The sequence below is a fragment of the Adiantum capillus-veneris genome, chromosome 26 (assembly GCF_014529385.1).
Source record: "Adiantum capillus-veneris isolate H3 chromosome 26, ASM1452938v2, whole genome shotgun sequence".
In the NCBI taxonomy this organism is placed as follows: Eukaryota; Viridiplantae; Streptophyta; class Polypodiopsida; order Polypodiales; family Pteridaceae; genus Adiantum; species Adiantum capillus-veneris.
Window position 1 is genome coordinate 29,533,068 of NC_140956.1, and position 72,089 is coordinate 29,605,156.

At 43.6% G+C, this 72,089-nt stretch overlaps 1 protein-coding gene across 4 annotated transcripts; it reads right to left on the minus strand.

Annotated features, from left to right (window-relative positions):
- Nucleotides 1-10,161: 10,161 nt before the first annotated feature.
- On the minus strand, nucleotides 10,162-49,485 carry LOC147423185 (P-loop containing nucleoside triphosphate hydrolases superfamily protein). 4 transcript variants are annotated; one of them, XM_086501782.1, is made up of 13 exons: nucleotides 49,275-49,484; nucleotides 48,054-48,341; nucleotides 46,900-47,120; nucleotides 46,543-46,749; nucleotides 14,050-14,226; nucleotides 12,501-12,907; nucleotides 12,223-12,403; nucleotides 12,011-12,133; nucleotides 11,833-11,949; nucleotides 11,622-11,729; nucleotides 11,032-11,172; nucleotides 10,888-10,953; nucleotides 10,162-10,782 (listed from the first exon to the last, which is right to left on the minus strand). In XM_086501782.1, the coding sequence occupies exons 1-13, from the start codon at nucleotides 49,420-49,422 to the stop codon at nucleotides 10,591-10,593; spliced, it is 2,376 nt and encodes a 791-aa protein (XP_086357908.1). In that variant the 5' UTR covers nucleotides 49,423-49,484; the 3' UTR covers nucleotides 10,162-10,590. The 4 variants fall into 4 exon arrangements, 2 of the variants coding, with proteins under 2 accessions (XP_086357908.1, XP_086357909.1); XR_015186620.1 differs by lacking the exons at nucleotides 10,162-10,782; nucleotides 10,888-10,953 and adding an exon at nucleotides 11,227-11,351 and having other exon boundaries at nucleotides 11,032-11,143; nucleotides 49,275-49,485; XR_015186621.1 differs by lacking the exons at nucleotides 10,162-10,782; nucleotides 10,888-10,953 and adding an exon at nucleotides 11,227-11,351 and having other exon boundaries at nucleotides 11,128-11,143; nucleotides 11,622-11,725; nucleotides 49,275-49,485.
- Between the last annotated feature and the right edge of the window lie 22,604 nt (nucleotides 49,486-72,089).

The window sequence follows — 72,089 nt, forward strand, 5'->3', positions numbered from 1 at the left end:
AGATACAATCACAAATTGGAGAAGAAGCTTCACTCACCGGAGAAGATTACACAGAAAAACAGCAGAAAAAGAGTGAGGAATTTGGCAAAATGGACAGCGCCATCGCGTCCGGAACGGCCCAAAACCCCAGTCTACAATGTCAAAGTGCTCAAATCCGACATCGGATGAGCAGTTTACGGCCAAAACAGGCTCCAAAAACCCAAAAAACACACCTGCGGCTGTTCCTCCTCTCTTCTCCACGTTTTTTCTGGTCTTCTCTCAGTTTTTTCAGTTCCCACACTTAGCTTTATTACTTGGGCACCCTTGGCCTTTTAGATGACCTCAAACGGACCCCGAACAGGCTAAAAACTGACCTCGCAGTGCATAGTTGTCACCTTTTTGCATCATTCGCACACCTGGCACTCAGCTTTTTTCCAATAATGCACCTCGCCACCACGTGAAGTGGCCCCAAAAAAAGGTCCTCGTGATGACCTTTCTGCATAACTCTCACCAGAAAACACCCATGTTGTGCCCGTACTTCTCCACGTGCAAATATTGACCTCGTTCGCCCTCGTGACGCCACTAGATGCCATCTGACGCACCTGCTGACCTCATGTCGTCGGCCCGCGGATAGCTTCCTCGAGAAGTTTTACACGCTATAAACTCCTCATTATTGTAGAAAAACACAGTGGTACTGGTAATAGTGAAAATCGATGCACTATGTACACCCTGTCCTACCTGTACACATGTGGGCCCCACATAACCACCTGGCTCTGGAAAATGGGCAATACTTTACTTCATGCACCATGCATGGGTATGTACATATGCGCAATCCCTTGCTCCAAAAAACTCCTGAAACCGTTATAAATCAGACCAAACCCTTCAAATCAAAGATTAACTACATTTTTTAGAGCATTTTCTCTTCTCTATGTCATGTGAAAATTCCCCTTAAGTGTTATAGTAAAAATACAGCTTGCTATCCACTGCACAGTAAATAGGAGAAAGTTCTTTTCCACCTACTTATGAAGTTATGGCATATGATTGATCAAAGTGATGGACATGGTTTCATCGTGATTAAGTTTATTTGATTATTTTATACGATTCATGAAACCTCCAAGGATAGATGTAGATGTCTCATGCACATGTGTGTAGTGCTTTCCACTCTTCTAGGTCAAAACTAGCTCTATGTGCAAGGAGAGTGATGCGCGGTTGGGGTACATCACTTGCATATGGTTAAATGATTTTAAATTGGTGATTTGAGGTTATTTTTAGTTGTTTTTTAAACTATTTTGTATGCATAGAAATTCAATCTTTACAGGCCCTGTGTGTTGGCTCAATTGATTACAACAAGTACAATCAAAGCTCTTAAGTGTGAGAGTTGATTTCAATGATGGATATGGTTTATGGACAACGACTGAAGACCCCTTATGGTTCTAGTTATGATTTTTGGTTGTGGTAGTCAATGTGGCTCGTGGATTATTTTGTATAGTTATGGTTGTATTGTCAAAATGCTACCAAAAATTTTGCAGTCATGTTATGTGCTAAAGTGGTTTACAGGATGATTTTGCATCCCCCATAGTAGGGTGAATTACTCACTCACATGATGAGATTTTGGACTATGGTTTTGGGTTGGATTATGAATCTGGCTTTGACGGAGTATGTCAAGCATTTAGGGATAGAAACCTTGTACAATTCTTTGCCTTGGAAAAGATTATTTGTGCATATGTAAGATGCTATGCTGTGGTTGGACTCATGTGCTATGCTTCACATAACAATATCAATACAAGATGAAGCCGCCTACATGGCTTAGCCTTAGACAAAAGGGTCAATGTCATGGGTCTTTGCTGGATTGAGGGTGTGGAGCCTAGATCTTCTTGTTTTTTTTTGTTAGGCTCATCTACGCAGTTAAATTCGTTGAGGGTTGAATGACCTACACGGCTAATGTATCACGGATCTTTCCTTGGCTTGGCCTAAACACCCAAAGAGGCGTGGAATCTAAACTGCATGGTTTGTGTTGATATCCTACCACCTATTGGTATTTGAAATCCTTTCAGAGCTCTAGTTCATGGAGGAAGGCAAAGCGGCTTTGGTTTATATCTAGCTCAGGTAAGTTGGGGGTGTTTTGGCTTACTGCTTGCCAAGTGGAATTCTATTTGTCTTTAGTAGCAAGAGATGTGGATGGGTGGACCGGTTGATCCCACACATGATCCGATGCTTCTACTTAGTCATTTATGGTTTTTATGTTATACTATACCCATTTTTTATAACATAAATTCATGGTTTGACTGTTTCATTAAGGTGGGGCATTGAAAGGTTCTCTTTTGTGATTCTCTTCTCATCTATGCATTTTATTTCACTCCCCACTTTTTCTTTCTCTCTCTATGCGTGCAGATGTGGTGTACACATACATTAACCTTCCACTTGGTCATGTCTTTGAGTAGTCTTTCATTCATACACATTCAAGGGTAACACTAGCCACTATGTATCTCTAGATGGAGTCCTGCTCATGGCTTAAACTCCATGCTAGGTCAGGCTCTCCCCTATGTTATTGCTTTCACACTTTGATGTAAATTGAAAATGTTATATTGATGGAAAAGTATAAGTTTTATAATTCTTGCATAGACTCCTTGGGAGAGGAATCTCTTATCTGGTATCAAAGCCAAAGGTTTATTGGGATGACCTAAACTTGATATTGTTCGGGTTAGTTATGCTTCATGCATGCATTTATGAATGTTGTTTGAATAAGAATATTATACTGATGAAAGTTGGTGATTGGAATTTATTGGTGATGATATTGTTTGAATATGAATAATAATTGAATATACTAATGTATGTAAATTTTGAGTAGAAACGATTGGAGTAACTTTGATTGGGCTATTAGTCAGTGTATTATAGAACTTTGATTGTTTGTTTTGTAGTAGCAATGGCTCCTAAGGTGACTTCTGATTTCTTAGAAAAAGGGTATGAGGTTTTGATGTTAGTATAATAAACTTCTGACATCTCATAACTGAGTGAAGAGTTATTGTCAAAATACATCTTGTTGTCCACTGCACTTGGTCAATATTTTGGACCCCAAGCTTCTTGGAGAGCCACTGTATAGACTTATCAGATAGGCAAACCCACTTAGTCAAATGATTAGAAATCATGATAAATATATTTAGATCACAGTTATGACTTTGTGATTATGAGTTGTTAATCATTTTTTGTAAGGAATTAGCAGTGAGGGGTACCATATAGAGTCATAAATTTGATGTGAGATTCATTTATGTTGTATGGTTTTTTTTTGTGAGTTTATTCCACTTTTTTTATGTCCATAAATTTATGTTTTGATGCATGGTTATCCAAAGCAAATTGTATGGAAAGTTTTGCATAAAATAGCTTTCTTTTTTAATCACAATTGTTAGCATGAGTCTCATATGGGTAAAGTGATGGTCTATGTTATAGGGCTAAGCTTGATGATTGGTATGAGGTTAGACACTCTTCCTTGTATTTTGTGTGCGCATTCATAAATAAATAAAAAGTTGTTTTGCACCTCCATGTAAACTTAAAGCATATATTTAATCAAAATGGTGTGACTATTTTCAATCATGATTAAGGTTATGAGATGATATTATATGATGTATAGATTCTTGAAGGATACATGACGATGTCTCATGTGCATGTGTGAACTATTTTTAATGCTTCTAGGTCAAAACTAGTTCTATGTGCAAAGAGGGTGATGTGTAGTTGGGTTACATCACTTGTGTATGGTTAAATGCTTCTAAACTGGTGATTTGAGAGTATTTTTAGTCAATGGTCAAACTCTTTTGTATACATGGAAATTTGATCTTTAAGAGCCATGTGTGTTGGCTCCATTGATTGCAGTACAATCAAAGCTCCAAGTGTGGGCGTTGGTTTTAGTGATGAATATGGTTTATGGCCAAGTGTAAAAGATCCCTTATGATTTTTGGTTTTTGTGACTCGTTGATTATTTTTTTGGTTCTAGTTATGTTGTCAAAATGCTACCAAAGTTTTTGTTGCCATGTTATGTGCTAAAGTGGTTTGCAAGATGGTTATGCATCACCCAAAGTAGGATGAAGTGCTCACCCATGTGATGAAATTTGAATTATAGTTTATGGTTTTGGATTGGATTATGAAGTTGTTTTGACAGGTTATATCATGCTTGCAAGGATAGAAACATTGTACAGTTGATTGCTTTGGAAAGGATTGTTTGTGTATATGCAAGATGCTATGATATGGTTGGACTCGTGTTGTGACAGCATCGATACACGATTAGGCTGCCCACATCGCTAAGCCTTAGACTAAAGGTTTGATGCCTTGGGGCTTTGTGTCAAAGTCGACGATGTGGAAGCGTAGAGACCAAGGGGAACTTTGACAAATAAGTAAAATAAATACCTAAAAGCCAAACTAGATAATGGGAACGCATTGGGCAGTTCACTTGAGATGCCTAAACTTTAACACCCTCTTTGCAGCTCATAGTGGACATCAATAGTGAGACCAGGTCGATGAAGAAGCTACCATGGACACCCCAGAAAGTGGCCACCAACTGGATACACCTCAGTGTTACTCTCCTCAACTTTGTACCTGAAAGTAATGCCATCTTGAGCATCGGTTTCCTTTGTAGAGACTTTGAACTGTAGACCATACTACATCCAATAATCCCCGTTCGTGAACTGTGAACACATCACGTCCAAAATATAAAACTCCAAGATAATGAATTGTTGGAACACATCATGTCCATAATCTGACCAACAACAATGAATTGGCTAGCCCATCCATAGTGTTTTAGCGATCTGATTGGTTCCCTGCCAAATGCATGTGCATTGAAATCCGACCTACGGGTCCAAACACCAATAACTTGAACTCCAATACAAGGGTCCAAATTAATTATAGGGAGCAGTACTTGCCCCACTCTCTACCACTCACAAGCCTCTCTGTGGCTGAAGCTAGTGGTGACACCTGTCATTTGACTAGAAATTTGACGTTGAGGCCACTGTGGCCACCGCCACGAGTGCCATGTCGATCTCCTCTGTCAAATCTTTATTACCATAATCTATGTCTAGCTTACCTTTATCCTTGTCTTCCTGTGAATTCCTGATTATTCCCTTGGCTTCAAACTCTCGAGCCAAACAAAGCGTCGAACCACAACCATGACTTTGGTCATACCTCTCGAGTACCGAGGCAGCTAACTGAGTATTGGTACTGCTATCCTTGTCCAGCTGACCTTTGCTGTTGTTCTCTAGCAACTCTGCCATTTGCTTTTGACTTCAAAAACTTGAGCCAAACAATTTTCCGGGTTGCTTGAGAACTGTGCCGATGCATAGGCCGCTAAATGGATGGTTGATGATCCGTTATCCATAGCTTTTGGTTGTCTTTGATCGATGTCGTCGGGTCTCGAGCAAGGGGATGCCTTGTTGAAGTTGCGAAATTTGGTATTTCATACCTTCTCGCACTCCAATAGGCCGCAAAAAAATCGCAAGCTGGAAATAACTCCCAAGCCGCATGAACCAAGCTACTCTACTTGTCTGCGACTCCTAAACCAATCTTGTTCTACTCTTCGTCTCCCAAGCCGATGGCTTCGCTCCCTCGCTTCCAAGCCAAACACCAAGAATCTTCTTCAAAAGAATAGCTGCATGATTGGCTCAAAGCCATTCCCTTGAACCAAGATCTCCTTTGTCCTTCTCTTGCCCTACACTGCTTGTGGTTCCCTCTTTCAAGCCACTATTTTTATATTCCAAAAGCCTTTATAGGCTATGGCATTTTAAAAGCACAGCAAGACAAAAGGTTGAAGGGGTTTTCGTCAAATGGTTGCCAAGGGGCAGCGTTTTAAAATGTTGTCGTAGGTGAGACGGGGGAGGGGCGTTGTTGACTTTTGACTAGCAGCGTATCAAAACACTAGGAACGGAGGGGCTTTAGGTGCTTTCGACGGCGGCGTTCCAAAACGCGTGCAGGGGACCTTGCATCGGAAGCGAGTTATGTCACCAAGGGGTTGCCAGGCGCAGTGTCTCAAAATGCTACGGTAGGGAAGGAACTACACCGCCAAGGGACACCCGTTGAGAAGCATCGTTTTATAAAACAGGTAGCAACAAGGGGTCACGGGATTAGTCACTGGCGAGGAGGGGGTTTGAATATTCTTCTCCAAGCTGCTCTTCTTCCACCAAGGCTCTTCAGCAGCGACACAGCACTAATACCATGTCAAAGTCAACGATGCGGAAGCATAGAGACCAAGGGGAGTGAGCACGAGAGAGAGAGAGAGAGAGAGAGAGAGAGAGAGAGAGAGAGAGAGAGTCTCCTAAAGCAATCAACCTTGGCAATGAATAACTTAATGTGTATCCAATGGAGGCAAGGGGTTGCTTATACAGCAAGCCCAATAAATTGCCCTACCCAAGACTTTGACAAATAAGTAAAATAAATACCTAAAAGCAAAACTAGATAATTGGATCACATTGGGAAGTTCACTTGAGATGCCTAAACTTTAACACTTTGTTGGATCGGGGGTGTGGAGCCTAGATCTTCTTTTTTTTATTTGTTAAGACTCATCCACCTGATTAGCGCATCAGGGGTTGAATGACCTACACAACTAATGCATCAAGGATCTTTCCTTGACTTGATCTAAACACTCAGTCTGGCATCAAGGAGACATGGCACTTAAATTAGTATCGTTGGTGTTGATATCCTACCATTTTCTCGTATTTGGATCTCTTCAGAGCTTGGGTTCATGAAGGAAGGCGAAGCAGCCTCGGCTTATGTCTGGCTCAGATAAGTTGAAGGTGTTCTGGCTTGCTCCCCGGCGAAGTGGAATTCTCTCTGTTCATAATAAGAGTGGATGTGGATAGGTGGACCAGTTGATCCCATACAGGGTCTAGTGCTTCTACTTAGTCATTTATGGTTTCTAAGTTATAGTGTTCTCATTTTTTGTAGCATAAATTCATGGTTTGCATGTTTTCATTTAGATGGACATTGAAAGACTCTCTTTTGTGATTTACTTGTGTCATCTATGCAATTTATTTCACCCTCTTTTCTCTCTCTCTCTCTCTCTCTCTCTCTCTCTCTCTCTCTCTCTCTCTCTCTCTCTCTCTCTCTATTCCCGCAAATGTGGTGTGCACATACATTCACCCTCTACTTGGTCATTTCTTTGAGTATGTTTTCATTCATACACATTTAGGGGTAGCACTAGTCTCTATGTATCTCTGGATGTAGTTCATTGGCGCATGGCGTAAACTCCATGCTAGGTCGGCGGACGTTAAGAACTCCTCCCCTATGTTATTGCTATTGCACTCTGATGGAAATGTATAAATTGTTTAATTCTTGCATAGACCCCTAGGGAGGGGATCTCTCAACAGCTATGTAAATATCATCACTAGAATTGTGATTTTTGTTTGTAAGAAAAAAAACACAATACACAGAGAAATATAGATGAAGTTGGTTTTAAATATTTTGCAATCTTCATTAAGCCCTTTGGAAATGGAGGGATTTCTATATCCTATCAAGAGAAGAACTTCTTTCTCCCTCTCCCTCTCTCTTTATGCATTCATAACCATTGTAGGGCTTCTCTTGCACTGCTAGTTTCAATGATAAAAACATGAGCACCATTCTAATAACTTCATTGTCATATGCAGCATGTACTTAATATTTTTTATAGAAGTATAGTAGGGGAGTGTGAATTTTAGAAGAAGCCACTTAATTTCACATCTTGTCTAGTTTTTTTATTGTTCTTCACTTTTCACAAAGTCAACACGTCCAAAAAAACCCTACAAATATCTTGTGAGCTGGCACTACAAGATGGAGTGAAAACAAGATGCCTTCTTAAAAAAACACCCTTTAAGATAGGAAGAGTAATAGGAGGATAGCATGCCAATCCTTCAAAGACACAATCACAAGAAGATTTAGAAATATTCTCATGTAGGAAAAAGGAGTCTTCTTTAGTGTTTCTCATACCATGGATAACATCATGAGCTTCTGCTCGAGAGACACCACATACCTAGCTAGGTACGATTGGGGGCAGGGGGCCGCCGTGGCCGGGCCGGCGGTCCCCTGCCCCCAATCGTACCTAGCTAGGTATGCGGTGCCTCCCTCACAGAAACTCATGATGTTGAGGTAAGTCACAATGTGGGAATTATTGTGAGAATTTGTCTAAAACTTCTTGTGGATGCTTTCTTATAAAACCACCATTGAAAACAGGATTGTATTCCCGCAACAAAAGCTAAGGGAGCAAGGTTGGGAGGATAGTCATGCCAATCCTTCGATTATGAACCAACTAACACACTTCATAAGCCTTTTGAAACGAACGTTAAAATAATTCATTTGACGTGGTGTTGACCAACTTTGAAATCATAGCTGCATAGGAAAGGACAAGGAAGTCACAACACGTTACATGGAAAAAAAAATTGTGAAAATAGCTTTGTTATGCTTCGAGAAAAATGTTCAAATAATGAGGAAGGCAAGTACTACTACGCTATATTTTAGTTCGAGTGCACCCCCAAATCTCGCAGATCTCAGCTTTGTGCAGCAGATCCTCGCCACATGGTCAGATCCACCGAAGTTTGCAGTTTCAGCTCGGAAAACGCAGGTTTCAGCATCTATGTTTTCAACGCATCGTCGTATCGTTGCCATCGACATCGTCACCGACCTAGAGTCAGAATTCAGCAGATAAAGATTTGTAGATTTCAGCCCTTAGCGTTTTCAGATTTCAGCCCGTCTCGTCGCCGTCCTCATCGTCGGCAAGTCTATTGCATTGTAGAGATTTGTGCAATCAGTAGTAGACCTCTCGCCATAGAGAGTGGGGCCTTCGGAGGAGGGTTTGACAACATTCTGGTGTCGCTTTAGGATTAATCTTTGCGCGTGATGGCTGGAAAGGGGTAGGGAATGTTCATTTAATGACCATTCTCCATAATATTGACGACCACATGGCAACCGGCGGAGGTCGGGAGCCATGGTGGGAATCAATATTATGAGAATGGTCATTAAATAATAACCATTCTTGGCCGTCAAGGTCGCTCGGAGGGGGGCCAAGAACACTACAAAGACAGTATAGGCTATAGAGATCGAATACAATACATAGATTGCATTCCATTGATCATTGCTTGAATTCCCACTACTATCACCGATTAAATTCCCAATGCTGACTTGGAATTATGGGTGCTGAAGTGTCAGGCACAAGTGCCATTCCCACTGCTGATTTGGGAGGCAATTACTGGTCTGCATGCATTGACTTTCCCTGTGGTGGCATGTCATCAATACATCAGCTGCAACAACGATTCCACTGAAGAAATGGCAACCGATGAAGAGTCAAGATCCTTTGCCCCCGGACCAAGGACCTTGACGGACGACGAATTGAAAGTCACTCATGGTAAGATATTTTGTATACATGGCTTAGTTTGAAGACCATTAAGGTTATTGCTTTTGATTATATGCATTGTTTGTCAGTGTGCCTATGTTATGCACAAGTAGACTTCCAATGAGCGGTTTGATGCATTTTTCAACCATTCGGCGAAGATGTTTGAGTGGGGTTCATTGAAATAGATAAATAAAGGCACTACTCTTCATTTCACAACAGATCAGACAGATCATACGTCAGCAATTTTCTTGCGACTGTTGTTGCATCAAATATATGAAGTTATAGTGGATTAGTAATTAAGGAGGGTGCCACTATCTTCCCTTTCCCCGTCGTCAAGGTCTTGAGAGTAATTTGATATGCTTCGAATTACATCAGTGGGTTCCAAGGGAGCCAAGGTGCTTCAATTGCGCGTCTCACGTGTAAACTTAATGCTTAGAAAAGGCATCCATTGACTACCTCTACACAGTCCAAAACTACCACGACTAAGACTCATTCATTCTGCATGTCCCTCTCCTTTGCTTCGACCCGTCCCTCGGGAGTATGGGACATAACTTTCTTATTTGCTCATGTCAAGTATCTCAAATTTTTGGAATTAATGCTCATGATAGAGTCTCATTATTTCTCCATTTGTGTTGCAGAAAAAAAGCTTCTTTTACTGCAAGTATCCCAAATAAAGAAATGTCTCTACATTTTACTTTCAAATGTAGTTTTTCAAATAGTATTTCAACATATTATCAAATACTCGCTTCCAAAACTGGAAGCCCGAACTATGCTACTCACATTAGGAGTCCCCCCACACTAACAAAGAGGAGGGTGTGTTTTTCCTTGATTGTTTTAATAGGGGAGAAAAGCAAAATTGTAGTGACATTCAATATTTCAAAGACTCATTAAGTCTCTGGAAGCTTAACAAGCGATCCGGTTGAATCGAGTTTAAGAGAAAACAAGAATCAACATGATAATATCCGTATCTCAATCTCTGGTAGATAAGGAGTGGGATTGCGACTTCATGTAAGGTACAATTGCGAGAAGTAATACACATTCAAAAATGCCTGTATAAGACTGTCATATAGACTAACAAGCACTAGGGACAACAGTAGTAGGCAGGTTTAAGGTCTGGCCACATTTTATACCCCTCGTTAAGAAGACATTCTATGCATATTAGGATACCAAGCATGCTCCAAAGAATCTTTTCAACAGCATAACACCCGATAACAGCACTATCTCAACTGCATCAAAATAGCCACTGGCCTCCACTCTTTGGGTGGCTTACACTGCTATTTCCTCGATATTTGCAAGGCAGTGAGAGGCTCCAACATTTCTTGGCCAATTACCACAAGCCCTTTTCTCTGTTTCTCTGATCCAATCATTGTTTTTATCATTTTCTTAGTCGATCTCCCCTGCTTCTTGATAACTTTTTGCTTGGCATAGTCTTTCAATTGCCCAGCCAGAAGTGGCGACATGCCCGCCTGCCAAAAAAAAAGAGCAATCAATAGCCAGAGCAAGAGAAATCTGGACACCTAGCTATTAAGAGCCAAAAAGAAAGGGCACAATCAAATGGTTGTTGAACTCACCCCTGTAACAAATCGATGAGAAAGTGCCCTTGGCTCTAGTGGCTGTTCCAGCAAGAATTCCAGCTCCTACTAGAACACATGAATTGTCAGAAAAAATCCTCTTTCTTTCTTTCTCCATGATGCACTGGTGCTAGGACTACAGACCTGATGTAGATTCTTGAGCTCGAAGCCTCTCTTCTTCTTTGATGTATTCCCAGTAAGGTCATTATCTTCATCCGAGTCATCTTCTACAGAAACTTCCAACGCCTCTGCATTTCTTTTAAACCAATTTGTCTTTGCCTTCGTCTGTGCAAGCAAAGTAAAATATCAAAGAAAGAGTGAGCTTCATAGCTCACGTACCTTATTAATGCAGACTCTGGTTATTTCCCTAATGTGGAAGACCGTGACAAGCGCATGGAAGGAATGAGCAAGTACTTGATCTCATGAGCTTCTCAGTCTATCTTGCATTAGATCGTGCACAATACCTAAATCAACACACTCCATTGATGTCCATTATCAAAGAAATAGTTAGCTTCGTAGGTTATATCCCTAATCTGGAAGACCATGATAAGCACACATGGACAGGAATAAGAAAGTACTTGATCTCATGAGCTGCTCAGTCTATTTTTAATTAGATCATGCACACAATACCTAAATCAACACACTCCATTTATGTCCGTTATGCCATAAGGGCAGTATGCAATCAAGGGCTTACGAGACACAGGCAGAAAGAGAAAAAAAGAAAAAAAGCACACCTGTGCGTTTTTCTTCAATAAAACATCAATTTTCTGAGCCAGCTGAACCCTCTTAAGAATTGCTGGTAAGTAAGCACTGTTGCAAGGAAAGGACCGGAGTCCATCTTTCTATTCACCCAATAAAACGACTTAGCCATTACAAAACATAATCAACCCCGCCATTCATATGCATCAAAGATATTGACAAAGACTTAGCCATGTGGATACAGACCTTTGAAAGCGCGTGGCATAAAGACCTAAATTTAGTTTGATCACTGGGAGTTAAGAGTAAGATGCTGCAACCATCGTTAGAAGCTCGGGCTGTTCTTCCACATCTATGCACATAAACCTAGAACTTTTTGTTAGCCTTAATGCTATGAAAAAGCATAGACAACAGGTATAAGGCTCACCTCTGCGGAATGGGGAAGCTGGTAATGAATTACAGTCCGGACTCCTGGTATATCCAATCCTCGTGCAGCCACGTCTGTGGAGATGAGGCAGGAGTTCTCTGCACCTTGAAATCGGTCCATTGCCTGGATAAAAGAAGTATTTAAGACACAAACCACCTCTTATTCTCCAAAACTAAGCATGACCCAAGCAAAGATAAATCAGACCTGCCCACCTTCAACCGCTGCCTTTGCTGCATTTGTGCATGCAAAGGGGAAGCCTGAACTTGCAAATGACCCAATATGGCTGCTACATGACGAACGGCCGCAATGGATGTGCAAAAAATTATAGCACGCCCTTGACCGTGCAGCTTCAGCAAGTAGTATAAATATAAGTTTTTCTCCTCTTCTCTGCATCTGCAAAGATAAATCATCTTTCACAAAATAGACCACGCGAGTTTTCTGAACCAACAAGAGCAAGAGTCAACATAAAAGATGAGTAAAGGAATATTACTCAATAACAGATTCTTCTAATTTATCTGCTACGATGTTCTGAGAGGTTAAATCGATAATTGCAGCATTTGGCCTTACACCTGCTCTCTCTGATAGGAGAGCCACAGAATATTCTTCACGTTTTGATTGCTGCTTCGAATACAGATGCCCTTTCTTGAGCTGTTTCCTGAATCCAACTGGTAGAGCCAAAGTTGCCGAAAAGACAAATGTCTGCCTTCGAAGAATACGTATGTTTTCAATGCTAGCTGCACCTATGTTTGAGGAATCACTCTCAGTTTCAGTACCAGCAGTTGCTCTCCTTTTGTCCACAACTGGAAGCAGGCTCATGATTGATTGAAGCTCTTGAAAGTGTCCTTTCTCTACCATGCGGTCAGCTTCATCCAGCACAAAGAAGGACAGGTGATGGAGCTATAGGCATGTAGCAAGCATAGCAATCTTAGCATCACTGTATATTGCCCAAAAATCTAGAAATCAACAAAGAAAAGCTCAAGGCAAAAACAGATAAAGCCTAGTACTATAAATATAACTATACAAACTCACGAACACCAAAATTATTCAACTGATGAAAATCACTGAAGCACAATCAAGCACCTCAAGTTGCAAGGCTATCCTTCCTAGTTCCTTTAATTTATGAAAAATTGAGCCTCAAAGCCTTGAAAAGGCACAAGTCAGTTTGGGAGAAGTGGTTGCTCACCTCACACCCTGAACCCAGCCCCAGCTCATTGTGAGCTCACAAAGGTGCAACTGGACTTCTCCAAAAATGTCTCTACATATGTGAAATCTTCTTCCTCTTTCTTTGTTTAGGAGACATGAAACAATCGTCCTCCTTGACAACAAAGGCCCAACTGAATTTTTCCACAGATGTTTCTACCTGTGTGAAACCCTGTTTTTTCTTCTTTGCAGTTAAAGGACACATGAAACAACCATTCTTGTTTCCTGCACGACAGTTTGAAACTTGCGTGACCAGGTCAACCGTCAGTATGATGACTATGACAACATGCCGCAGCTTTCATCCACATCTGGACAAAAGGCTCCTGCTCACCCAGACTCAGGGTGCCACTATCTGCCCTGTGTGGCTTTTCCTATCCTCCATTGAATAAACTAGGCTCTACCACAGAATGAAAATTGTTGAGTTTATCTCTGTGGCAGTTTCCTTCTGTTGTAATTATACAAATAGCAATGTGTAATTACTAATACCATCTCTTATGAAATAAGAGAAAACTGTCTTCGTCACCTCACTATCTTGTAAGAAGCTTCACACTGTCAGCAATACACTACCCAAAGTTGGGAACAAGGCTTAATTCATGTTGTGCTTGATCATTAGAGTACAGCACGCACCCTACAGAAGATTTAACTGCCAGTGCTGGCATGAAAAATGCTCTTTCTCCTAAGAAGCTTGGGCTAAAACCTTGGCAAACCTTTTCTATTAGGTGACTTGAAGCCACTTGAGCATCTTGACAGTATTAATTTGACATAACAATAAACAACAATAGAATCAAATGTGCCAGCAGGAAGCCATGTAGATGGTAAGTCACCCTTTCAAATGTTACCTCTGTTAAATGCTGATCCCCTGCGCTCATTAACTCCCACAGTCTCCCTGGTGTCCCTACAACGACTTGTGGCCTCTGTTTAAGAAGTCGTTCTTGCTTTTGTATAGACATTCCCCCAACAATTGGTACCACTTTAATTGCAACAAATCTGGCTGCTGCTCTGAAATGATTGCAAACCTGGATCAAAAGTATCAATATAAGTGTAAAAACTGATCATCACAGAAAGAGAATAAAGGAGTAGACATTTGCCATTCAATGATTACCGTTGCAATGGAAAAAAGAAACCTCTAACCACCACGGTTCACTATTGAACAGTCTATAGATACACACCAAATAGTATATCTTATCAGTGCCCAAAAGTGGGTACAAAACTCTCTAGATATCAAAATAAATTGCTCTCGCACACGCACACGAACACGCAGATTTTTATGCTTCACAAAAATGAGGATTGCACCTTCAGAAGGATAGCTCAGAGAGACATGACCTGGCTCACTGCTCACTGCCTCTCCGCATCCCCCTCGCGCATTGCCTCCCCCTGCCCCCCTGACTTTGCGCTGCAAGGCCCCCCCCCCCCCCCCCCCCCCCTTCCCTTCCTCCATGCTTCGCATCATCCCCAACCCGCCGCAGTCTTATCCTCTAGGCCCCATCCCCCTTCGCCCTTGCGAGCAGTCTATGGGCTGTTTTCAGATACTGGTGGCCTACATCGACCCCTTCGTCCTCTTCTTTACAAGAGAGCCTCCGTCGATATCGTGGGCGCCCTCGCGTAGACATGGGCGTATAGCTCTCCCGAGCTCAGTGGCTCCACTAACATATCTCTAGTAGAAGTGGACTCTGAAGTCTGTTGTGAAGCATGCTCATCTGGCTGGTGAGTCCTTGCTCTAAAGAAGTCAGTGATCTCCCTCTGTAAATGTCTCCCATTGCCTGGTCTCCTCAAGAGACTCTCCCTGTGTCTGCGAAGAGCTAGGAAAAACAATCTGAGGCATCCCTGATCCTGATATCTCATGACTCTAGCCAACGGTCCAAAGCCCTCTTGTTAGGTGCAGCAGAATGAATGTTTGCACTTTGCTCAAGATGAGTGCTCCGAACTGTGCTCAAGGTTCCTTTTGTTCTTATGGAAGGTAGAGCCTTCCGTTCTTAATGAGAGAATGCTATGATCACAAATAAAGTGAATGGACACTGTGCGTGCAAGTGTATGAGACTGAGAGATAGAGAGAAGAGAGATACAACACCAGAGACGTTGTAAAACCCTCCTCCGAAGGCCCCACTCTCGTCGGAGAGAGTGGTCTACTTATTGATTGCACAAAGTGGTACAATGACGATGCAATGGACTGATGCAACTTGGGACTATGTCAGTGACGACGACGGGGATGACAACGACCTTCGGGCTGAAATCTGTGGGCTTCTAACTGCTGTCCATAAACACGCTATGGCTGAAAATCTGGGACTGTTTTCGGTGGGCTGAAAATTACTGTTTTGGCTGCGTTTTTAAGGCTGAAAATGATGGATCTCTTGCAATGACTAGGGCTGAATCCGATGTTGTCTTCAAGGCTGAAAACGCTGCTGCAAATTCTCCGCTAAAGGCTGAAAATGGAAAACGTTGGCCTGCTCTTGTAGCGTTAGTAAAAATGCTAGGGATCTGGGTATGCTAGCGATGATCAAGGCTGAAAATGCAAGGGACTGTGGGCGATGGGGGAAAACTGAAAACGCTAGGGCTTGGAGAGGGAAATCGCCAAGGCTTGTGGGTGCTGATGGGATCTTGCTGAGAAGGTGTCTTTTGAGCGCGAAGCTCCTGCTGCCTCTTCTGCCATTTAGTGCTAACTTGGGTTTGCTTATATATAAACTTAGCAAAATTGCCCTACCTACTTTTGTTGGAAAGTCACTTAAAAATAATAAGTGAAAAATGTCAAAAATAGGGGAATAGGATAAAATCACTGGAAAATTCCCCTAACTGATTCTAATGGATTCTAATGGGAAAACTGATGATCATGTTGTGTGCAACCAGAGGATATGCATCTACACAAAGTGACTGGGCATGCACGGTCTACGAATAGACTCACAAAAGTGCCAGATCACTTCTACTCTAGACTGACTGGACTGCTTGTCCACGGACACATAGGGTTGGATGTGTCACGTGACATCCTCTCCTTTTCAAAGTGAGGTACTGGTACCGAACTGTATGGCGTCGAGGGAGATCGCCAATAGCATCCGGAATCCTGGAAGGGACTCTTCGCCGGCCCACTCTGATGTGTGGGTTGTGCGGTACTTGAACTTCATAAAGGTCTGCAATGCTTGCTTCTTTGGGCCGCGCCGAAAGCGACACAAAGTCTTTTGTGGCTCCTTCGATGCTTCAACTTCGTCGAGAGTCATGCTTCCTTCTTCTTCAAGAATCTCCATGGCTGAAAATTCCTGAAACTATTTCCAACACAAAACCATGAACATACCCATTCCATGTAAAGTGAGTGGAAAAAATCTTGTCTTCGCTAAAAGACTGTGTATGCAATGTAGCTGAACGTAGAGACGGAGTGACAACCCGTTCATCAAACACATGCAAATAATGAGATCGAATCTTTCTCTTATGATCTAGAGCAATCAATTGTGGCTAAACACAATGGAAATGCCCACGCTTGGTGCTCATACTTTCATGTGCTCGTTCGGAAACTGTGTCATGCCAAGGAAGAGACATGGAATGTAACTTCCTTACATACATACTTTTCAGCTTTTCATGAAAAATCCGCATACATTCGTGCTCATCCATGAGAGAAACGTGCTCATCATACAATATGTCATGCCTAGAGAAAGGGTCCACATAAAGACGCTGACTAAAATACAGGAAACGATCACGAATGAAACACTCGAACAATGTGTGCGTATCAATCATACGAACACATAATACTTCCTGTGAGGGTTCTTTGCATCTAGGCTCGAGAGCCAAGATCGAGCCTTCGTGATTGATCGAATCTGCAACGAGGTTAGCTTGGCTAGAAAAAGCATCAACTAACACATCATCCTTGTGAACAATCACATCATCTTCATGCAACTCATCATGCTTATGAGAAATCACATCTTGATCGTGCAAAAAATCATGCTTGTCTTTATCATCCAAATCATCATGCTGATCATTGTCAATCAAATCATCATGCTGCTCACAATCATGCAAATCTTGTGTCATGTGTCACCAGCCAGTGGCAATTCCATTTTTGTTTATTTTCTCTTTCTTTGGGGAATTTCGTTTGTTTTACCTTTTGGAAACACCCCTCTGGAAATCTAACTGCCCTGCATTGCATAGCCAGTGTGGAGCTGTTCAGAGAGAGTCCAGGCCTGAGGACTAAAGAGCACTAAGGTTGGACAAGGACTCTGGTTAGCCAAAGTGGGGTCATTGGCCAACCAAAGCGGAATCCTTTGCTACATAGGCTACATTTCAGTTATGGGTGTGGCTGCAGTATACAAAGAGGGTCAGATGACCTAGAAGAATGTAATGGCAAAAACTCCTTAATTTTAGGGACTGCTATTTTTGGACGGCAAAATGTCTTCGCGTCATTACATGCAGTTTGACATGGGGATCATTTTGTTACTCTGTGGCCAAGTCAACAGAGGCTGCACGAGAGATATTTTTAGACCCGAGGGTCTAAAGCGGGAAAATGCACAAATGAGTGACACTCGGCACTCTGAGGCCAGTTTACTACTTAAAGAGAAGGCAAAAACGTGATTTTCAGCTGCTGTCACAGGTGGGAGAGCTTCAATGGAGTACTGGCTTACCCTCTATGTACAGTGAGGTGCAGGATGTCATGACCTGCACACCTCTCACTGCTCTCTCTCCTATTCTTTATGGTTATGCCCCTCTAGTGGGCTTTTCATTTGACCAATGTACAGTTATGTGGATTCATGCGCGATTGCCGAGGCAAGAGCCTCTTGCACAGGTACTGGATTAGCTAGCGGCTAATCCCCCGCAGGTATAGGTGAATTCGGAGAGGTTTCACGTGCGAAATCCCGTCCGATTCAAAGGGCAAGTAGCCCTACAGGTGCGGGAGCTCGAGGACTTGCTACGGATGCGACCAGCACACGAAACGGAGCCCGAAACAGTGAATTACAGCCTGCTGTGTATTTTTGCAGGTTTTAGGTTTTGGCCCTAAACGGACCCTAATACCCCCAGGAGGTTCGGGGACGCAAGGGGACCGTTGTACAAGTGATCTGGCGCATTTTCGGGGCAGAAAACAGAGAATTCAGCGTGCTGCAGATTCTCGCCAGGTTTTGCAGAGTGTCCGTATGCGTTGGGAAAGTCATCCAATGCGTGGGAATACTGACTGTGAAGGGTCCTAGTACAGTTATGCTGCCAAAATCAGGCCAGAACAGTTGAAATTCAGCCAAGATTGTGCGGGGCAGCTTGTAGAGAACCACAGCTTTTATTCCCTCTTTTAAAGAATAAAGAAATACCGAAAGGGGCGCCTATTTAGGGGCCAATCTGGTGTCTGACTCGCATACAGATGCATTCTAGCATCTGTATCCCATTCCCCTCTCTTGTGTCATTATAGCACAGGTAGAATAGACGACTAATAATGGGTGAAAGCTAAATTAAGGTTTGAAGTAAAGTCTACCGCCCTTTTTGAAGTTAACAGGCCGGTTACATCATGCTTTGGAGAGAAAGAGACAGAGTCTCCTTTTCCTGAATCCTTTCAATCTTGTCCTGCATATTAGCAATGAGAGATGGAGAATGAACAATGTCCTCTCCATGAATGACAATGGGAAAATCACTTTGAGAGTGAAAGTGTTAGCCTCAAAATCAATGAGAGGGTTATTATCACGAAACCATCGAATGCCCAAAATCATATCACATCCTGAGAGAGGAGAAACAACAAATCTTCTAGTGAAAGCAGCTTGTTGAATTGCAAACAACACATCCAGGCACTCCTCCGTGATGAGAGCGTCCATACCGGGAAGAAAGCCAGAGACCTCCATAGGAGATCTCGGACTAACTTCGAGGCGGGCTCTCTCAACAAGAGAGGGACTGATCACATTATGCATACTACCTGGGTCAAACAATATGACAAAACGCTGCCCCGACGTACGACCATAACATTTAATGAGAGAATCATCAATGGAAGGGTCATGAGAAACTTGGGGCACACTCGTGTTATCATTAATTGCATTGACAGAGGAAGTGGGTTCTGTGGATTCTTTAGATTCATTCGATTCAAGCTTAGGACATGTTCTTTTTATGTGACCCTTAATGTGACAATGAAAACAACGACCTTCCTTAGAATAAGTGCTTTGCTCTTCCGACGTGATGTATCCTCCTACAATTCCTTGTGCTACCTTTTCATTTGGAGGAAGCTTAGGTTTAGCAATTGTGTTAGACTTACCCTTAGATTATTGGAAAAATTCTTTTCTGAGAGACTGTTGGAAGATTGGTTAGAAGAGTTACCATTCTTACTGTTCTGAGGGTTCTGAGAAGTCTGCGAGGTACTTGTGGAAGTCTCGTTCTCCTTAGGCTTTCCCTTGTTGTGCTTCATCTCCTGTGCGAGAGCAATCGCCACCGCCTTGTTGAGATCGATTGGATCGAGCACCTCGACATCGTACTTGATATACTCGTCCAATCCAAAGAGAAAAGCCTCTTTGCGCTCATCATCCGATTTTCGTAATTGAGTGCCTAGTTGCAAAACACGATTAGAAAAAGACATGACTGGCATACCATTTTGCTTGAGAGCGTGCCAATCGTCCTTCAATTGTGCAAGGTACTAAGGTGGCATAAACTGCGCCTTGAGCTTGTCTTGGAAATCAGCCCAATTGAAAGAAAGGGGCGTGAATTCGTCGGCTTCTTCTAGGTGCGCGGCTAACTGTGCCTCTTGCCATGCATGGTACCAATTAATGGCATCACCGGCAAGGTACAAAGCTACCGTCAAAACTTTGTTATTTCCCGTCTTCTTAGTTGTGGCAAAATAAGCATTAAATTGATGCAACCAAGAATGAATAACCGTAGCATCCATCTTACCGTTATACTTACTGAAAGTCAACTTCTCTCTGACTGGATGGTTGGAATCCGCATCATGGCTTGCACCACTTGAGGAACTCCCACGATCTTTGGGTGGTTCAATCTTCGCGGCTAGCACTTGTCGAAGCAATTCTTAAGTGCGTAGCTCTCTTTGAGCTGCACGCTCGACCTCCCTTTCTGCTTTTCATTCATTTCGTTCATCGCGCTCGCGTTCGAAAACAAGGCGATTGGTTTCTTGTTGTGCCAACGCAACTCGATTCGCTTCTTGTTGTTGTATTGCATTTCTTTCATTTCGTTCTTGTTGTGCCAGCATCATGTCCATCATTGACTTGACCATCATCTCCATAGGAGTTAGTACAACTCGTGGCGTACATGGCGAAGGGGGAGGGTCGAAAAAATCTCCTGGTGGGGAAAAATCTTCGCCGCCTCTCTCATGCTCATCACCTGTATGCGAAGTATCCATTCCGCTTCGGGTGACGACCATGCACTATGATCTTTGGTTCTTAAGTTCACGAGGAACTTGGATTCTTGAAGGTCTTGGGTTCTTGTGTTCTTTGGTTCTTGACGATCTTGAGGTTCTTGAGGTTTTCCTTTTGCTTGCAAATCGCTTTTGAGAAGGATCTTCTCTTCACCCGAGTTCTACTCTTTTCCGCGGGCGCACCCCTTGGCGGCCTTGCGCTCACACCAAGGTTGCTTTTTCCCACCTCACGTCGATTGGCCGGTCGCTAAGTGCACGGTCTGCTCTCAATGAGTGAAAAGAGACACAAGGGGAGACTGGACAAGCCCTTCTTTCTTGGGATTCCTGTCACTCTTCACTAAACACGATTAGGAATCGACACACCCAAGCGAACTTGGGTTCGTACGACCGCAACAAGCAACAAAAATTCTTGTGGTTCTTGTGGTTCTTTCCTTGAGTCATACAGAACACTGCCAAAGCTCTGATACCAACGTTAGGTGCAACGGAATGAATGTTTGCACTTTGCTCAAGATGAGTGCTCCGAGCTGTGCTCAAGGTTCCTTTTGTTCTTATGGAAGGTAGAGCCTTCCGTTCTTAATGAGAGAATGCTATGATCACAAATAAAGTGAATGGACACTGTGCTTGCAAGTGTATGAGACTGAGAGATAGAGAGAAGAGAGATACGACACCAGAGACGTAAAACCCTCCTCCGAAGGCCCCACTCTCGTCGGCAAGAGTAGTCTACTTATTGATTGCACAAAGTGGTACAATGACGATGCAATGGACTGATGCAACCTGGGACTATGTCGGTGACGACGACGGGGATGACGACGACGACCTTAGGGCTGAAATCTGTGGTCTTCTAACTGCTGTCCATAAACACGCTATGGCTGAAAATCTGGGACTGTTTTCGGTGGGCTGAAAATTACAGTTTTGGCTGCGTTTTTGAGGCTGAAAATGGTGGATCTCTTGCAATGACTAGGGCTGAATCTGCTGTTGTCTTCAAGGCTGAAAACGCTGCTGCAAATTCTCCGCTAAAGGCTGAAAATGAAAAACGCTGGCCTGCTCTTGTAGCGTTAGTAAAAACGCTAGGGATTTGGGTATGCTGGCGATGATCAGGGCTGAAAACGCAAGGGACTGTGGGTGATGGGGGAAAACTGAAAACGCTAGGGCTTGGAGAGGAAAATCGCCAAGGCTTGTGGGTGCTGATGGGATCTTGCTGAGAAGGTGCCTGGTTAGCGGGGAGCTCCTGCTGCCTCTTCTGCCATTCAGTGCTAACTTGGGTTTGCTTATATACAAACTTAGCAAAATTGCCCTACCTACTTTTGTTGGAAAGTCACTTAAAAATAATAAGTGAAAAATGTCAAAAATAGGGAAATAGGATAAAATCACTGAAAAATTCCCCTAACTGGTTCTAATGGATTCTGATGGGAAAACTGATCATCATGCTGTGTGCAACCAGAGGATATGCATCTACACAAAGTGACTGGGCATGCACGGTCTACGAATAGACTCACAAAAGTGCCAGATCACTTCTACTCTAGACTGACTAGATTGACTGAACCCTGATCATGCTATAGCTTGTCCACGGACACATAGGGTTGGATGTGTCACGTGACACCTCTCTGAATAGACAGTGAAAGCAGCCTCGTATCTCATAGTATACCGAACAATGACAAATGTGATGTAGCTCTGCCTCAAGCTCTATATGACATAACTCGCATACCCTGGCTTCTGTTGGTACTCTCCTAAATCTACCAGTCTCAATCTCTAGCTGATGCGATGAGGTGCACATCTAACCAATAGCACATCGTATCCCATAGGATAAATGAGTGTCCATATAGACCGGTCTGATCACATATCCATCTTCTGTTAGTTGGAGGAGATGCTCTCTATAGAAAGCCATCTTCGTGCCCAACTCTTGTATTGGTTGTATCCATGTGCTTCTGGTATCTAGTTGAATCAAATCCTGACATATAAGTCTAGTGATCTTTGTCCGTGTCAGAGAAAGGGAAGGTGCATCCAAGGAGTATTGGAATGGAGGTAGTCTATCCATGTTGAAGCCATGTGACTGAAACCATGATGTCATCTGCCCATACCAACATGTTGTGTCGCCTTGTAGCGCTAGCTGTCGAATGACTGAAGGGCTAGCCGGAGCATGTCTGTCTCTGGGAGGTCCCATAAATTATGCATGAAGGAAACTGATCTAGTAAGGGCCTCAACTACGAGAGGGGGGGCAGCTAGCTCAGCTCCAATAATCTCATGTGGCACTAAAGCCTTAGCCCGAATCATTCGAGAGATCATAGAGACTAGAGGCCTCTCCATCCATCACTGCTACTAGATCTGCCCTGGTGGTCCACTGAGGGCCCCCAAATCTGAACCCCATAGAGCATAGCTGAAGCCACTAGAGTGTCAAAAAGCCACAACCTTGTTCGAGGTTCCTGAAATTGAACCTGCGAACACATCCTCTCAAAACCTCCCGAGGCTGCATAAGCTCTCGTCAATCTAGTCTCTACTGCTCTTCTCAATGGAAACGTAGGTCCACTGAAGACTACCCCACGATAGGTGTATGCATCTGTAGACTCCACCGTCTCTTGGCCATATGTAAAAGTGGATGTTGACCTCCTGACCCACTGTGGTGTGGTGTTAAACACCATAACCTTGGTTTTCCCCACGTTAACAGACAATCCACTATCATGGGCAAATGTGGACAAAGCATCTAAATGACGTTGCATCCCCTCCGCGGAGTCGGAAATCAACACAATATCATCAGCATATAACAATAGTGGGATCCATGTCCCTGCCAATTGAGCTCCTCTATCACCATCCCTCTCAATCTAGTCAGAAACCTCATCCACATACATGCCAAACAATGTAGGAGATAGCGGGCAGCCCTGTTTCACCCCAATAGTGGAGCAAACCAAATCAGAAATCCCCTCTAGAGTGCGTACATGCCCCATTATTGACTTGTATAGAGCCATGATCCCCCATATCAACTCTTTGGGTACCCCCATCTCCTGCAGTCTACGCATCAACCTAGCTCTGGGCACTGTATCGAAGGCTTTGCGGAAGTCCACAAAGCAACAATAGAGCCGTCTCCCATGTGATCTCCCCCCTTCAATAATGGTTCTAAGTGTCAGCATATGATTAAGAGTAGAGAAACCTCTCCTGAAACCCGCTTGTCCTACTGCTCGTACACCCTCTCTCTGCCTATCTATTTAATTGCTGCTCAAGGATGATGTGTACAAAGTTCAAACGTGCCAATGTGTGTCCAATCATGATAGTGTGGTAGTTCCCAGGCTCCATAGGGTCCCCTGACTTGAAGATAGGTACGATCGTGGACAAACTCCAAGTATTAGGTAGGCCCTCGCACATGGCACGGTTGAACATAACTGCTAGAAGCTCTCCAAGCAAATCTCTAGTCTTCATCCTGTCAATGGCTTTCTTTACCATCTCGGTGGTAAAGAAAGCACATGTGTGTGGGCATGGCTCTGGCGGATCTAGAAGAGGTGGCTGCCCCGAGACTGTGTAGAGAGATGATGCATACTGACCCCATACCTGAGAGAGAGAGAGAGAGAGAGAGAGAGAGAAAACTAACATCAGATGGGGTCCCAAACCCCCCTCCAAGGGCTCCCTTGTCTATCGGTAGCAAAGAGGTATTTGCTTTAGATTGCACAAATGTTGATACAATGGTCCTAGATGTTGAGATGTTGATGGGATCTTGCTATTTATGCTTGGATCTATGAGGTTAAAGGCTGAAAATGCAAAACCCTAGAGGTGCTGAATGGGATCTGCAACTGTGACGAAACTATGGGCTGATCTGTTGTCGCCAATGTCGGGGATGAGCTGAAAACTGAAAAACGCTGGCTGATCTGAGGGCTGAATCTGAAAACGCTGGCTGATCAGCTGTCTTGGGCTGAAAACTGAAAACTGAAAACGACAATACTTATGGCTGGATCTACAACGGTACGGCGAGGTTATGGCTGAAAACTGGCATGCCAATGCTAATGGGCTGATCTGGTGCAAAAACACAAGAGATGCTGAGGTACTGCAGGTACTTGGTGCTAGTACTAAAGGTAATAACTTATGATAGAGAAGTGACCCCTAGGCTCAATTATCGGGCAATGCCAATAAAAATCCCACGATTTCTAGAAATGTCACTTATTAATGATTTTTAAAAATCACTTATAAGAGGTGCTTCACATGCAGATAAACACCTAGGCTAGGTACTAATGCAACCGTATAGAAACACTCCCCAATGCCTACACCTGGTAGACATTAGCCGTGCTCATGTGCAATTAGAGAGTATGCAACTACTCTAAATTGTCTAGGCATGCAAGTCCTACATGCAGGCTCACAAGGGTGCTACAACTCTTCCTAGGCTATCCTAAACCCAGAAATAGGAGTTAGCTTGTCAACATGCACATCACGTTAGTTATGCATGTGACATCCCCTGTCACAAATTGCTGACGTGTCAAGCCACAGAAGAATGGAGCCGACTTGCAGATCCCGGCCGAGGGGACTAAACCCTAGAAGCAGCAGAAGAAGTAGAAGCAGAAAAAGAAGAAGCAACAGAACGAAGTTTTACCAACTTGCAAAGTCTTAACGAGTGGCCTATTTTTAAAGAAGAGTTCCCACCAACTTATGGGACCCCTTTCGATAGGGCCCAAGGAACCTAAAGAATAAAATAAAGGTGAAATTGTTGATGATGTGGTAGTTGTACAGAGGGCTGCGTTTTACGTTGATGACGTGGTAGGTTGGTTGTATGCACTTCCGCGAATTGCACTAGCAGGTATTGACGTGACAAAGCTGCACAGGTTTTCCTAAATTGCATTGGCAGCTTTTCACACCAGTTTTTGGGACCAGATGCTTTTCATGTAAACTGCTTTTTATAGGCCATGGGCCTTTAAATATGTGCAAAGGGCTCAATCTCTGGCACTCTTCCGGGCGAGGGTACAGAGTTGAAGCAATATAACGAAATACTGAAAGGGGCGCCAAGGTTTGGAGCCAGTGCTCTCTCTTGGCGTGGAATTCCGCCACTCCCCGTCTCGTGTGTCGTGCACTCTCTATCACTTTCAGTTCAGTTGTTATTTGAAGAAGTTACTTGTCTTGCCCGTCCCGTGACAGTGTAATCAAACCTTCAGGCGTGTGCTTTTCTGAAGGCATACCGGTCCTATCAAAGAGCAGACAGAGCAAGGTGGCGCTTCCAAAGTTTACTGGAAAGTTTATTATAGAATCTTCGTGTCCTGACCCCGGACTTACTAGCCACTCCTATCATGCACTCTCCATCTCTTTCAATTCAATTGTTATTTGTCGTGTCTGTCCTGTGACAGTGATATCAAAGCTTCAAGAGTGTGCTTTTCAAAAAGCATACCGGTCCTATCAAAGAGCAGACAGAGCAAGGTGGTGCTTCCTAAGTTTACTTGAAAGTTTATTAAAGAATCTTCGTGTCTCGACCCCGGACTTAGTAGCCACTGTTGTCGTGCACTCTCTATCTCTTTCAGTAAATTGAAGTTATTATTTGTCGTGATCGTCCCGTGACAGTGGTATCATGGCTCCAGGCGTGTGCTTTTCTGAAACACAGAGCAAGGTGGCGCTTCCAAAGTTTAAAGAAAAGTTTATTAAATAATTTTCATGTCCCGATCCCGAACTTATTAGCCACTCCTGTCGTGCACTCTCTATCTCTTTCAATTAAGTTGTCATTTGTCGTGTCCATCCCATGACAGTGGTATCAGAGCTTTAGGCATGTGCTTTTCTGAAAGAATACTGGTCCTATCAAAGAGCAAACGGAGCAAGGTGGCCCTTCCAAAGTTTACTAGAAAGTTTATTAAAGAATCTTCGTGTCCCGGCCCTGGACTTATTCGCCACTCTTGTCGTGCACTTTATCTCTTTCAGTTCAGTTGTTATTTGAAGTGGTTATTTGTCCCGTGATAGTCGCTCCGAGGGATGTCTACAAGACAGCCTTTCGAACAAGTTTCGGTTTGTATGAATTTTTGGTGATGCCTTTTGGCCTTACCAATGCTCCAACGACTTTCAACAGAATGATGAATAGGATTTTCCGAGAGTATCGATCTTTTGTCGGTACTTTCTTTAATGACATTAAAGTCTTCTCCAAGGATGAAGTAGAACATCGATACCATCTGCTATAGGTCTTTCACGCATTGTGTGATCACAAATTAGTTATCGATGCCAAAAAGAGTGAATTTTTCTTGCCGGAGATACACTTTCTAGGACACATCGTCTCAGCAAAAGGAGTATATATGGACCCGGCCAAGATTGAGACTATCTACGATTGGTCAGAATTGAAGAATGTTCATAAAGTTAGAAGCTTCTTGGCCTGTGCTCTTACTACACTTCTTTGGCATCCTTATATGAGACACCAGCGGCTCATTCGAAAGTTTGCAGAGGTAGCTTCCCCTTTGCACATATTGACTCAGAAAGGAGTCCCTTTCTCGTGGGGACCGACAGAGGTGACTGCCTTTCAGACACTTAAAGAAAAACTGACCACTCGACCAGTGTTGACTTTGTCGGACTTGCAAAAGTCATTTGAAGTATATTGTGATGCTTGTGGTCGTAGTCTGGGAGCAGTCTTAAAGCAAGAAGGCCATGTGATTGCCTATGAAAGCCGATTGTTTTCAAGGCCAAAATTGACAGCACAGATTTATGAGAGAGAGTTTTTGGCAGTGATCCATGCTCTTACTCAGTGGCGACATTACCTACTCGAAGCCGATTTCACGGTCTTCACTGATCATCAAAGTTTACGCTACTTCTTGTCATGTCACGTGCGCACTTCACTTGCGCCACGTGGACACGCTTCTGCCATAGTTTAGCATGAGTCTTAGCTTAGGACTGAACTTGGCACCTTTGTGAGCCTCTAGCAGGATGTGCATGTCCAGGCCACCCACACTTACATACCCTCTCTTGCACAAGAACAGTCATTTCATCATGCAGGCATTTTACTACGTAAACCACCTCTTATAAGTCATTTTATTTAAAGTAACTTTTGGAATTCTTTTTGTAATTTGCAATTTGCTAAATTGCAAATTGCTAAACCAATTCGGCACTCGGGAGAAGCAGAAGAAGCAAGGACACAAAAAGGCAGGCACCCAGCAAGCAGGCAACACCTCAGCAGGAGCCCTAGCGTTTTCTCAAGAAGAAGAAGACCCAGATCAGCCTGGTGTTTTCAGATTTTAGTAGACAACCCAACGTTTTCAGTTTTCAGCCTTAACGCCATCGTCATCGTCGTCAAAGTCCCCATCTTGACGACGACACCATCGCCATCGTCATCGCAGATCCCTATCTTGACGACGACACCTTCGTCATCGTCATCGCAGTCCCGGATTTGATGACGACACCATCGTCGTCATCGTCATAGTCACCGTCGTCGTCGTCGTCGACATAGACCAGCAATATCCGTCGTCGACATCATCGTCTTCGACATAGATCCCGTCGTCGACTTCACCGTCTTCGACACAGAACCGTCGTCGACTTCACCATCTTCAACACAAAACCGTCGTCGACTTCATCGTCTTCGACATAGACCTCGTCGTCGACCGCCCCCTCTTCAACATAGAACCTCACTACTCAGTACCTCAGTACCCAATACCCTACATCAATAGCATCATTACCCATTAGCATTAGCATCAGCATCTCAGCATTTAGTCATTGTATCAGCATTGTGCAAGAATAAAGAAAGTACTTGCTCTGGCAACAGAGCAAGGGGGCCTTTGAGGGTTGGGACCCGACATCCCTGTGTCGTCTCTTTTTTCTCTCTCTCATCGTCTCTCTTTCTTTCAGTTCACTTCAGTTGTCCCTTGTGTTTGTGTGTAGAGTACTAGATCCGAGCAAAATCCTTATTCTCTCCCAGTGCACCTGACATTGGTATCAGAGCTCTCTGCGTGCTTTGGCTTCGCAAACTCAAGGGAAGAACCATCAAGAACTAAAGAAGAACCCCAAGTACGAAGAACATCAAGAACCAAGAACCAAAGAACCCAAGCAGAACAAAGAACCCAAAAAACCTCTCCTAGTTTTTTTTCCTTAAAAATCTTTGAGCCTCGACCATGGACTTACCGGATCCCATCTTCATTGCCATGTCTTTGAAGGAAGATCGACATCAAATACACGAGAACCCGGATCTTGAGTACCAAGATCTCCTAGCCTTGTATGCGGATATGGAAGGAGTTGGAGATAGGATCCCTCACCTCTTCTGCATTTGCATTCACATGTAGCGTGCATCCATTTCCCTCGTCATTGAACCTTTGGAAAGGACTCCGGAACCACACCTCAATCCATCAACAACGGTAATGTTTTCACCACAGTCAGTGTTCGAGAAACAGCTCTTGCTACAGCAGGCAGAGTCAGCACTATCTGGTTGTCACGTGACACATTCAACCCTATGTGTCCGTGGACAAGCTACAGCACGACAAGGGTTCAGTCAGTCTAGAATAGGAAGTGATCTAGCACTTTTGTGAGTCTGTTCGCAGACATGCATGTCCAGATACTTAGATTAGATGCATATCCTCTGGTTGCACACAACATGACCATCAGATTCCAGTCAGATTTCATCAGTAGCATTTTTACAGTGCATAGGCCTATTTTCCCTATTTTTGACATTTTTCACTTATTATTTTTAAGTGACTTTTGTTGGAAAGTAGGTAGGTGTAGCGCAGATAGTGTGTCGTGCTCTCTACAGTGGGTGCTCCTCGGTGCAATGTGCGTGACAATCTCACTTAAAACAGACTGGAAATAGGAAACAATAGACAACAACGCTCACAGACACAACAGCAACAGCAACAGTAGACCACACAAATGACTCAACTATCTCAAAGCACTGATACAGACTCTGGCGTGGCAGCACACTCAGCTCCAGCCCAGGACTCTCAGGTACAATGGGGGTGTCGAGGCTCAGATGTGCAGGGAGAGTGAAGAAGTGTTGTGTCTAGACTCTATACTCCAGACGACGACGCTGGACCATATATCCAGAAGATGATCCACCAATGGCCCATAAATGGCAGCCACCTAAGCCAATCTCCAAAGTGAGTGGTGGTGGTGACCTGGCCACGATGTCCACTAGACCACCGTCCGTATCCTGCCACGTGTCACTGCCCAACCCAGAGAGTCCGTCCACTATGAACCAGACTGAACCAACTGTACTAACTGAGTGTCCTGTGAAAGTGACACTGTAGCCTGCTACAGGTTGCCCGCCACAAGACCGCTCATCGTCTCGGTGAGAGGAAATAGTCTCGGTGAGAGGAAATACTGAAAAACTAGGAAATGAAACCACTAGGTACCGCATAGTACATCTTTTTTGAAGCAGGTGCTAGGCCCAACCATGCAAGAAATGATTGTTGCTGGCAAGAGAATTCAACACTTGGAGGAGGAGGTTTCTCTGCTCGAACACAAGATGGCGGATTCTTATGCAAAGATGATGACAGTTCAGGGCTGAATTGGGAGGGAAAGAGGGAGACGAATTGGGAGGGGGCTGAATTGGGAAGGGACTAATTGGGCAGAGGACCAATTGGGGTTGGGAGGGGCGAATTTGGGAGAGGGCTGAATTGGGAGGGAAAGAGGGGAATGAATTGGGGGGGTGGGTCGAATTTGGGAGGGGGTTGAATTGGGAAGGGACTAATTGGGCAGAGGGCCAATTGGGGTTGGGAGGGGCGAATTTGGGAGAGGACTGGATTGGGAGGGAAAGAGGGGGACGAATTGGGAGGGGGCTGAATTGGGAAGGGATTAATTGGGCAGAGGGCCAATTGGGATTGGGAGGGGCGCATTTGGGAGAGGGCTCAATTGGGAGGGGGCTGAATTGGGAAGGGACTAATTGGGCAGAGGGCCAAATTGGGAAGGGACTAATTGGGAGGGACTGAATTGGGAAGGGACTAATTGGGAGGGGGCTGAATTGGGAAGGGACTAATTGGGCAGAGGGCCGAATTGGGAAGGGACTAATTGGGAGGGGGCTGAATTGGGAAGGGACTAATTGGGCAGAGGGCCAATTGGGATTGGGAGGGGCGCATTTGGGAGAGGGCTGAATTGGGAGGGGACTAATTGGGAGGGGGCTGAATTGGGAAGGGACTAATTGGGCAGAGGGCTGAATTGGGAAGGGACTAATTGGGAGGGGCTAAATTGGGAAGGGACTAATTGGGAGGGGGCTGAATTGGGAAGGGACTAATTGGGAGGGGCTGAATTGGGAAGGGACTAATTGGGCAGAGGGCCGAATTGGGAAGGGACTAATTGGGAGGGGGCTGAATTGGGAAGGGACTAATTGGGCAGAGGGTCAATTGGGATTGGGAGGGGCGCATTTGGGAGAGGGCTGAATTGGGAGGGGACTAATTGGGAGGGGGTTGAATTGGGAAGGGACTAATTGGGCAGAGGGCCGAATTGGGAAGGGACTAATTGGGAGGGGCTGAATTGGGAAGGGACTAATTGGGAGGGGGATGAATTGGGAAGGGACTAATTGGGCAGAGGGCCGAATTGGGAAGGGACTAATTGGGAGGGGCTGAATTGGGAAGGGACTAATTGGGAGGGGACGCCCCCTCCCAATTCGGCCCTCTGCCCAATTAGTCCGAATAGGAAGAGGGAGTAGGTGGACGAATTGGGAGGGGGGGCGAGTTGGGGAGGGGAAAAGGGGGACGAATTGGGGAGGGGGAGGGACTAGTTTGGGAGGGGAAGGGGCGAGTTTGGAAGTGTTGGGCGAGTTGGGAAGGGGAAGGGGGACGAGTTGGGGAGGGGTAGGGTTGAGGGGAGGGCGAGGGGAAGGGGGAGGGAGTGGACTAGGACGAGGGGGAGGATAGGGCGAGGGCGAGGGGGTGATGGGGAGGGTAGGGCGAGGGCGAGGGGAAGAGGGGAAAGATAGGGCGAGGGCGAGGGGGTGAACTAGGGCGAGTGCGAGGGGGAGGGTAGGGCGAGGGCGAGAGGAGGGTAGGTCGAGGGCTAGGGGGAGAGGGGAAGGGTAGATAGGGGCAAATAAAGAGCACTCAGCTATAGCTATAATGAGCATCAAATGCAAGACAGCTATCATGATCTTGGAATTCATCCTGCAGGACGGGCTCTCTGAAGGAAGTTTGCTGGACGTCGCAGAGGAGAGCTTTGTTCTGGTCGGGGAAGCAGACACCACAGAGGTTGGGTTGATGTTTGAGGGGTGGTGAACTCCTGTAGTGGAGATTTCTTCTCGCTTATATACTTTTTCATAGGCTTTTCAAATTCAACGGCTTTCATCAAGAGGGCTTTCATCGAGAGCGCATCATGAGTATCTTCTGTGACCTTTACTTTAGCTGGCACATTAGGTTTAGTGACTGTGGAAACATTTGAAGAGGGTGTATCTTCAGGCCAAGAGTGAATAGAGACTCCATAACAAGGCATAGATTTGGTAGCCTCCAACCACTCGAGCAGATCATCATCTGACCCTTCAGGTGTAGTAGGTTGTTCTTGTTCAGGTTTGGTTTCCATTGACAAAGAAACTTGCTGCACCACGGGATCCATACCACCTTCTAAGAGAATGGGTTGCATCGAGGAGCCAGAAGTATGTATCCACATTGCGTCGTTCCCCCAATCATGAAGTGCTTTAGTGTGTCGGAGCCATGGTCTTCCAATGAGCAAAGGAAATCCGCCCTCAACCTGGGGAAGACGAACCACAACAAAATCCAAGTTAAAAGTAAAGTCTTGTACCTGCAGAGGCACATTGTCCACTATGCCCATTGGGTAGACTGTCCGCTGGTCGGCCAACGTAACTGTGAAGGGAGCAGGGCGAGTAGGCTGTAGACCTAGAGCTAACATAGTGAACTCGGGCATCAGGTTGATGCATGATCCACCATCCACTATCACTCCTGAGAATTGCCGACCTAAAACGGACACTGTAAGGCGAGGGCTTCTATAATCAGTGAGTGGAGCAGTGGGATTAGATATCATATAGGACTCTGATGGTCGCACTGGGAGGTGCCCGCCACTAGGACTTGCTCCAGGATAAAGTGACTGAACAACAGCAAGGGTGTCACTTCTAAAATTTGCATCTAGCCGCAACATGTCATAAAGGGACACTTGTTGGAAAGTGTTTTCAAGACTGTCTCTGCTGTAAGCTTCTCTTTTTCTACTTGTTGTTCCTTTGGTATCTTGATCTTCTGCAGATCCGAAACTGTTTCCAAGAAAGCTTCATCAATATCGGAGAGCAAAGATTTGGATTCTTTCATGGCACTGGGGGATTGCTTGTTAACAGCTGCAGGCAGGGTATTCATTGGTGTGAGAATGTGTGGGGGAGTTGAGCTTGATGGAATGCTAAGACCGAGAGCGGCTCTTTGGGCCCGAGTGAGGACGCCCGATGGCTTCTCTGCCAACTGCGGCGGCTTATTTTGAGGGGTAACCACGTGGGTAGAAGGGGGCGGCTGAGAAACAGTGCTAACTGCTATCAAATTGAGCTTGGGAAAGGCAAACTCAGTCTGGCTTTGACTTGGGTTCGAAGCCGTAGATGCACGAATTTTAGGGCAATCCTTACTGTAGTGATCCTTCATATCAGGGCAATGACGACAGGGAGGAGACCCTTCGGGCAAAGGGCATTTGCTTTGGTAATGACCATATTCCCCGCATCTGTAGCACAAAATGGGCCGATTTACTGGACGAGTCGAAGGACGAGGTGGTCCTTGCTCCATGGAGTTGGAGGTGGAGGCATAGAAGCTGTGAGGTGGTGAGGGAGCATGGGTATGATAAAAGCTCTGAGAGGGAAAAGTGCTCTGCATACCTTGCATAGGGGGGCTGTCAGCAAAGGTGGCATATGGTGTGGATGCCCACAGGGAGAAACCATGTTGGATGCTGGTGCTAACCCCTGTTGGAGAGTAGGACCAAGACTTTGCTGTATTTTGTGCAATCCCTTTATATAGTAGCAATCCTTATCTTCATGACCCAATTTTTCGCAGAAGTGGCAATAAGAGCGAAGGGGACAGTCCTGTGGAGGGTGTCCTGAAGAGCGGCATGAACTACACCATACCATAGCCTTAGTCTCCTGCTGAGACCTGAGCTCTTCTAACTCTCTTTTAAGTTGATCATAAGCCTCTTGATGTGGAGGCTTCTCCTGTCTGAGAGAGAAGGATCTCTCTTCTTGAAGGGCCTGCTGTAACTTTAGGGCTTCCAGTTCCCTTCGTAAAGAAGTCAAGGGGTCTGATGGACTGTCCACAATTACAGGGGCAGTATCTAACTGAGGAGCAGCAGCAACAAAGTCCTCCAGACTGGCTTCAGGACGGAGACTTTCTCTGAGCTTTTGTTGAGAAGTCTTAGGCAGAGCCTTCTCTACCCACTTCTTTACCATGAATTCCCCTGGTTGCTGAGGCAGCTTGGCGACCAGGGACTTTGTTCTGGTCATGAGCTCTGCAAATGTCTCCTTGGGCTGGAGCAACAGGTTGGCCAACTCATCTAGAATCTTCTCTTGATAATCCCCTGGTCGGAAAGCTTCACAGAACTACTGTCTTAACATGGTCCAAGTAGTAAAGTGGTTTTCAGCAAACTGACTGTACCATTTATCTGCAAGACCATCCAAGGTGGACGGGAAGAGCACCAGGTATGCGTCTTCTCTGTTGAGGCCACGACCTCCGCAAAGAGAGACAAACCTCCGAGCATGGTCGTCTGCATCCTCTGTGGAGAGACCCTTAAAGGTAGGGAACTTGATGTTCACCTTTGCCAGAACACTTGTGAGCTCCTCCATGGCCTCTTGCTCCTGAGTCTGTTGCTCACTAGCTTGCTGTAACAAAATGGGGGAGAGCCTTACCGGAGAAGGTGACCTGGAGGATGTAGAACCGGTCGAAGGAATGGAGGTAGCCGTATGAGTAGGTATGGATGATGGGGTTAATATGCTTCTACTGGGCACCAAGGGTTGACGCCGTCTGTGGTAGTACTTCAGAGGACTCAGTAGTGCACTTTGACGCTCCAATGACCTCCTTGTATGTGTCATGCAGTAACCGCCAACCCCACCAAGCTTTGGGCAAGAAGACCTTCACTTGGGCAAGACGACCTTCACTTGGCTGAACATTGGTCTACACTCTACTAGACTAGGGCGAGTGACTAGACCACCTGGCCTGGACCAGGACGAGGAAGGACTAGACCAGGGACGAGGAGGACTAGACCAGGACGAGGACTGGGTGGACCAGGGCGAGAGAGGACCAGACCAGCAAGGCGAGAGACTAGACCAGCTAGATTAAGCTGTCAAGGGTGAAACTGGACCATACCAACAGGCTGCACAGGAGAAGCGAAGAAAACCAACTACTCAACACAGTGAGACTTCAGTTGAGGTCCCACCGTGATCGCCAAAATGAGAGCACCTGTAGCGCAGATAGTGTCGTGCTCTCTATAGTGGGTGCTCCTCAGTGCAATGTGCGTGACAATCTCACTCAAAACAGACTGGAAATAGGAAACAATAGACAACAACGCTCACAGACACAACAGCAACAGCAACAGTAGACCACACAAATGACTCGACTATCTCAAAGCACTAATACAGACTCTTGCGTGGCAGCACACTTAGCTCCAGCCCAGGACTCTCAGGTACAATGGGGGTGTCGAGGCTCAGATGTGCAGGGAGAGTGAAGAAGTGTTGTGTGTCTAGACTCTATACTCCAGACTACGACGTTGGACCATATATCCAGAAGATGATCCACCAATGGCCCATAAATGGCAGCCACCTAAGCCAATCTCCAAAGTGAGTGGTGGTGGTGACCTGGCCACGATGTCCACTAGACCACCGTCCGTATCCTGCCACGTGTCACTGCCCAGCCCAGAGAGTCCGTCCAGTGTGAACCAGACTGAACCAACTGTACTAACTGAGTGTCCTGTGAAAGTGACACTATAGCCTGCTACAGTAGGGCAATTTTGCTAAGTTTGTAGAAATAGAAACCTAGCGCTAGCACTTTCTGGCAGAAGAGGCAACAGGAGCACCGCTCAACAGGCACCTTCTCAGCAGGACCCCCGACTGCATGACCTAGTGTTTTTGCAACTCAGCATCAAGCTAGCGTTTTTGCAAGGACAGATCAGCCTTGGCGATTTTGCATTGCAGAGGAGCTTCGGCATTGGTAGACAGAGCAGAACCACTTCACGACAACAGATCAGCCCTAGCGTTAGTGGATTTTCCCCATCAGCATATTTTCAACCCTGGCGCTTTTGCATCAGCATAGCGTTTTGCAGATTCCTTGCGACGAAACATCAAGGAACATCAGCGTTTTCAGTTTTCAGCAGTTAGCACCCGCAGTAGAAGTCCCGAACCTCGCAGATCTCACCTTCCCGCAGCAGACCCTCGCCACACGGTCAGATTCCACGAAGTTTACAGTTTTCAGCGCGTCGTCGTCGTATCATCGTTGTCGACATCGTCATCAACATAGAGTCAGAATTCAACAGATAAAGATTTGCAGATTTCAGCCCTTAGCGATTTCAGTTTTCAGCCCGTCTCGTCGTCGTCCTCATCGTCGTCGACATCGTCGGCAAGTCCAAGCATTGTAGAGATTTGTGCAATCATAAGTAGACCGCTCTCGCCATAGAGAGTGGAGCCTTCGGAGGAGGGTTTAACAACATTCTGGTGTCGTATTCTTCTCTCTGTATCTCTCAGTCTCAGCACCTTCATTCACAGTGTCTATTCACTTTGTTTGTGTCCATTGCACTCTCACTAAAGGAACGGAAGGCTCTCCCTTTCGTAAGTAAAAGGAACCCTTGAGCACAGTTCGGAGCACTCATCTTGAGCAAAGTTCAACATTCATTCCGCTGCACCTTACACTGGTATAGAGCCCAGGCTGATATTCGGCAATCGTAGTAAGGCTGGACAGTGACCCTTACAAGGTGTTTGCATCGCCAGTAGTACCCACAGCACCCGCAGTACCATCAGTCCCTGGTTTCGGAGGAATCTGCATTGGTTTGTGCATCCACAGCATCAGAAGCATTCATCAGTCAGCATCAGAAGTACAGATAGAAGTTCAGCAATTGTGCCTCACTTTTAACAGGGGGGGATGTCACGTGCGCACTTCACTTGCGCCACGTGGACACGCTTCTGCCATAGTCCAGCATGAGTCTTAGCTTAGGACTGAGTCTGGCACCTTTGTGAGCCTCTAGCAGGATGTGCATGTCCAGGCCACCCACACTTGCATACCCTCTCTTGCACAAGAACAATCATTTCATCATGCAGGCATTTTACCGCGTAAACCACCTCTTATAAGTCACTTTATTTAAAGTGACTTTTGGAATTCTTTTTGTAAGTTTGTTGGAAAAGTAGGTAGGGCAAATTGCTCAAGATATATAAAAGAAACCCATTGGGCACTCAGGAGAAGCAGAAGAAGCAAGGACACAAGGAGGCAGGCAGCACCTCAGCAGGAGCCCTAGAGTTTTCTCAAGAAGAAGAAGACCCAGATCAGCCTGGCGTTTTCAGATTTTAGCAGACAGCCCAGTGTTTTCAATTTTCAGCCTTGACGCCGTCGTCGTCAACACCATCATCGTCGACGCCATCGTCATTGTCGTCAAAGTCCCTATCTTGACGACGACACCATCGCCATCGTCATCGCAGATCCCTATCTTGACGACGACACCTTCGTCGTCATCATCATTGTCACAAGGCGGACACCACGTGCCAACACAAAAGAACAGACTGAACAGTCTTTTAACACTTCAATAACAACTGAACTGAAAGAGAGACGACATGGAGTGGCGGAATTCCACCCCAGAGAGTATTGGCCCCAAACCTCGGCGCCCCTTTCGGTATTTCTTTATATTGCATCATCAAAGTATAAGCCGCTACTCCAGACTATGCACCTTCGCCAGGAAGCATGCCAAAGAATGAGCCCTAGCCTCATATTTAAAGGCCCTTGGCCTAAAAAGCAATTACAGTGAAAAGCCTTCAAAACTCAAAAGCTTCTAGTCCAAAAGCAAAGCCAAAAAGCTGCCAACGTAAATCACGAAAATCCATACAATCTGCCACGTCATCAACCAGCGCAATTTTCGATAATCTCCCTGCTGCCCTTAGGGTTAGGGTTAGGGTTAGGGTTTTTGCAGTTTTAGGGTTAGGGTTTCCAAAATTAGGGTTTGCAGGTTTTAGGGTTAGGGTTTCCAAAATTAGGGTTTCAACAGTTAGTGTTTCTGGCCAAAATTAGGGTTAGGATTTCTGCTCTCAGGCAACCACGTCATCACTTTGTGACACTTCTATTACTTGTTCTTCTTAGGGTTTAGGCCCCTCGACCAGTAGCTCCGTTCTTCAGTAGGTCGACACGTCAGCAATTTGTTACAATCGCAGTCCCGGACTTGATGACGACGTCATCGTCACAGTCATCGTCATCGTTGACATCACCGTCTTCGACACATAACCGTCGTCGACTTCACCGTCTTCGACACAGAATCGTCGTCGACTTCACCATCTTCGACACAGAACCGTCGTTGACAAAGAGCCTTAGTACCTCGTCGTCGACTTCATCGTCTTCGACATAGCCTCGTCGTCACCCTCCCCGTCTTCGACATAGAACCTCAATACCTCAGTACCCATTAGCATCAACATCTCAGCATTTAGTCATTGTATCAGCATTGTGCAAGAATAAAGAAAGTACTTGCTCTGTTGCAGGGGGCCCTTGAGGGTTGGGACCCGACATCCCTGTGTCGTCTCTTTTTTCTCTCTCTCGTCGTCTCTCTTTCTTTCAGTTCACTTCAGTTATCCCTTGTGTTTGTATGCGGAGTACTAGATCCGAGCAATATCCTTATTCTCTTCCGTTGCACCTAACATGTCACAGAAGCAACTTTCGAAAAAGAAGATGTCGTGGGCTAACATCTTATAGTTTCACTTCCAGATTGTCCATGTTCAGGGACGGAAAAACTTGGTGGCAGATGCATTGTCTCGAAAGCCCCTAGTCTTGGCTATTTCCGCGATTCATCATAGAAGCTTCGAGGACATGGTTGATCAGTACGCCACAGATCCAGCTTTTTCCGATGTATTTACTCGAATACAAAATGGGAAGGTAGTAGCAGTATATTCCATACGAAGGGATGGCTACTTGATGAAGAAAGCGATGTTGTGCATCACGGGAAAAGGTTTTGACTGAGTGCCATTGTCCACCTTTTGCGGGTCACCGCGGCATCGACACTACCTTCAAAGGTGTGGAGCGTTATTTCTTTTGGCCGGGACTCAAGAAGGATGTGGACGACTTTGTTCGCAGTTGTTTAATATGCCAGAAGGTCAAGTTTGACAGGCATAAAGCACAGGGATTACTACAGCCTTTACCCATTTCCACCCGCCCCAGGGAAAGTATTGCAATGGATTTCATCTTTGATCTCCCGGAGACACAGATGGGTACGATGGCATTTGGACTGTCATTGGCAGATTTAGCAAGCAAGCTCACTTCATTCCAATGAAGAAAACAGTCAAGCAGGATCATTTAGCGAGACTGTTCATTGCACAGATATTTCAATTACATGGCATGTCTGAGACAACAGTCTCGGAAAGAGATCCCCAATTCATGAGTTTGTTTTGGAGGGCTATTTGGGAGAACATTGGCACAAGGTTGCAATTCTCGTCATCATTCCATCCGCAGATAAATGGGCAATCTAAGATTGCAAATTCAGTTGTTCTGGATATATTGAAGTCCTCTGATCAAAAGACTCAATGAGAAAAATTTTGCCTTTGGTGGAATTTACCTACAACAACATTGTTCACTCTTCGACGGGGAAGGCGCCATTTGAGATAATTGAAAGTGCTCCGAAGGTTCCACCCTTTCTCAGCACTAAAGACAAGATTTTTGAAGCCGACCAGTACACGAGGGACTTGGACATTGCTTTTGCCAAGGTCCGGGAGGCTTTAGAGAAATCTCAAGAACGACATACGAAGGCAGCAAATCGACACCGACGAGATTTGAAATTAAAGGAAGACGATTGGGTGCTCTTACGTTTTGAGAAGGCACGCCTAAGGAAACAGAAGGGAAACGAGCGGCTTATTCCAAAGCCTAGCATGAGGTATTATGGCCCTTTCCAGATTAAAGAAAAGATAAATGATGTCTCCTTAAGACTCAAGCTGCCCGATACTTGGAAGATTCACAATGCGTTCCATTTGAGTTTCTTATAACCTTTTAAAGGTAATGTGCCAGTTGATGGGGAGCCTGATGAGCAATCGGAAGTGGAAGAAAGCGAGGAGATACTCGTTATTGAATAGATTTTGGCACACAAGGAAAGAAGATGAAAGGTAAAGTGATTCGGCGTTCAAGAACTATCTGGCATTGGATGTGAAGTGGATGGAGGAGGAGGGCCTAGCAGATACTCCTCAGATTTTGGAACTTTACCTTGAAGCATTCGGTTTAGCATACTCTACTTCGATAGAACCCCGAATTCAGCGAGGGTGAATCTAGTGCGGCGGGTTTGCACAAGAGGGGAGTGGGAATTACTCCGCTCCTTTGTCAACAGATTACCCCGATTTTTTAATAAGGTCACTGATGTCCCCTTTCGGTTTCAAGGATACTAATGGGCTGACTAGTATTTTGTTGTATTACTTTATGACACAGAATTCCCAAAAATGAATATATTGATTTATACTCTCTCATTTGACTTGTTTGATGCAGGAACTAAAAGATGAAATGACTGTAGCATTTCGGTCTCATAAATCTCTATGGACATGATTGCAATAAGGATCAGTTAATCGGGCATCACTGAGGTCCGGAATGGATCTAGATGCGATTACTAAATATGTTGCCGATGGTCATGGTCTGGGATTTGGAATGAATTTCTCTGTGATTTGTCATGTGATGTTTTGTGATGTGACTGTCGTTTTGTACAAGTGCTAGATGTGTCATGTCTAGTGCGTCGATACTAACAGTCAGTTTCTACTAAGACAGTTTATGGCCTCTGTCTGGTTTGCAAGCGTAATCGAGGACGATTACGATTCTTTCAAGAGGAGGGTATGTCACAAACTGGTGACGTGGCAAAGCCACCCGTGCACACACACACACATGCTGTTGTGGCAGCCAATACGAACGTCCGAAAAATGCGCCGACAGGCTGACGTGGCTGTACGGATTTCCCTGATACGCGCTGATTGTGCTGACGTGGCAACAGCGTACGGACTTCCCGCTTTTTGTGCTGACTGATTGACGTGGCAGTTGTACGGCAATCTCACTTTTTGCGCTGGCTGGCTTTTGCTGGCAGATTTTGGCCAAAATGCTTTTAAGCTCATGGCTTTTGAGTTTAATGCTTTTGCGGGCTCTGCTTTTGGCATCCCTTTGTAACCTTTATAAGTGACCTAAGGGGCTCACTTCTCAGAGCATCTTGACGCAGAGTCTCAGAGCGAGCACCCGCAGGCTCGATTGTACTTTGCTCAAAGATTAATATAAAAAGAAATACCGAAAGGGACGCGAGTCTTTGGGGCCTATCTCTCTTGGCACGGAACTACGCCGGGCCGTGTCTACTCTTAAATTTGTGAAGCGTTTTGAAGTGAATCTCTGCTGTGTCGCGACAGAATCTTGACTTGGGGTGTCCAAGTTTGTTACACTAAACCTACGAACACATCCTCTCAAAACCTCCCAAGGCTCCATAGGCTCTCGTCAGTCTAGTCTCTGTTGCTCTCCTCAAAGAAAACACCGGTCCACTAAAGACTTTCCCAAGATAGGTGTATGCATCTGTATACTCTATCACCTCTGTCGCGTGACACATCCAACCCTATGTGTCCATGGACAAGCACTTCAAGACATGGGTTCAGTTCAGTCAGTCAAGTCTAGACTAGGAAGTGATATGGCACTTTTGTGAGTCTGTTCGCAGACCGTGCATGACCAGTCACTTAGATTAGATCCATATCCTCCGGTTGCACACAGCATGATCATCAGATTACAGTCAGAACCCGTCAGTAGCATTTTTACAGTGCATAGACCTATTTTCCCTGCTTTTGACATTTTTCACTTATTATTTTTAAGTGACTTTTGTTGGAAAGTAGATAGGGCAATTTTGCTAAGTTTGTATAAATAAAAACCTAGCGCTAGCACTTTTTGGCAGAAGAGGCAGTAGGAGCACCTTGCTCAACAGGCAACTTCTCAGCAAGACCCCCCACATCAGCAACGCTAGCGTTTTTGCATCTGCAAGGACCTAGCATTTTCATCCACAGGCAGCCTGGCGTTTTGTGCACAGCAGATCAGCCCCAGCAACAGCAAGACCCATTAAGAAGCCTAGTGTTTTGCATTTGCAGGACAACCGGCAGCAGCAGAACAGTTTTTAGCCCTAGCGTTTTTGGTTTGCAGATCAGCCCCGACATTTTGCAGATTCACCGCGACAGAACACCAAGAAGCATCAGCGTTTTTAGTTTTCAGCACGTCGTCATCGCATCGTCGCCATCGACATCGTCATCGACAGAGTCAAAATTCAACAGATAAAGATTTGCAAATTTCAGCCCTTAGCATTTTCAGATTTCAGCCCGTCTCATCGTCGTCCTCATCATCGTCGACATCGTCGGCAAGTCCAAGCATTGTAGAGATTTGTGCAATCATAAGTAGACCGCTCTCGCCATAGAGAGTGGAGCCTTCGGAGGAGGGTTTAACAACATTCTGGTGTCGTATTCTCTTCTCTCTCTATCTCTCAGTCTCATGTACCTTCATTCACAGTGTTCGTCCACTTTGTTTGTGTCCATTGCACTCTCTCACTAAAAGAACGGAAGGCTCTCCCTTCCGTAAGTAAAAGGAACCCTTGAGCACAGCTCGGAGCACTCATCTTGAGCAAAGTTCAACATTCACTTCCGCTGCACCTTACATTGCTATCAAAGCTTTGGCAGTGTTCTGTATCACTCAAGGAAAGAACCACAAGAACCACAGAATTTTTTTGCTTGTTGCGGTCGCATGAACCCAAGTTTACTTGGGCGTGTCGATTCCTAATCGTGTTTTTGAAGAGTGACAGGAAACCCAAGAAAGAAGGGCTTGTCCAGCCTCCCCTTGTGCCTCTTTTCACTCATTGAGAGCGGACCGTGCACTTAGCGGCCGGCCAATCGACGTGAGGTGGGAAAACGCAACCTTGGTGTGAGCGCAAGGCCGCCAAAAAGAGCGCCTACGGGAAAGAGCAGAACTCGGGTAAAGAGAAGATCCTTCTCTAACACAGATTGCAAGCGAAAGAAGAACCTCAAGAACCCCAAGAACCAAGACCCCCAAGAACCCAAGTTCCTCGTGAACTTAAGAACCCAAGAACCAAGACCCACAAGAACCCAAGTTCCTCGTGAACTTAAGAACCCAAGACTTCAGTGGATGGTCGTCACTCGAAGGGGAATGGATACTTCGCTTGGAAGAGATGAGCATGAGAGAGGCGAAGAAGAATTTTCCCCACCGGGAGGTTTTTCCGACCCTCCCCCTTTCCCATCTACGCCAAGGATTGCACTAACTCCTCTAGAGGAGTTGAAGCAGATGTTTATGGAAAGAAAGTTAGAACGCGAAGCAAGAAGAGTAGAAAGAAAAAGCTAAAATGGATCACACACGCAGAAAGAAAGGCAGCCATAGAGCGTGAGCATGAACAAGCGCGACACATGCAAGAGTTGTTGCGACTCTTCTCTATTGTGGAGGCGCAGTTTGAACATAATCACGAGAAGGAGACTCTCTCGATCTCGTCTTCTCCAAAGCATGACACACACGATTTGCACGATGATAAGCATGATAATTTGAATGACAATAATAAGTATGATGATTTGGATGACAGTGACAAGCATGATGATTTGCATGATGATCCAGATATGATTTCTCACAAGCATGATGATTTGCATGATGATCCAGATATGATTTCTCACAAGCATGATGATTTGCATGAAGATTATGTGATTGTTCACAAGGATGATGTATTAGTTGATACTTTCTCTAATGAAGCTAACCTCATTACAGATTTGATCAATCACGAAGAACCGATCTTGGCTGTCTAGTCGAGGTCCACAGCAATCCCCCATGCACATTCGATCAAACATGAAGAACCGATCTTGGCTCTCGAGCCTAGGTGCAAAGAACCCTCACAAGAAGTATTATGTGTTCAAATGATTAGTCAGCACGCATTGTTCGCGTGTTTCATTCGTGATCGTTTCCTGTATTTTAGTCGCCATCTTTATGTGATCCCTTTTCATAGGCATGACATATTGTACGTTGAGCACGGATGCATGCGGATTATTCATGAAAAGCTGAAAAGTATGCATTCGAGGAAGTCACATTCCATGTCTCTTCCTTTGCATGACACATTCGTAGAGAGAGCACAAGAAAGATTGAGCATCAAGCATCGGCATTTCCATTGTGTTTTGCCACAGTTGATTGATGTAGATCAGAAAGACAAGATTCGACCCCATTGTTTGCGTGTGTTTGATGAACGGTTTGGCACTCTGTCTCTATGTTCATCTACAATGCATGCATAGTCTTTGAGAAAGACAAGAATTTTTCCAGTCACTTTACATGGAATGGATATGTTCATGTTTTTGTATTGAAAGTGGTTTCACGAATTTTCAGCCATGGAGATTCTTGAAGACGAAAGAAGCATGACTCTAGACGAAGTTGAAGCATCGAAGGAGCCACAGAAGATTTTGTCGCTTTCGGCGCGGCCCAAAGAAGAAAGCGTTGCCGACCTTTATGAAGTTCAAGTACCGCATGACCCACACATCAGAGTGGGCCGGCGAAGAGTCCCTTCCAAGATTCCGGATGCTATTGGCGATCTCCCTCGACGCCATATAGTTCAGTACCAGTACCTCTCTTTGAAAAGGAGGGGATGTCACGTGACACATCCAACCCTATGTGTCCGTGGACAAGCTACTTCAAGACATGGGTTCAGTTCAGTCAGTCAAGTCTAGATTAGGAAGTGATCTGACACTTTTGTGAGTCTGTTCGCAGACCGTGCATGACCAGTCACTTAGATTAGATGCATATCCTCCGGTTGCACACAGCATTATCATCAGATTACAGTCAAAACCCATCAGTAGCATTTTTACAATGCATAGACCTATTTTTCCTATTTTTGACATTTTTCACTTATTATTTTTAAGTGACTTTTGTTGGAAAGTAGGTAGGGCAATTTTGCTAAGTTTGTATAAATAAAACCTAGCGCTAGCACTTTTTGGTTAAAGAGGCAGCAGGAGCACCTTGCTCAACAGGCAACTTCTCAGCAAGACCCCCCACATCAGCAACGCTAGCATTTTTGCATCTGCAAGGACCTAGCGTTTTCATCCACATGCAGCCTGGCGTTTTGTGCACAGCAAATCAGCCCCGGCAGCAGCAAGACCCATCAAGAAGCCTAGCGTTTTGCATTTGCAGGACAACCGGCAGCAGCAAAACAGTTTTCAGCCCTAGCGTTTTTGGTTTGCAGATCAGCCCCGACGTTTTGCAGATTCACCGCGACGGAATACCGAGAAGCATCAGCGTTTTTAGTTTTCAGCACGTCGTCATCGCATCGGCGTCATCGACATAGAGTCAAAATTCATCAGATAAAGATTTGCAGATTTCAGCCCTTAGCATTTTCAGATTTCAGCCCGTCTCGTCGTCCTCCTCATCATCGTCGACATCGTCGGCAAGTCCAAGCATTATAGAGATTTGTGCAATCATAAGTAGGCCGCTCTCGCCATAGAGAGTGGGGCCCTTGGAGGAGGGTTTGACAACATCTCTGGTGTCGTATTCTCTTCTCTCTCTATCCCACAGTCTCATGTACCTTCATTCACAGTGTTCATCCACTTTGTTTGTGTCCATTGCACTCTCTCACTAAAGGAACGGAAGGCTCTCCCTTCCGTAAGTAAAAGGAACCCTTGAGCACAGTTCGGAGCACTCATCTTGAGCAAAGTTCAACATTCACTTCCGCTGCACATTACAATCTCTTGCCTATATGTAAATGCGGGTGCTGACCTCCTAACCCACAGTGGTGTGGTGTTTTAACACCATAACCTTGGTTTTCCCCAGGTTAACAGACAATCCACTATCATGAGCAAATGTGTATAAACTATCTAAGTGACGTTGCATCCCCTCCGGGGAGTCAGAAATCAACACAATATCATAAGCATATAACAACAGTGGGATCCATGTCCCTGCCAACTGTGCTCCTCTATCACCATCCCTCTCAATGTAGTCAGAAACCTCATCCACATACATGCCAAATAGTGTAGGAGATAGCGGGCAGCCCTGTTTGACCCCGATAACGAAGTGAACCAAATCAGATTTCCTCTCTGGAGTGCGTACATGCCCCACCAATGACCTGTATAGAGCCATGATCCCCCAAATCAACTCTATGGGTAACCCATCTCCTGTAATCTGCGCATCAATCTAGCGTTGGGCGTATCGAAGGCTTTGCGGAAATCCACAAATCAAGAATAGAGTCGTCTCCCACGTGATCTCCCCTCCTCAATAATGGCTCTGAGTATCAGAATATGATCAAGAGTAGAGAAACCTCTCTTGAAACCCCCATGTCCTGCTGCCGTACACCATATCTCTCTACCTATCTACTCAACTGCTGCTCAAGGATAGATATGTACAACCGTGCCAATGTGTGTCCAATCATGATAGTGTTGTAGTTCCGAGGCTCCATAGGGTCCCCTGACTTGAAGATAGGTACGATAGTAGACAAGCTCCAAAGTATATTTAGACCCTCGCACATGGCAAGTTGAACATCACCACTAGAAGCTCTGCAAGCAGATCTCTGGCATGTATAAAATGCTCTGCTACTAGGAGCACAACAGAGAATATAGGAGTGATAGGCTCAATTTTCCCTTCCAAATTAATTGACTCTATAGAATAGCCACAAGATTGTACTATATGCTGCAAAAGCATCGCACATCAGCTTGCTATTTGAATCTACAGAAGCACTAGATTTTTGGCTGTGCTGCCTTTTCTTTTCTTGCTTACAGCGGGCAATTAACAATGTGTTTCTGCCAAAATTGAGCTATAATTTTGACATTTTTCTACCAGTCTTGCTCTTCAATTGCAATTGAAATGGGTGTGCGACACTTGTTACTTAGCAAAAAATAGAGACTAACAAACTCAGGCATGAGATAGCCAAATTTAGGTGTTGCTTATTGAAAGCTCTTCACATTGCAAAGCAAAACGTTAGAAATAGACTTGCTCTCACAAGATAAACTTGCTGTCATTGCTTACCTGTAATGACAGCTCTCTTGTGGGGGTCAAAATTAGCGCTCGTAGAAAGCCTCTGTATCTATTGTTTAACAGGGGCAACTCATCGATCTCCCCTTGTCTATCTACAGTGTGAAGGTACTTCTCTTCTTCATCTAGCAGTCTCTGAAGAATAGGAATGACATATGCAAGAGTTTTGCCTGATCCGGTTTCAGCAGCTCCAATGACATCCTGGAAAAGGGAGCCTTCGAATTAATGACACGGTATAGATAAAGGGAGCAACAATGTTGTTATCACAAGCTCACTCGACACATTTGATCAGGAATGATAGGAATGAAGCCCTCCAAGGATCAGCAGGTATTTCACTTCTCAAGAACTAACCTTTCCCTGATGAGCTGCTGCAGGAATGCAAGCCTTCTGAATTGACGTCGGTTCAGTAAAGTTTAAAATGGATAATGCCTTCATTATTCTTTGATGAAGACGCAATTCTCTCCATGCGGACAGTTTGTCATGCTGAACCTCTTCATCTTCACCTTTAAAACTATCATCTTGAGTACTGGGAAAGGAATTTTCAAGAGCTTTGTCTTCAAATAAAGCATCCCCTGGAAATCAAGTAATTGGTCTAACTTCAAATAAGATCAATACATCAACATAACATGTTATAAACTCATAGTAGCCACCCTTGGACTATTTAACTGTAACTCCATTATCATAGTCTGGACCAGATACTGCGACGTCCCCACCCCTTTAAATTTTAAATACAAGAGAAGAAAAATGTAATCTGCATGCAACCTTCTCATAGCGTAAGTTTCAAGAGCAGGCCATGTGGAAACTTATCTTGTATCACTCTTTAGTTGAAGAAATCAATTATCTATGATCCTAATAAAATGCAGTAATCTCAAAAACATGACGTGTAAGTGCAGATACATGCATGTATGGAGAGAGATACAAAAGCCAGCCTGTAGAAGGCCACTCCCACTAAATGCACAACATCAAAAGGCAAGAAGAGTTGGACGTGCAAATAGACTTGGTGGAAAAAAGAGAAAAAGAAATTACTAACTGAAGACAAAAAATGCAAGCCAACAAGCAAGATTGAACTCAAGAAATGAACGATGATTGCTTACAAAGGCATTGACACTCTATATATGCCAGCACAAGGTGAGTTTAGCTCACAAACAGACATGGAGAAGAAAAAAGAAATCGAGCACTACCCAGCCATATAAGGCACAATACAACAATAGCACCAAATTTAAGATACCAAAAGGAACACATATGATCAGCTATCAGATCAGATGTACAGACAAAAAACTTCAGCATAGCTCATACATAACCATACGTGTAAACTAAACCACATCTCAATTTTTTTTCTAACTTATTAGATTAGCAAAGACAGCAATAGGGAATTCCATCAGACTGTTAATCTGTAACACTTGACTACAAAATTTACATCAGTATGCATTGAAATAAAAGAAACAGAAACAAGAGATAGCATTGAAATCAATCCACACACTGGGACCTTATGAGTGCTAACGTACCAGCTTCTGCTGTAGCATGCTTCTCTGCTTCATGAGTCTCCGTTTCACACTTCAGGCCTTCCTCCTTTCTTCTTTTCTTTGCCTTGGTCCGTTCCTTGTCTGGCAGTAACCCTTCCAACCCGCTGACCTCTTTTGTCTCCTTTTTAAGAGCTCTTTTTCTCTTCTTGGCATTCTTTCGCTTGGCCAAACCTTCAAGAGAAGGAACTATAGCTTGGTTCCCTTCAATCAAAGGTTCCACGGCATATTGTGAATAGAGCTCTCCATCAACTTCTTCCAAACACATAAATCCTACACAAAAATCCCACATTGTATAACCCTGTGTCTCAGAATCCAAAAACTTGAAAACCGATGATCATTTATAAAACACGATTTGTACTAACTAAGATGGGTACTGACTCTCATCATCAATGACCCATTCAAACTACTCGTAGACTCTTCTATTTCTCAAGTGGCAACGCAGCTCATTAGACTCATTTCAAGAACCAGCGTAGTATGCTACACTCAATGCCTCTCTCATTTTTCTCTGAAGCAACTTAATGGTTTTTTCATTGTCAGCTTCAGCTTCAATTATTCTAACCATTACACCAATACAACTGTAGCTGCAAGAAGTATTTCATTAAGGGAAATGGCTAGATCGAAAGTATGGAATTGGCAAACTTGAAGAAAAAAATAAACATTGGTGAGTTCTATGCACGATAAATTAGAAATAAATATAACACTTTACCTGCATAGATGAGGCAAAAAAAATGCCAAAGCTTGCGGATAAGCGATAAAACAACAATATGCCTATACTCTTTGCAAGCTCAAAGGAATTATACACCTTAATTCTTTTACTCTGCCAATGCCATATGGATATTGTGTCTACTCATATGCAGAGAAAACCAAGTTGCCTAGTCCCAAAAACAAACAGAACATAGAAAAACCGGCACACACATGTACGGGAGTTTCGTGCTTTTATTTGCTGTTGATTACCAACTAAAAAGCATGATTTTGTGTGCAAATGGATGGATGTGCCATTAAGGAAAAAGTTTTGGAAATTTGGGCATTGCATTTGCGTCAAAAGCTACAACCCATAGAATAGATTTCTCACTACTCACAGTTTCTGTACTGATATTCCAACTGCTTCAAGGAATGCTCCCAATGACAAGTGCAAGGAATTCTCTCTCTCTCTCTCTCTCTCTCTCTCTCTCTCTCTCTCTCTCTCTCTCTCTCGCGTTTCACCTCCTTCGTTAGAGCCAGAAAGAAGCGCAATGGGGTCACGAGGGGTGACGTCCTTCCAAGGAATGGGGTTATCATCTTCCACCTCCTTCTGACCTCCTCTCATTCTCTCCTTCTTCTTGCTAGATTTCCGTGTCTCTTTCTCCGCCATGCTCGCACTTCGACGTTAGACTGTGTCTCTCCCACACTCACCTTCGGAACGCGGAAAAAAAAACTAGTGACAAAATGAAGAAGGCAATGAAATAGAAAGGTTGAAAATTAATGGTACACGTCGAAATTGGGATTTCGTTAAAAGAGTTGTGTGAAAAGGGGTCAAATCTCCAAAACTTTTTTTCTCTATGTACACCATGGGGTGGGTACGGATGGAGGATCATCTGAAAAAAAAATTCCCCTCGCAAGGGGGGAAAGGGAGTGGGGGGATGACAAGGGGTTTGAGGACCCTTGTAGGTGGTGTTTATTTCGGGAGGAGTATGTATATTGAGGAGTGATCAGACCAGAAGCAAAATCTTGTCCCGCTCACATAGTTCGGTCTTGAGTTCTTCACCCAAATATGGTCAGAATTGGATTGTAGATAGTGTTGTTTCTTGAATTGTTTGGGTATAATTGTTTTTGTGGAGAAAGCCGTGTAGTTTTTTGTATTGGTTATTGTCATGGTCAATGTGGACGTTGAAGTCGCCTATGATAATGCTCAGAATGTTGCTATCGATGGTCTCCATGAGTTTTTTCAATTGTGAAAGAAGTGATTGTATTGATGCCTTAGGTGATTTGTAGACATTCACTATATGGATGATGTTGTTGATGGGTAGGGAGAAGAAGGCTTGTATTATCTCAATGCCTAGTGATGAAACGAAAGATTTATTGTGCACCTTGATGGAAGTTTTGTGATACATTGATAGAACATATCCATTGTGATGATGTATGTGTTGAAAGTTTGGTTCAAGCAAGTTTCTTTCATTTTGTTGTTTTGTTTCTTGCAAGCAAAGAATTGTTGATGAGGTGAAGTTGAGATCATTTTTTATGTAGTTGATGTGTTTTTGGATGGAGACCACATTCAATGATTGAATTATGTAATGGGTATCTTGTACTAGACTCAATTGTACATTTGAGTGCTCCCATCTTGCAGTTGTTCGGAGACGGTCAAGCTCCTTGAGCACTGCAGGGTCAGCTCGGATGTGTGTGTTCAAGATCGGGCTCAAAATGTGTAGACTGGCAGGGTCCTCGATAAGCGATAATGCAGTGTAGACCAAATCGTGGGCTCGTATGCTGGTAGGGTCGAAAGCTAGAGAAGTCATGGTTAGACCTTGTGATCTATGGATTGTGCATGCATTGGCAGGTTGTATTGGTAGCTGCTTCCTAGAGACTATGTTGAGCTGATTTCTCCCCACTTGGAACTCTTTAGTTGTCTCGAATATGGGTGTCCAATGTGGCCCAAAGTGTTTTTTGAGCAGATGTTGATTTTGAGATCTTTGTTTGTTTCCAATTTTTCTATCAAAGAAAGCTATCCATGCAACATGGGAATGTTCGATGTCTTCTATCACTTTGAGAATTCCATCAGCCCCATTCACAAGTCCATCGAAAATGTCTATATTCCCAGAGCACATTTCAACTATCATCCCTGGCTTTAGTTTGAGAATCCCAGCAAGTCCTGCAGCTAGTTGTGAGTTGTTTGGAATGAGAAGGTTCCTTGAGGCTGACTTGTGTGGTTTGTCACGTGCCCTAATGACATATGCACTTGTATGTAGCATGTCAAAAACCTTTTGGTTGTGATGGTCCTTTAATGTGTTGGTGAAGAAAAGATGGGGAGTCGCCACGATGTCAAAGCTCTTGTTTATGTGCGTGATGTTGATCAGCTACAAGTCTTGCTCAGTTTGTTTCGCAACTTTTACTCGGTTCAAGATCTTTATGAATGTTGTGTTCGATTGATGCATGGGTATCTGAAGCTCACAACACCTTATGTGAGAATTCCAAAATGAAGGGGCTAGATTATCAAGTGTGTTTTTAGGATCATTAAATATCCAACGATCACGCACAGGGCTTGCTTGACAGAGGTCTTTGCAAAAAATTACATCTAGACCTTCAAATGGTTGAGTGTGATTATGCTTGACTGCTCAAAGCCGTGTATCTATGATATGAAGCAATCTATTGCCTCATCAAAAACAACTAGCTTGAGATTTATGTACATTTGTGATAGATTGCTCAAGGTCTCATTTGAGAGAGCAATGTTGTTATTGAGCATCAATGGAAGCCGTAAGGCTGAGTGAATGGTGGTGCCGCCAAAATTATAAGTTGTCTTGCCTGTGTAAGCCATTAGAAGTGTTGTTGGGAGATTAATGTCACTTGCAATCAATGTGTTGTAGTGTCGCACTAAACCTTGGACAATGGCGCGTACTGTAAATGTCTTCCCAGTGCCAACACCACCTGTAAGGAAAAGGTGAATAAGAATGCTTGCGTGCACCCTTTTCTTTGTCATAATATCGTCATAAAGTTGTCTTTGTTCTGTGTTTAATCTCATGACAAGTGTATGGTACTCTTCGTTTGGGATTCCAAGCAGTTTTTATGGTGTTGCGTTGTGAGGTCTAGTTTTTGGCAAGTCAAGGTCGAGCTCATAATTGAATGTCTCTTGATGATTGCTCCTTGTGGAAGAATTAGATGATGACTCTTGCTTGCTATTTGCCAAGATCTCAACTTTCATGAACTTTTTCTTATTTTCAGTGATTGTACCAATGTTGATCTCAAACTTCTCTCTCCATGTTGTGACACTTGTGTCAAATTCAGACTCAGTACTTGTGAAAGGGAGAAAGAGCAAGCAAACCTCATGATAATGTCTCTCAGCATCGAGCTCTCTATTGAAGTTTGCATACCTTATGACTCGGGGCTTTGTTCGCTTGCGTTGCACACCATCTGAATTGGTAAACTGGCTTGCAAATTCGGCCAAGCATAGATGCGATAGATGGTGTGGTCTTTTGGTGTATTTAGGGACAACATCATCAAAGAAAATGTATGTGTCATCAGGATGAAGCAACTCCAAAGTAGCTCGTCTCTTTAGCAACAGTGTCCTTTGAGGCTGAAAATATGCGTTGATGAAAACAAATTGTATGCTTGCGCTATGCAATGGCAAGGAGAGTGCAATATATGTTGCTTGCTGTGCTAAAATTTCCTAGCTGTTTGACAAGGGTACTCCCAATTTTCTTAAGTCGTAATAAGGTGGGCAATTTATTTTCCTTGCAATTGTCAAGAACACTTTTAATCGCCTATACATGTTGTCAAGTCGTGTTTCGTCACGTAGGATGTGCAATATGCTGCAGCTCCATGAGCATTGAAAATAAATTGGATATCAATGTTACCATTCCATAAGGTGCACAAAGATTTATTGAAATTGTTTGTGTAGATGTCCTTTGGATGTCATTTAAGCAAAAGGGTTGGTTTTGTAAGTGTGAAAGAGAGTGTCTGAAGATATGAGTTCTCATCCATAGATAAAGAGTTCAACCATTCGTCAAAGTTCAATGTTGGTTCTTCGCCAAGACTTGCAAGCAATTCATCAAGTTTCTTTTTGTTTCCAAGAAGTATTTTCTTTCTTGAATCACTTGTTTCAATTGGATGCAATATTATTGTTTCTTTGGCAGGAGGACGAGGAAATCCAAACCGACAAGCTTTTTAATGGCTTTTACATGTCTTTCGATGTGAATGGGTCTGAATATTCCTAAGCTCGTCACTTAATTCACCCTTGTCAGTGGAGACAAACGTATCAACAAAGCTAATCACGTCACGATCCTCAGACATGCCAAACAATGGTGCGTTCTTAATCCAAAGCAACCTGTGGTCATGTTGGCTTCCTCTATTCTGGAATTCGGTCACGAAAAAGAAGTCGATGATCTCACCAAGTATTTTGGAGTTGCGTTTGAGCTCTTTCTTTAGTGATTTGAATCTATGAACATAGTAGCGAGCAGTGGTTATGGGATCAGGACGTACCAAAGCTCGAATGAAAGCACTACTGCTTTGGAAATCACATGCATGTATTTGCGGGTTAAGAAGTGCAAGACATTTAAGCAAAGGCTCCCACCTTTTCTCTGCGCATGATATGGTTATGAAGAATGTGGGTTGACCTATCTGTCGAATCATTGCAAAGGCATTGCGCTTCAGTTTGGCTTTATAATCGCATGATGTGCGAAGAGTCTCAATATCATGATAGCCAAGTTGAGACTGGAGAACTTGGTCAATATTAGTAATGCCTTGGACGTCACCTGCACATAACTCTTTTCCTTGTACTTTTCCTTTTCGTAGACGTACCCATATAGAGCCCAAAACCTTGGCAATGATGATTTTCATGACCTTGAAGAAAAGATTCTCAATGTCCAAAGCAAATCGTCTATCTTTGTGTTTAAGTTCCCATTGTGCAATCTTTTGGTACTTAGTCTTAGCAAGTTGGGCATACATTCTTTTATGTCCAAAGAATGGAGATGGAAATGATAGCTCTTCACATGTATCATCATCAAATAAGCTAAGAGGACTAAAACCTTCAGATGGTGCAACACTATGCGCATGGACACTATGATCGACCACTTGTTGGGAAGAGTAGATCCCATGCACAAGTGTATCAGATTGCTCACCCATTGATTCCCCAAATTCACTTGGTTCGGGCAACTCAATGTCAGGAACTATCTGGATAGTGGAAGCCCAAGATTCATCTATGCAAGTATTATGTTCACTATACAAGGGAGTGTGAATCAACAAAGCCAAGGCTCTAAGCACATAAAATGGACGAATTGCTCCACTAACGTATGCATGATGAAACTCAAGCTTCCGTTTCACTTGAATCAAAATAGTTGCATGTTGATCTGCAAAACAAGGCAATATTCTCTAAACCCTAGATAAGTCTGCCATAACATTCACTACACTCCCGCGTAGACCATATTGTCCCTCATAGTTTAGCTCTCTTATTTGCGCGAAAGGGATACGAAGTGACACAAGACATCTCTAAATAGTGTTCAACTTCATGACCTCATCAATGAATTCATTGAGCTTAAAAGTGGCATTCATGTGAAAAGGAGGATTCCTATTAGCCCACAAATGCGACTTACAACATCCACACACTTTCTCACCAACATCCATATCTGACATATCTCGTCCCAATATGTTTTTCAAGCGATCAACTTCAGCTAGAGTCAAACGACGAAGACTATGCCCAAAGACGAGAGTTCCACAACACAAACAAGGAAAAGAAGGTGTATAAAGTATTTCCTCTTGGTATTTATGTTTTTTGGGTCGCACACTCGAAAAGGCGCCCACACTGGTGCGTAAAGATTTCCACAAAGAATAAATCTTTGTTTGAATTTGTTTTAAGTTAAAAGGGCAAGCTACTTCTTTTTGAATTTTTGATGCTATCTCAGGAGCACTACATTGTGGGAGAGAATGAACAAAATCTTCTAAATTGGACACAAGTTCTTTTGACCACACACAACGCTTCCTCTTGGATAGAACTATATTTTGAGGGAAGAAGAATGTGTCAGATTCGAAACGAAACAAAAGCAAAGATTCTTTTTCTTTCAATGCAATTCCTATTGGATTATGAACCAAAGATTTCACAAAGCTCAAACCATTAAACATATGAACAACACATTGAACTCTTAGCACACGACGAGCAAGAGAGATTAAATGATTGGAGATCACATGAGATTTATTACTCCCAAGATAAGAATGCAATAGAACTTGAAGTGAATTGATGTCCAAAGGTTGAGGTGTATTGTCATGCTCCCATAACTTCAACCAAAAATATAAGACGGCTTCATTATTATTCTCAACATCTTGCATAATTGATTTAACAATAGATTCAAGCAACATATTAGGGGTCCAATCAAGCTGAAACATAAAGAGCAAAGCACACAACACATCTTGATAAGCAGAATATTTCTTTAAGTAGAATGGATCAATTTCAACATTCTTGCCATTGACATCAAAACTTGACTCTACAGTAAATACCACAACTCCTTCATGGACAGACGATCTAGATTGCTTGCTTGGGTAATATAGCAGCCGAAAAGATTGTTGAGCAGAAATTAGATATGCAAATTCTCCCAAAAAGGATCTATGCCTCAGGTTTGAAGCTAGTCATGTAACCTTGCTTGTTGATGGAAAATGTGCCAATCTTCTTAATATTAAGAAGTGTATACTTTAAATCAACAAGGTTAGTGTCATACAGCTGAAAAAAACTGCTAGGCGATTGCAAAACGTCATCAACCACTTTACCATGCAGCACGACAGCTATTGCCTTTCCATCACGATCCACCACTCGTGCATGAACAATGGGGGCCCAAACAATCTTCACTACTTTGTTGCATGCGAAACAAAAGGGATTGGATGTTTGACAGCTTACTTGGCTGCTTTTACAACCGCTACAACTAAACTCGAATCCAAGGCTATTCACATTCACAACCTCGAGAGTGCCAAAGACCTGAGGCAACACGAAGTGAGTTAAAAGGGGAAAAGAAAAGATGGTTCACTAGAAAGTGATGAATCACCTTAGCACCAAATCCTAGAAGAGAAAGCTGCGTAGCATGTATGTCTTTGAAACTCGTTGTCAACCTATCAGGCAAGGGACATATAATTGTGTAGTCCACAATAGAAAGGGTATTAGAGAATTGCTTGAAGACGTTAATGTTGTGAGCTACACATGCATAGAATCCATGCTCTTGAACTTTGTTGACAATGTTGTGATAATCTCCTCTCCTAGATGGAACCAAAACAAGCTACAACAAAGGTGTTCAGACACATACAAGAGAAGTAAACCAGCTTAATACAAAGTTACTCACACTTGATCTATCGGTAAAATCTGGACCATCAGCGATAGTCAACAAAGAAGAACTTGTACCATCACTTTTTTTCAATGTTTTCAACTTGCACCACTGTGAACGTGATGGTTGGCACAATATCCACCAAAATAAAAGAGCCATTGCATACAAAAAATTACCTCTGACAATGGAGGGAGCCTTTTTGATTGATCTAGAGGGCGAATACTTTTTTAGCTTGCAACTTGGGCTAAGAAATTTGGACAATGGTGTACTTGCAGAACCACCAACAGCAAGAGAAGGCTTAGCATCGAAAAACGACACAGGAGAAAGTACCACCGCTCTCTTCTTATTTGTTTCACATATGTCAGCAATATCCTCGCTCACTAACGGATGACTTTCCACATATGATGAGAACTAAGAGTAAGATTCAATATATTCAAAATCAAGGAAGCAAGATAAAAGAGCCAACCGCCAACCATTCATGGTAGAATCCATTCATAGCTTAATGGAAGTTTCTTATAAGCTACATTCAGCGATTAATATGCACCAGCAACCTTGCATGAGCTTAATATAGCTCTATAGCAGAGATTCACTAGCTAGTCTAATGCCCACCCAAAGAGAAAGAAAGACTTCTGTTGCATAAGATGATAACATACGCAGGTGTAAAAGTAAGCTATGTAAAGAAGTCTATGAAGATAACTAAGCACCAAAAGGTATTGAGTAAAGAAGCTGGCAGAGTAAAACGTGCAGCTACATGTAAGAAAAAGAAAGACTTCTATCTTTTTATAAGACAAAAGATAAGTTAAAGGTAAAGGCCTTTTCACACCTAGTTATGGCTCCGTAAAATCTATCTTTTAATAGGATGTGATCCAAAAAAAGAGAATAAATATATTTTTAAGTAATAAAATGCTCTTAATGGTCATTCAAATGTTATATGCACAAAACTATACCACAAAAAATTAAATATTAAATAACATACATAATATTCTTTTATGACTCCTCCTTTCATTAGTGCCTTTGCTCTCCACAATGATGTGGTGGCACTCTCTCCCGTGCTTGATTGCATTGAATTAAAAGAAGAAGATAGCATATAGATCTCTAGATGTATATTATTAATTAATAGGATAAACAATTTTCTTTTTCCAAAATTATCTCAAATTGACAAAACTTAATCAATAACTTTAAATACATTTCATTTAAATTGATAGACTCTGGATTTCCAATCGCCACCCTTTCAATATACAACCTCAAGAGAGTAATTTACATGTTGAATTGGCTTTGTATAGTCAATTTCTTGACATGCCAGAAAATACAAACGATTGACTTTAATGTACGCTCACGCCAAACAGCTATATATTTTCAATCCCAAGGCTTGCTCAGGCAGTGTGTAAACACACCGTGAAACATCGGCTTTGGAAATATTCAAAGTCATGAACACCCATCATAGTAGGACCTTATATCTTTCTTGCAGAACGTGACAACCATGATCATTAAATATACTGCTCAAACACTCATTTTTCAAAACCACCTACCTTAAAACCTGTCAATATTTCGACAGAAATCCATCAAAAGATTGGAGAAAATCCAAAAGACTTTTAAAAATAATAACAATATAATGGCCGGAAAGGGACCAAGACACATCAACATTTGAAAGCTGTGCGGGGCGCAGAGAGAACGTGTGGATTTTTTTACACCAGAATATTGGCTAGGTGGGAAACAAACGATGCCAGTCGAGATATGCATGAGGGGATAGGCTTCTGATATTCAGACAAAACAGCAAGTCCATACTACCGAGAGGCTTGTTTGTAGGCGAGGCTCATAAGCTGTAAGAACTAGGGAAGCTAGACATAGGATCCTCCTCCCAACCCCCCATTATATAGGTGGGATCCTAGCCCCTTGCCCTAGACGGATCCCCTGTCCACATTGTCTAGCACGACCCCTGGCCGAAGTCCATGACCACCCTAGTCCTTAGGTTTGACCCTTGTCCTGTCATTACTCCCTCGTTAAGGAAGAGTTTTCGTCCTTGAAAACACAAGTAGTAATATCTTCTTAAGAATACTGATGTTTTCGTTATTGACATCCTATACGTGGGCCAGTTGTCTGTATGTCCGATAATTGGTGTAGTGAGGAGGTTCAATGAAACCAAGAGCAACATCTTGATTTTCAACATTGTCGTCCTTTTGCAACCACTTGTATCGAATTGGTAACTCGATTTGTAACTTACTTGAGTACTTGAAAGGAGTAACCACAACTAAGAGTTATCCAAAGGCATAACTAGTTTTCAGATCTTCTGAAGGTACTGGAATAATGCAAGAAAACCTTGGCGTAACTTTCCATGCAGTTGTGAGCCAGATTTCCTACTCGTGTGAGTATCTTGAAAAGTTCATAGCTACTGGGGGATAGAATAGGAAGTGTCCTCTTGTTAGAATTCTGAATAGTTTGGAACACAAAGAACTACATGTTCATCCCTAATGAAGGTTACTTGCCAACATACTTTGTCAGCACACCTGATAAGTCCTTAACTTATGAAACTATTGAAACAATATCCAACCCCACCACAATAGGTGTTCAAAGTTGAAAACCCCACTTAAGCAAATTCTAGAATAGGGAGAAAATCACCTATTCAAAAATGCGTTGTGCTAACGTATGCTCTTAGCAGATCCTTTAGTAAAAAAATACTTGTAAGTTGTCCATCCAACACGGGATGAATAGCAACGGTAAGAGTGAGGTGCTTTTCCCCAACCACAGACAGTCTTCCACGACTGTCGATAAACTAAGACTCAGTCATTGAGTATCCAACCATATATTTGATATGGAGTGGAGACAACCAACTAGGTTGAAAGCGGGTTGGACTGGAGAATCTTATAGGGTTTAGACCATCCAACCCCAGACACCCATCCTGAGCAAGTACCTTGTATGGCAGGGTGTAAACTCATAATAAAGCTGCAGTAGAGTTTGCACTTGTAACACAGACAAGGTGCAAAAAGAATAAAGTCCATGAATTTGCATGGCGCTCCAAATAAATCATTGTTAAACACTAGGGCCCATAACACCTAGTGTGCATGCATTTAACACAAACTTATTCAAACCGCAATTCCATGATGAGACTTTCCACGATGCATTCGGGAAAGCCTGGCGACAAAAGTTGGACCATAACAGAATGTGACAACCCAATCACACCTAGGTACCAACTATGAGACATTCTCACGAACGTAGCATATTTGGCTATATGTAGAAACGAACCTCCATTAAGGAGGTTTCACAGCACTTGTAATCGAAACAAGTCTGTACTTAGTACCCGACAATTTATGGGCACTGAAATTGTTCCTGATACGGTGTGATCCAAATGGTCGAATGAACGAATGCGACCAGCACGTAGGGACTTCATCGCGACACATCATTAGGAATTAGGTGCCAGTGTCAGTCCCAGAGACTCATATTCACCACATGTGGAATATGTCTCAAATAAGGATGGCAGAGAAAGCGACATCCATCAAGCACAATTTGTACTTGTGGGTGGAGGAAACTATGAACACTCCGCGATGCGAGTGAGAGGGGCCCTCATTATCATTGCTCCACACTGGCTAAACCGAACTCCTTGAGTTCCCAGACAATGTTGTATCCCATGTGATAACATGTGCCAAGTCAAACCCGACAAGTGGGTTCATAACAGCATAATGTATGGTGGACACTACGGCCCAAAATACTTTGTTCCAACATGCCCTTGGCATGGCTCTTGAATATTCAACCATATTTAAACGACTTGAAAAAACCAAGAAATGCATACTAAAAACTAGAATAACACCAAATCAATAGATGCGTACTTGGAGATTGAACTGAATGTTCACTTACCTGTATTTAGATACAGAGGAGCACGTCGTCCACCTGTTGAAAAAAAAACAAGCAACATTGCACTGGAAACCCTGGGTGTTGCCTTTGCAATCCAAACCTGTTGATTAGAATCTACGTAGTCAAACCCCTTGGTAAGACCCTTGTAGAAACTGCTGAACTAGCAGGTAACAGTCACCAACATAGTCAACCGTGTACAAAATGATTGGAATAAACTGGAGAAGTTGAATTCGTCCGCTACCGCATGGTATATTGTGGACTTCTTTCCTTGAAAGTATAATGAGAATAGATCAAACTGTGATCCTCCATGACTGGGGGGTGATTTAACAATCATCCGCCAGGTCTTACCCCAAGTTTCCTTGACAGTATAACGAGAATAGATCAAACTGTGATCCTCCATGACTAGGGGGTGATTTAGCAATCATCCGCTGGATCTTACCCCAAAATTGTGCTGCTATAGACACTCGTAGTGCTATAGCGAGAGCACGAGATCCACACAAAGTGAAATACCTAGCTCATGCGGACGGCCATGCTGTCTCAACTGATTGTTGCATCTATACGCCGTGTTATAGATCTGCCTATGGGAGTGTAAATTTAGTCAAAACTCAACTCCATCGTTGCTCCAAAACACGTAGTGCCTACGAAATACCCAAAAGATCTGTAATGGCAAGACTCTTGCTTGGCCAGTAACATCAATGGGAACTCCAAGGGATAGATTTGTTCAAGCTGGAGAACAATCACCCAAGAAATACCAGCCTTGGGTCTTACCCTAGGTCTGACAATGGCTCTTAGCCTGTGTGGCTCATAGTCCTTACGCAAATAACAAATGAGTGTTCAATCGAGAAACCGATGAAGACAAATTGGAGTGGCGTCTTGACCACTTACAACTGAGAGTGAGAGCACTTTGGTGCAGGCTGACTCCTGAGCAAAACATGTAGCAAAATTATTCTTTGAGAGGAATAATAAAAAAGAAGAGCATGTTGGGCTGAGGAATTGTTCGTAAACGACTATGACGTGTATAGTTGATTTCCATGCTCCTGTGCATCTTATGCCTAACGTGCAGCTTATCCTATAAGCATGCAACAATTTTCTGCTATGACTCTTAATGAGAGAGAGAATAGAAAAACAAGTCACAGACTGACCCACCTACCGTGTATGTGGTTGTGATGACACCAATGTGACTTAATGATAGCACTTTGCCTTGGAATTAAGTCCAAATTTTAGGTTCTTTTTAGTGGTGTTGTGTTTTGGATAGCAACCTAAACAATCCAAAATGATTCATAACTAATATTGCCCTTGACAGAGTGACCGTGTGAGAGCGTATTGTATACCACTTGGGTAACATGCCTTGCATACAAAAGTGGAAGCCCGTGGCTACCGTGACAGTTGTAAACGTAAAAGTTAATACCGAAAATGCCTTGCACCGATTGGACTGGTAGTCATTCGGTGTAATGAATTCCTTGCATCGACTGGACTGGTAGTGATTCGGTGAAATGAGGTCATGTTTCATGTAGATGCCCTAAACTTGGTTGCCACTGCTCTTGGTGCCAAGTCAATGGCAACACGAATTAGAAGCCGTCCGTCGCGTGAAATTGGTCAAGCATTTGGCACAACAAACAATATTGTGACACATATATCATATACACCCTAATGCACTCATTTTGTATGTATCTCATAATGTTGTCGGCTGATCGTATAAGCCGAGTGAAACTGGTCGTACCAAAAATGATTATATTAGCAAAGAAATTAGCGCATAATCCTACCCAATTCAAAAAAAAATGGACAATACTCTGAAAAGGCCACATGCACGTATAAAGACATATAAGTACTGTGCCCTGCACCAAAACTGGAGTTTATGCGAATCACTAACTAATGCATCATGCTTACGTTTGTCGAACATGTGGACACTTCTTTTTTTGATGCGTTCCTAAGCAAATAAAGCATAATTTTTGACTTTTTGCACGTCGAAAGTCGGATTGGGATAGTCGCTTCCTGACCACGTTGGTCACGACCAGATTTGTTCCTACGACCGAATTATTTTGTGCATGTTGGACTTCTTTGGTCATAATTGGTGGGTAGACAACCCCTTGGGTTGCTAAGGGAGAAGTTGATTCTGGTAGCATTTTGTAAATTAATCGTGTGAGATGTTCCACTTGCATAGCCAATATTTGGACCCGTACAACTAACTTGCGAAATCGGACATCAAAAGTCTGCCAGTCCTGTCGAGTGACAAAGTCCCTGGCATCCGGTAAGTTACTATCATCCTCCAGAATATCAAACACGCTATGAGGAGGAGGGGTTGATAAATGAGAAGACAGAGATAGATTGCCTGGGTTTGCATCATCCATCCATGTTGCCATGAGGGTACCCTCCGTGAGAGTATCTAGCCACACGACATCCACAGGTGGAGCCAATTCCAGGTATTCAAAATCAAACACGTGTTGATCATCAACTTCCGCATTCATGGCAAAAACGTGTTGTGCGAACAAAAGAGAAAACAATACCTTGGATTGCAGAAAGGCTCGCAGCCGTAGTATGCACCACGCTAAGTAGATCCGTAATAAAAGATATAAAATTTCCATCAAAATCAAGTCGTGCTTGAAGTGGGAAAGAATTGAACCCGAATCCCAAGACACTCTTGGATCCATGGTTGTCTAGTTAACTGGCCGTTACAATGGGCATGGACTCCGACAAGCTGTTCGTAGTACCCTTTCCAAGTAGTAATGCTTGAAGATTTTGAAAGGGGACCAAAACTTGGCCACTACAGAAAACCAGCTTGTTGACGAGGTGCTAAAGGATTGCCAAGAGGTGGCTTGCGATACCTTGCCAAAACCTCCCGAGCCCAAGCCGTAGAGGATGTAGTTGAGAAGCTTGTGGGCACGTGCCCTTGTGGTTAAAAAATCCTTGCCCTAAGGCCAAAGGCCTTTGGGCGCTTGAGATGTGAAAGCAAAAACTCAAGCATGGCGATGGAGCAGCAACTGCCGCGCGAGAGGGAAACAGAGAATTGCTGCGCGCTGTGGTGCCGCCCGAAGGTCGCTGATGCGACGTGTTTTGTCCCCCACAGTGTCGCGCTCCAGATGAGCCCACCGTGGTGGTATTTGGAAGTGGTCTCCATTATTTCCCCCCTCGCCGTAAGCGGCTCTACCCACGAGCTAAGCTCAGCTTCGACGTGCCTGCCTTAGTAGGGCTATTATCCACGCCTCCACGCCTCATGCACATGCAAAAGCTAAAAACGGGTGACTCTAATACCAGTGTAAGAACTAGGGAAGCTAGACATAGGATCCTCCTCCCAACCCCCCATTATGTAAGCGGGCTCCTAGCCCCTTGCCCTAGACGGATCCCCTGTCCACACTGTCTAGCCCGGCCCCTGGCCGAAGTCCATGACCACCCTAGTCCTTAGGTTTGCCCCTTGTCTTGACATAAGCAGAGGACAGAGAGGGGCCAAAGTTCCATATTCTGTGGGAGGCGACGTCTAGTAATGGCATGGCGAGATCACCCTTAAAGCTGTGTTGTTTGGATATGCAAGAGTTGAAAATATTAGTGTGTGGGATTGCCTTGCGAACTCCGCTACATGATGGCATACCAAAAAAAGCAGCATGGATTTATACACTAATTAAGTCTCTTCTCTCTCTCTCTCTCTCTCTCTCTCTCGTTGGAAATGCAGAGAATAAAACTATAATCTATCTCTCTCTCTCTCTCTCTCTCTCTCTCTCTCTCTCTCTCTCTCTCTCTCTCTCTCTCTCTCTCTCTCTCTTTTTGGAAATGCAGAGAATAAAACTATAATCTCTCTCTCTCTCGTTGAAAATGTAGAGAATAAAACTATAATCTCTCTCTCTCTCTCTCTCTCTCTCTCTCTCTCTCTCTCTCTCTCTCTCTCTCTCTCTCTCTCTCTCTCTCTCTCTCTGTGTGGCGCAGAAACTGCAAGCCATGAATAAAACACATTCTCTCTCTCTCTCTCTCTCTCTCTCTCTCTCTCTCTCTCTCTCTCTCTCTCTCTCTCTCTCTCTCTCTCTCTCTCTCTCTCTCGGAGGTAATCCAAAAGCTACCCAATGCCTATCTTTCATGAGAGACCATGCGCATGCTCAAAAGCTCAAGACAGAGCCCAAGCTGCCAAAAACAAGCAAACAAATGAAGGTTATTCGCAGTCCATGCTCTGTTTGTCTCTCTCGCAAAACTCTCTCTCTCTCTCTCTCTCTCTCTCTCTCTCTCTCTCTCTAGGCGATACATCACACTGCATGACTCAGACTCGCCCTTCGTCAAGCGTAAGCGCATGAAGCACTGCAAAAGAAGAGGCCAACCTGGCTAAACGACCCAAGGCTTCCAGCTCCAGAGAGAGGACAGGCAACAGAGGAATACATGGTGAAAACCCTAACAGGCGCCATGTCTTTCTTCAAGAGTCTACCAGATCTCTCTTGCGCCATGTTATATAAGATCTGCAAGATGTTGCTCACATGCATCCAAGTTTTTAATGAGCATGAGCAAACAGGAGCCCCATGGATATCATTTTTGGAAGGAAACAAAGGCTTATGCTATGGTCTGAGTGGATAGCCTTCGGAGGAAGTCCTTTATGGTGTTGGGAAACAAGCAAACTGAAACACCTCTATAGTGATGTCACCCAAGAGCGTTGAAAGAGAACTACAAGACACCAAAAGCTTTGCAAAATCCTTTTGAAACACCACAAGTCCAATAGGAGTAGACCCTTGGGAATTTACTAGCCGTCGCCCACCCAAGAGACTATGTCACATAGGAGCAAAACCCTGCCAAAGCACGAATTTACAGCACACGCCGACCAATGCATATGAAGACAAGGACCTCCACTTTCATAATTGAACATCACAAACCCACAACTTCAACATCAATTCCACAATTCATAGATACATGCCCTCCGAATCTGTCTACACACAATTTGCCACTAGGCTGCCATAGCCATAACCCTGCAGAGAACTAGTCGTAACCTGATGAGCACAACTCCAATTGGGGCACTTTAAAGCTTGAGAGAAAGCTTGAAAAATGAATGGCGAGAAAGCTGAAGATGACCAAATTTGATTCCATACGCCGCCATGAGCAAAATTGACGCGAACAGGAAGCTGTCCCAGCACGACTACATGTAGAGAAGGCTAGTCGGGGCAAAAAACTGCATCCAAGAGCACCAAGGAGACACAACGATCTAAAACCTGAAAATTTCTGATATTTGGCTGAACTTTTTTAAGTTTGTACATGAGTTTAAGTTATATACAAGGCTCACTTCAAAAAACTCACTCACGGGCACTTACAGTAGCCCGACAACTGTCACTAGACTAGCGACTTGCAGTGCATGTACATGTGCTTGCTAAAGCAAGATAAAAAAACCCACAAAAAGAAAGCCCATATACACTTTTGACATCGAGCTTCATGTCCGTATGTACAAATTTACAAAAAACGGGGTGTCAGAAATGCGCCCAACATAGTTTGCCAACCCCCCAGTCTGCTAGAGCATTCATGCTCAACAGTAGCATAAACATATCGTCCACCCGGATCAAAGGGCCATACAACATAAGCAAAAATTGCATGAAGAAACACCAACCATATCAATTGCATCACTCCCAATATCAAAGCATAAACCATATGTAGAATCCAAATCCTGTTTAGGCATAAAGTACTCTCAACAAATACAACAGAGAAACACCCTTTCATCATTATAGCATGCAAGGAAGCCTTTAACATCTCATCCAAAAAGTCTTCAACTTTTATCTCAGCCATTTTTATATCCTCATGCATATCCATTTCATTCTCCCCACTCTTCATTAAGCCTCTATCCAATTCAACCATATCATGCTTGATAGGTAAGCCATCTTCCATATATGCCTTAGGCTCCTTAACAAGAGGATCAAACAAGGTAGAATCAACCATATTCACATGAGGCATAACAAGAGAGCCTCTATCATTTTCCATATCTTCTAAAACCTCAATATTCTCTTCATCAATTAAGGCAGGATCATCCACACCATCATGCACGCCATGAAGCTTCTCATTGATAGGGTCCTCATCAACAACACAAGTAGTATACTTAGTTGCTGCATCACCCTTTTGCATACAATCACCCAAAGCAGATACTCGAGAGCCCTCATCATACACATCACCCTCTTTGTCATTTTTATCTTCCTTGACCTCCATCCTGTGATCTTTGACTATGTCATCTGCACAAAGAGAACTGCCAAGAGTCACATTTGTATCACAAACATACTCCTCTTCATTAGAACATACATTACAAGCATCATCCATGTGACTTGGATATTCAAAATTCTCATTTTCTTGCATTTGAGACTCATTCATGACCATGGTAGCCTTCTTGTCTACATCCACCTTACTAGAATCATCATCTTTGACATGAAGGTTGACATCAAATCTCTTAAATAACAAAGATGGCATACATTGAGCACTCTTCTTGATCTCATTATGCATATGACATTCTTCTTTCACATGCTCAAGAGAATGAGAAACATGGAAGTCTTCATTGCATACGTTGTCCATATTTATGTCTAAAACATAAGATACATTTGGCTTCACATCTTCTTGAAATCCAAGCTGCCTCACTCTCTCTAGCTTCCATTCCTTATGCTTTGCAACCTTTACTGCATCATCAAATGTAAGTGGCCTTTTAAGCTCAACCTTTAACTTCAAATCAGCTCTCAAACTTTGCATAAACATACACTTTTTAAGCCGAAGAGGAGGAGCATCACTTCCCAAATAAACGCACCATCTTCGCCACAAAGCATTGAACTCCTTGACAAAGGCATCTACACTTTGACCATCACATTGCACAAGTCCTTCAATGGAGTGCCATACATCCGTTGGGTCCTCTACCTTCCTAAACCTCTCAAGGAAAACTTTCTTGACCTCATGGTAAGTCATCACTTGCAAAGGTTGAGATGATTTCAACCAAGACTCATACTCATCATACCATATCCTTGCATCATCTTTCAAGCAAAAAACCAAAATCTTCAGCATAAGCATCGGATCTTCCTTATTGGCAATCAAACATGCAAACTCCATGTTTTCAATGAATGCATCTGCATCCTCACCAACATGGCCATAGAACCTTGGAAACTCTGTTACCATAGCCATCAAAGTTGTAAACTGAAGGTCTTGAGTTCGATCCTTAGTGGGGGCACCAAAACACTGTTGGGAAACAAGCAAACTGAAACACCTCTATAGTGATGTCACCCAAGAGCATTGAAAGAGAATTACAAGACACCAAAATATTTTCAAAATCCTTTTGAAACACCACAAGTCCAATAGGAGTAGACCCTTGGGAATTGGGTTTTGCTCCTATGTGACATAGTCTCTTGGGTGGGCGACGGCTAGTATGCCAAAGCACGGATTTACAGCACACGCCGACCAATGCATATGAAGACAAGGACCTCCACTTTCATAATTGAACATCACAAACCCACAACTTCAACATCAATTCCACAATTCATAGATACATGCCCTCCGAATCTGTCTACACACAATTTGCCACTAGGCTGCCATAGCCATAACCCTGCAGAGAACTAGTCGTAACCTGATGAGCACAACTCCAATTGGGGCACTTTAAAGCTTGAGAGAAAGCTTGAAAAATGAATGACGAGAAAGCTGAAGATGACCAAATTTGATTCCATACGCCGCCATGAGCAAAATTGACGCGAACAGAAAGCTGTCCCAGCACGACTACATGTAGAGAAGGCTAGTCGGGGCAAAAAACTGCATCCAAGAGCACCAAGGAGACACAACGAGCTAAAACCTGAAAATTTATGATGTTTGGCTGAACTTTTTTAAGTTTGTACATGAGTTTAAGTTATATACAAGGCTCACTTCAAAAAACTCACTCACGGGCACTTACAGTAGCCCGACAACTGTCACTAGACTAGCGACTTGTAGTGCATGTACACGTGCTTGCTAAAGCAAGATAAAAAAACCCACAAAAAGAAAGCCCATACACACTTTTGACATCGAGCTTCATGTCCGTATGTACAAATTTACAAAAAACGGGGTGTCAAAAATGCGCCCAACAACGACTTCTACACCAGATGTACGTTCTTGTCATCGAATAATATGTTGGCCTTTGAAGAAGCTTTCTACACTGGATGGCGAACAAAGATAGTTGCATCGATGATCAGCAACCTAACATCCAGGTTTGTAGGCTACTCAGCGATGGAGCTCAAGAATAAGGTGACAATGCAATTTCTGCAAGTGCCCGGCAAAGAATGAAGAATCAGATACCAGAAGGCACTGGAGAGGTCAGTTTACAAGGGAAACTCTGCAGAATTTTTCCCAGGAAAGTAAACTACTGTGAAGCGTAGCTATGGCTGGATCACAGGACACTGCTATTTACAATATCAAGAAGCTGGATGGAACCAATTTCCCATTGAGGAAGCAGCAGATTTGGCACGTGTTGGTACAAAAGAAGCAGATAAAACCTATAAAGCTCAAGGGGATAAAACCAGAAGATATGGACGAAGATGAATGGAGTGAAATGGATGAATTGGCACTTTCTACCATTATGCTGACTTTGGCAGAAGCGTTTACTTCAATGTAGCAGACGAGATGTCGGCTTATCAAGAATGGTTAAAGCTGAGTGATCTTTATGAGAAGCAGAGTGCAGCTTCACAGGTATACTGGCTTAAGAAGCTTGTTGACTTGAAGATGAAAGAAGGGACACCTATGTCCAATCATCTGAATGAATTCAACACAATCTATAGTCAGTTGTCAGCTCAAGGTGTCAAGTTTGATGAACCTGTTAGAGCTATGTTCCTGTTGATCACATTGCCGGAAAGTTGGGACACTTTTCGTACAGCTTTGAGTAATTCTGCACCTCCAGATGGTTTGAACATAGCAGGTGTAGAAGGAAGTCTGCTTACTGAAGAAACCAATAGAAAGACAATGGACAAAGGCAAAGGAATAGCCTTAGTTGTCAGGGGAAGGACCAAAGAAAAGTACAAAGGTGGAAAGAGGAATCAGTATCGTAGCAAGTCCCGCAGTGCTAAAGGCAAGAGTGACATAGAATGCTACCATTGTGGCAAGAAGGGTCACATGAAAAGAGACTGCAGAGAATGGAAAGCAGAAAAAGGCAAAGAGAAAGCTGAAGACCATGGTGAGAAGAACAAGTCCTCAGTGAAGATTCAAGAAATAAATGTGACAAACACTATTGCAGAGGATGACAGTCTAGTGTCAGGAGACATCTACTTCTTGAATAATACAATGGACTCAGCTCTTCTTACATCATCTAATGGAAATGCACTGAGTGACTGGATTATAGACTCAGGAGCATCACTTCATGTGTCTCCAAACAAGGAGTGGTTTACTTCTTATGTGACCACTAAAGATCATGTTCGGCTAGGCAATGGGCAGACATGTGAGATCTTAGGTGTTGGAGATGTTGAATTGAAGTTTCAGAATGGCTCTTCTTTCACGCTGAAGAATGTGAGACATGTTCCCGCAATTACAAAGAGCTTGATCAGGACAGGTTTACTTGATGATGCTGGCTACGTCACCACTTTTGGACAGAACATGTGGAAGATATCCAAGGGTTCTATGACAGTAGCACATGGAGTAAAGTCTGGAGGACTTTACATGATTTATGTATCAAATGTCTCTAAAAATGTAATCAATGTAACCGAGCAGCTGAACGTTTCTTTGTGGCATAGCTGGTTAGGATATATGTCCAAGAAGGGAATGGAAATCTTGTCTCGTTCTGGTTATTTGCCTGGCTTTTCATTTAATGATTTTGAATTCTGTGAACATTGTTTGTATGGTAAGCAAACACAGCAGCCACATAAGCATAGAAGCTGTAGAAGAGTTACACAATTGCCACTTGTTCATAGGGATTTGTGTGGACCTATGCCTAACCTATCTCTGGGGGGAGCTTCTTACTTTATGACATTTATAGATGATTACTCGAGGAAAGTATGGGTTTACTTTCTCAAGCACAAGGATGAAGCGTTTAGTGTTTTCAAAACGTTTGTGACACTTGTGGAGAATCAGAGTGGCAAGAAGCTTAAATGCTTACGCACTGACAATGGTGGAGAGTATGTTTCAAAGGCCTTTCAGGACTTTTGCGAGTCAAAGGGTATAAAACGTGAACTTACTGCTCCTTACAATCCTCCTCAAAATGGTGTTGTTGAGAGGATGAATAGGACCATACAAGAGAAGGTCAGAAGTATGCTGTCTAATGCACAGCTGCCAAATGGGTTTTGGGTTGAAGCTGTATCAACAGCTGTTCATCTTGTAAATAGATCTCCTAGCAAGGTTTTGCAGAAGGATTCAGTGCCAGAGATGGTATGGTCAGGCAAAATGCCCTCATACAAGCATCTCAGAGTCTTTGGCTGTGAGGCATATACTCACGTTCCAAAGGAATTTAGGAACAAACTTGAGCCAAAGAGTAGAAAGTCCATCTTTCTAGGCTATGGTAATTCTGGTGAGATGGGGTACAGACTTTGGGATCCCGAATCCAGAAAGGTTGTCCACAGCAATGATGTTCACTTTAATGAATCCAAATATCATTCTAAACCAGAGAGGGTTGAGGAGATTAGAAGAGTTGTCTTCCAAGAAGATGGACCTGCACGTGCAAGACAAAATGTCAGGGCTCAAGAGGAGCAAGGACATGATAGAGTGGAACCACAGGTTGTGGCTGAGCCTGAGCCACCTATTGTGCGTAGATCTGGATGTGTCACGCGACCTCCTGATAGGTTTGTTCCATCTATGAACTATGTCATGTTGACTGATTGCAATGAGCCTTCATGTTACAAGGAAGCAGTGCAAATGAAGGACTCCGGGAATTGGCAATTGGCCATGCAGTCAGAGATGACAGCTCTGCATAAAAACCAGACATGGAAGCTAGTTAAATTACCACAGGGCAAAAAGGCTCTAGCTTGTAAATGGGTTTACAGGTATAAGATCACCGCTCATGATAGTCAGCCAAAGTACAAAGCAAGGCTTGTTGCCAAGGGCTTTAAGCAAGAACAAGGCATTGACTTTGATGAAGTCTTCTCTCCGGTGGTCAAGATGACTACATTGAGATTCTTTCTTGCATTGGTTGCCATATTAGATTTGGTGTTGCACCAAATGGATGTCAAGACAACATTCTTGCATGGTGATTTAGATGTGGAAATTTACACGCAGCAGCCAGAAGGGTTTGTTGAGAAAGGCAAGGAAGATTGGGTATGCCAGTTGTTAAAGAGTCTTTATGGCTTAAAACAATCACCGAGGGCATGGTACCATAAATTCCACAAGTTTATGCTTTCTCAAGGCTACAAACGTAGTGAGTTCGATCACTGTCTATATACAAAGAAGGCTAAGGATGGTAGTTGGCTGATCCTTATTTTGTATGTGGATGACATGTTGATTGCTGGCAAGCACTTGGAAGAAATTTCAGCTTTGAAGTCAAAGATGGCAAAATCGTTTGACATGAAAGACATGGGTGAGGCAAGTCATATACTTGGTATGCGCATTGAGAGAGACAGATCAAAGAAGTTGATTTGGTTATCTCAAACAGAGTATATTGACAAGGTTTTGCAACGTTTCAATATGGAGAAGGGAAAGGCATTGAGTGTTCCATTGCCACCATATGTGAAACTTAGCAAACAAGATTGTCCTATGTCTGAGGAAGAACATGCTGAAATGGATAAGATTCCATATGCGTCGGCAGTGGGTAGTTTGATGTATGCAATGATTGCTACTCGCCCAGACATTGCATTTGCAGTGGGAGTAGTAAGTCGATACATGTCAAACCCAGGCAAGAAACATTGGGAGGCAGTGAAAGGAATATTGAGATACCTGAAAGCTACAAAGAGTATGTGTATATGCTATGGGAGTCAGGAGCTAAGTGTTAAGGGTTTTACAGACTCAGATTATGCAGGTGACTTAGACAACCGAAGGTCTACGTCAGGGTATGTCTTTACATTGGTTGGTGGAGCAGTATCATGGCGTTCTAGATTACAAGATTGTGTTACTCAGTCTACTACAGAGGCTGAATATGTTGCAGCATCAGAGGCATGCAAAGAATCAATTTGGCTTAATCGACTAGTAACAGATCTGGGAATCAAAGAAGAGATGCTTGTGTTATATTGTGATAGTCAAAGTGCTATACAATTGGTTCGCAATCCAGTTTATCACTCAAAGATAAAGCATGTGGATGTGAAGTATCATTTCATCAGGGAAATGCTCG

Coding starts and splice junctions, on each gene's coding strand:
- LOC147423185 (XM_086501782.1), bottom strand. CDS start 49,422: ATGGCGGAGAAAGAGACACGGAAATCTAGCAAGAAGAAGGAGAGAATG. Junction 48,342..49,274: donor TTCTGGCTCTAACGAAGGAG/GTGAAACGCGAG, acceptor ATTTTTGTGTAG/GATTTATGTGTTTGGAAGAA. Junction 10,954..11,031: donor AGCTCAAGAATCTACATCAG/GTCTGTAGTCCT, acceptor GTGTTCTAGTAG/GAGCTGGAATTCTTGCTGGA.